This window comes from Petaurus breviceps, unplaced genomic scaffold, assembly GCF_028583685.1.
Source record: "Petaurus breviceps papuanus isolate PSGF00001 unplaced genomic scaffold, PetGlider_PUasm1.0 379, whole genome shotgun sequence".
Lineage (NCBI taxonomy): Eukaryota > Metazoa > Chordata > Mammalia > Diprotodontia > Petauridae > Petaurus > Petaurus breviceps.
Genome location: NW_027186303.1, coordinates 1,161,949 through 1,234,037, shown reverse-complemented (window position 1 = coordinate 1,234,037; position 72,089 = coordinate 1,161,949). Strand labels below are relative to the sequence as shown.

Below are 72,089 nucleotides of genomic sequence, written 5' to 3'. Positions count from 1 at the left end.
TAAAAAATAAGTGAGTTGCTAGGAAAATGTAAAGGCCTGATACAATTTTAGCACCTCAAGTACAGTGAGTGTGTCATGACATCAGTGACACAGTTTTGAGTCTGTTTGGGAGACTGTAGTATAGAATGGGATGATCTGCTTCTGATTTTGAAAGACTAAACTTTGAGACACACCTTGCTCATTGAGAGTGGGTAAGATGTCTTTGAACTGGCTTTTCTTTCTCAAAAAGCTTGCCTCCCTGAACTCCCAGTAGTAGCTACGCACAATTCTGACTACATATATTTTTTTCATACAGTTGCCAGAGTATGACTCAGTAATTTTGTTCTGTTGCTTTTGTGTGAAATTAATAAATTTCAAAGAATGTGTCCTGATTGAAAAGGGAGCATGGGGGGTAGCTAGGAGGTACAGTGAATACAGCACTGGCCCTAGAGTCAGGAGGACCTGAGTTCAAATCCGGCCTTAGACACTTAACACTTACTAGCTGTGTGACCTTGGGCAAGTCACTTAACCCCAATTGCCCTACTTTCCCCCATCCAAAAAGCAAAAAGGGGGGGGGGGGCGGGGAGCATGAAGCCTGTGGTTGCAGGTCCTGATTGAAAGAAAATATCTGTCTTATGCTTAAAGAAAACTCCTTGGGGATAACTGGAGACCTGCTGGCTACAACTACAGCCATCTTAGACAAGTGCTCAGCTGCTTTTAGGAGCTGGAGCAGCCCAGGCAGTTTTGAATAGACTTGGTTATGTTACATTTAGTGGGAGGGAAACTCAGGTGGTTCCAGTCTTTGGTTTGGTGGTTTGCTTTCCAAACCCCCATTTTTCCAGGAATTTTCTTTTGCCAATTCTGTGCTTATGCAACGCTTATTTACTTTATTAAAGAGAAGCTCTCAGTCATCTGTAGAAGTGTACACTTGAAAAAGCTGTGTGTGGGTAAGAGTGGTTGTCATTTGTGGCCAGATTGGTATGTGTCTGCGATCTTCATGGAGGACCACCCTCCACCATTCAGAGCCAAGCCAGGTGAGGACCCACGAGCAGTGCTGCCCATAGCAGAGCCCAGGGCTTCCTGGGAGAATCTCATCAAGTTCAGCTTATCTGTTTCCAGTCGCCAGCTTGCCTCTTGTTACCCCTGATCCACTCAGAAAATTGTGTTCTCTTAAAGTGTATCCTTCAGTCACTTGGTGAGCCCTGAAAAGAGAGAAAAACCCAGTTTTAAATAGGTCATGAGATGGCACCAGCTCTTTTCCTTGTGTGGTTTGGGATGGGTTTTTTTAAACTAGCATGTGTATGTATACGGTGGGAAAAGCAGAGCATCCCATTTTGTTTTGGTTGTGCTTTAAATTCCAAAACCCTATATCTACCATGCCTCTGTATTTATACTCGGAGATGTTTTCCTTGAGCTGGGCAGCCAACAGAGGATCAGTGCAGAGGAACTAGAGTTCGCTGGCCCTAAAGTCAGAGGACCTGGGTTCAAATCCTACTCCTGGTGGCTATTACTTGTGTGACTCTGGGTAAAACCACTTAAGCTCATTCTGGATCAGCATGCTCATGTATCAGACTATAAATGACCTCTGATGCCCTTCTGACTCCAAAACAAGAATTCTCAACTTTTTAGTGTTGTAGGCTCTTTGACCTTCAAACCAGTGAACCCTTTCTCAGTGTAATCTTGGTGATCTACATTCTTCTTTAAAAAAAATTAATGTTTTATTCTTTCCTAACTACGTGTGAAAACAATTAACATTTGTTTTTTAAGATCTTGAGTTCTAAATTCTCTTTCCCTCCCCTACCCCCTCATTGAGAAAGCAAGCAATTTGGATACAAGTTGTACATATGCAGTCATGCAAAACATATTTCTGTATTAGTCATGTTGAGAAAAAAAATACAAACCAAAAGAATCTCAAGAAGAATAAAGTTTAATAAAAAAAAGTATGTTTCTGATTGCACATTTATAACCTATATGAAATTCCCTACCATTTTAGGGAGGGGAGGAAGAAAATTTGGAACTCAAAATGAATGTTTAAAATGGTCTTTACATGTAATTGGAAATTTTTTTTTAAACTGTTAAAAAAAATTATGCTTTGATCTACATTCAGACTCCATCAGTTCTTTCTCTGGGGATGGAGAGCATTTTTCATCAGAAGTCTTCAGACTTGTCTTGGCTCATTGTATTGCTGAGAATAGCTAAGGCATTCACAGTTATCATCCTACGATATTGCTGTGAATTATAAACTGTGTTCTTCTGGTTCTGTTCACTTTGCTTTGTATCAGTTTGTGTAAGTCTTTCCAGGTTTTTCTGAGAGCATCTGCTCATCATTTCTTACAGCACAATAGTATTTCATCACAATCATATACCAGCTTGTTCAGCCAATCCCCAGTTGAGGCTCGATTTCCAATTCTTTGCCATCACTAAAAGAGCTGCTCGAAGTACTTTTGTACATGTGGGTCTTTTTCCTTCTTGCTTCTTTATCTTTTTGGAATACAGACTATACACAGTTTTATAAGCCCTTTGGGTATTGTTGTGACCTTAAATTAAAGGAAATAATGTGAAATTTCAGTTGGAGGTCAGTGAAAATAAAAGTAATTTTTTCCCCACGTTCACAAACCTCACATTAAACTCCTCTCTAGATAGATGAATTTCTCTAGATTATCATTAACACTGACCAAAATGTGAATTCAGTAATATCATAGGAGGTAATTTTACCATAAATGTCAGTGAATTCAAATTTCAGTCTCTATTTCTCATAAAACTGGCAAAAAAGAGATTTAGTTTTTTTAAAAGAGATTTTAGATTCCAGAGCCCAGCTTTTTTAATTATAGGTTACATGACAGGATGGTTCTGCTCCTAAAATAAGTGGGACTCTTTTGCCTCTTTAGAGGCACCTCCTAGAGGAGCAGTTGATGACATGTCATTGTAAGGTCTTCTGCTCACAGCTGTCTCTGTGAATAGGACTGTTAAGACTCCCTACCATTTGCATTCAGGTGTTTTGTACTCCAGCCTTAAAAGTAGCAGGTAGCACACATTGTGTTGTTCTTAATAAAATGTCATTCGAAGGGGAATAGGCAATAGCTGTAATTTGAATAATGAGTCAATGTACTACATAGTCTTTTATTTTTGCAGGTTGGGAAGGAAGTGTGAGGGATGTATACAGAGATTTACCCTGGATTTCTCTTGTTGTCAGATTGCTAAGGATGCTAAGGAGTGTGTGCAAGAGTGTGTGAGTGAATTCATCAGCTTTATCACATCTGAAGCCAGTGAAAGGTGTCACCAGGAAAAGCGGAAGACCATCAATGGAGAAGACATTCTGTTCGCAATGTCAACTTTGGGTTTTGACAGTTATGTGGAACCTTTGAAGCTTTACCTTCAGAAATTCAGAGAGGTGGGTAAAATGTTTCTTAAATGTTGCCATCAAAGAAAGTCAGTACCATCTTGACATTTCTATTTATCTTATACATATCAAAAAGTCCAATTTACATAATCAAAAGTACACAGAGCATTTTTTGGACATGGTCTTTTCATTGATGTTTACTCTTACCTTCACTTGTTCAGGCTTGAACTGAACAGGAAAGTTATGGCATCTGCCTCTGGTCTTTCATTAGTTGCTGTGACAGGAAGAAAGGGAAGTTGTAACCTAGATATGGTCTCCCTTACAAGTTGAGTTTTTGTGTTACTTGTCCCCTGAGTAGTTTTTGTTAACGGTACACAAAGTTGGACTGGCGAGAATAAGCTTGACTCAGAGATCAGGTACATTTCTTCAACTCCAGAAGGGGAGTTGGACACTGCAGGTTTTCCCTTGAGAGTAGTCTCTTCTCTTACAACATTATCTTCTATGTGAAAATTTATTTGTGTGATTCTGACAAGATGGCAGAGTGAGAATTGAAGAGAATGTCCAACATAAAAGATGACACATTTCAGCTGATCCCACAGAGGAAGCTGGATTTAGCCTAAGACAACACAGTCAGATTTTTTAAATGCTTTAGAAGAAACGAAAGAGGAGACCTGGCTTCTGGTCAGGAGACATCATATTTGCTGTGAGAGATCTGCATTAGTAAAAGTGGTACAAGAGACAAATTGGCAACAAGAAAGCATGGTGGAGAAAGTGGTAGTAAATTTAAATAGAAGAGTGCAGTCAATCAAATTATGCTGAAAACAACATGGCAGAAACCATTGAATGTTCAACAAAGCAAAATGACCTGAAATATGGCTTGGAAAGCTTTTTACAGGCAAAGATCACATGCCTAGAAGGGCTAAATATTTAAAGAGAAAATTTGAGATCTTTGAACCATAGGAGGAAAGAAGGCCTAGTGTTAGTATTTCTATGCCACCAATAGAAATTTTTAAAAGATAGGGACATACCATTTAAAATCATGACCATAAGTACCTACAAATTAAACTTACTTTGTGTAAAATATAAGATTCATAAAATCAATTTTAAAATAAATGCTACTAAAAAAATTACCAGATAATTTGAGAGATTTGGCATAATGTATACTTTTGTAACATGTCATCATCCTTCCCAAATTAATCTGTAAATTTAATGCTACATGATCAAAACATTTCCTGGATATGCTTTATAGAATTAGATAAAATAATTACAAAATTGATACAGAAGAACTTTTAAAAGGTCAAGAATATAAAGGGGGAGTAGAAAATAGTAAAGGACCTTGTATACCTTTATAGTAGGATCTCAAATCATAATATGAAGCAATAATTATAAAAACTCTTGATACTGGATAAAAAATGGAGATCAGTGAGCTAAAAGCAATACAGTAACTGCCTAGTCTAGAATAAATCTAGTCTCAAACACTTGGATGTTATTTATTCAGTAAAAAAGTTGGGAAAACTGAATGGTAGGATGATGGAAAATGAGCATAGATCAGTAATCTCATACTATCATCTACCACAACAAATTCCAAGTATATTAAATAATTTAGAAATTATATTTTCTAGTCCTTTAATTTTCTTATGCCACATACATGTTCTTTCCTAGGACTGGAGGACAAGAAAAACTGTTTTTCTTAGCTATGAAAAGGGGCATACATTCTGACCAAGTGGTAACTTAGACAGTACACTGGAAAGAGCATTGGTGCTGTCGTCAGAAGGCCTGGGTTCAAATTCCTACTCTGATGCTAATTACCTGTTTGGCCTGGCCTCCTTGGGCCCAGTTTCTTCATCTGTAGGATGAAGGGAATAGGACTTAATCTAGCTATATAGAGTACAGCTACATAGAGTATGTTTAATTATATTAAAATTTAAAATTGCATGCCTCTAAGACAAGGAGAGAAACAAGCTGGAAGGAGAAGAAAGGGGAAAATCTTTACATTAAACTTTCAGTAAAAGTCTTATATAGAGAGTTTATAAAGAATGCACTTTTAAAAAAGTGTTCACCAGGGGTTAAGTTATGAAAAGGATATGAATAAGCAAGTCTCAAAGGAAAGAACCTTATTGAATCAGACAAACGGAAATTAAAACAACTCTGAGATCCGTTTGGTGCCTGTCAGATCTGCAAAGATAAATAGAAGAGAGCAAAATTCAGTCAAGATGCAGCCCTGATAAAATAGGCATGGCCTCTGTAATGCTTCCAGCAGCATTGTGTTGGTCCTCCCTTTTAGAGAGTTCCTCAGAATAATTACACTTTCAGAGCTTCAGCAATGTGCACCTGCCCTTTGACCCAGAAGGTTAGTGACAGTGTAGGCCATGGAAGTATGCTGGCTTTGGAGCGACATGGGCCCAGCTTGTGGGAACTTGTGTGAGTCACCAGACCTTTTCTGGGCCGGCCTCAGTGGTATAAACAAACTGAAATTCACTGAAGTTTCATTTTATGACAGCATATTTGGGTGGCTGCTTGTTCAGGTGGCTGCATGTCTTTTGTCAGTTTACTGATTCAGAACATCGGACCTTGACCAGATGAAACCAGGTTTCACGATATTAGTTCTGTCTGTCGGGTACCATATGCCATACATGTTTCATTGCTCTTTTTTTGGCTATATTTTAAATTCTGTGGTTTTTAAAGACTAGGTACATGCAGAGCTTATAGCCTTTAAAGAGGAGCACGCTTGAGTGACTGTTAGAAGCATTGCAGCAGCTCTTGGAGAGTAGGGAGAACTTGTGCTTAAAGAACAACATTCAAGTCCACAATGAAATAAGATCAGTTGCACCAATGCATAAAAAAAAGTGAAAATTGCCAAGAATCACACACTTTTGCTGCAAAATAGCCCAATTAATTAATCTTCAGAAAACAAAGGGGGGCGGCCAGGTAGCACAGTGAGTAAGAGCACTGGCCCCAGTGTCGGGATGATCTGGGGATCAAATCCGGGCTCAGATACTCAGCACCACACCCAGAAATAACTGGCCGTGTAACCTTGAGCAAGTTACTTAACCCCAATTGCTTTAAAAAAGAAAAAAGAAAAAAAATTAAGAAAACAAAGGAAAATCTTGGAAGGAACTGGAAGCTACAAGCATTCGTATTCCTTCACAATGTGGTGTAGTAGGCATCTTAGGAGTGGAGAGAAGACAAATGATCATTAGCAGGCTTTCTGGTTTAAAGTTGCTTAATTTTTCATGCTTTTGGTTACAAGTATTTGTCCCTGGGAGTTAATCTTTAAAAATTAAGAAGAGGAAAAAACCTAAAGGTTTAGTTATACTCTAATGTAGCAGTCCTTTGGCCCCTTCTTCTCTAAAGCAGCCAGGAGCCAGCATATCCAGTGATTGGAGTCTCAGCAGGGCATGCTCCCCTCCAAGTGCTGCTACTTATAGCCTTCCCATTCTGCAGGACTCCCGGCCCCCTCCACCCATTAATCTTCCTTGGCAGAGATACCCCCTGCCTCTCATTTTGGCTTTGTGTACCACTTTATGGTGACCTACTTTGGTTAGAAATCACTGATGACTTTTACACTACTTCTTAGGCACAAGAGTAGGTCATTGTTATTAAATGTAAAGAGAAAAAGGGATTCCACATGTAACAGTTCTCCAAAACTTGAGGATCCCCCATCACACCTGGCAGGGTCCTTAGAGCTTGATGTCGTACTCACCCTGCCATTTAGAATGTGGATTTGGGACTTGCAGCAAGCTGTGCTGCTGGCTAATTGAGAAATGAAACTCACAGTAATTGCCCAAACTTCTAGCTTTTCTGTTTCTGTAGAGAGAATCGGGAACCCACACCTTGAATTTTCTCTTTATGATGTGGGTCCGCATATCATATGGACATAGGGAACACATTCTAAGGCTGGAGTGATAGGGTGCACATTTAGCCTCTGGGTGATAGTGAATGAAGTAATGAGCTTCCTGATTATTGAATAAAGTGAATATCTGTGTCTGGTTTGGAAACAAAATTTTGTCATTTTTAAAAGTAACTGGAAAAACCATTAAGTATAAACAATCTTGTAATGATTATATGCTTGTGTTAACAGTGGCCTTAGTCACTTAATCAGTCATTAGGAAATGTGACATGGTTTCTTTTGGTGGAGCTGCCATGTTCCCAGTTTTAAGGAAGAAGTCAGTGGAGGAGCCCCTTTGGAAAGGGGGTTTTTCTTTCTGAATTACATTTGGCTTTTCCCCAGGCAATGAAAGGAGAGAAGGGCATTGGAGGAGCAGTCACGACCACAGATGGACTGAGTGAGGAGCTCACTGAAGAAGCTTTCAGTAAGTCCCCTGCAGGGCTCCATCTGATGGCTGACATCCAAATCCTGGTGTTGAGACAATGGAAAAGCGTAATAGGCTTTGGTTTAGACAACTGGATGGAACCAAATCCTTTTGAATGCATGTTCTCATATGGCCTTATTCAGAATCCTGTATGCCTGGGTCCTTGGGGAAGCCGTGAGAAGGACGTTGATGAGCATTCCTTTCTGAGCATTAGCTACCTGGCATTTCACATGCTGACACTGGGAAAGAAGGGCAGTCATATAGACCCCCACCTAGGGGTTCTTAACCTGGGGCTAAGAACTTGTTTTTTAAACTTTAAAAAAAAATTGTTAATTGTATTTCAGCATTAATTGGTTTCCTTTGTAATATTAACATATTTTATAATAGACATTTAATAACATTCTGAGAAGGATTTACCAGACTTTCTCATTGTTGAGTTTGTTTCTGTTGTTTCCAACCCTCCATGACCCCATTTGAGGTTTTCTTGGCAAAGATACTGGAATGGTTTGTCACATCCAAATCCAGCTCATTGTACAGATGAGGAACCTGAGGCAAACAGATTAAGTGACTTGCCCAAGATCACATAGCTTAGTAAGTGTCTGAGGCCAGATTTTAACTTGAGGAGATGAGTCTTCCTGACTCCAGGCCCGTTCTCTATGCACTGTGGTACCACCTAGCAGCCCAGAACTTTACTAGATTGCCAAATGAGCCCATGGCATAAGAAAAGTTCATCTAATTGGCTAATCTAATCCCTTAATCTATCTTTACTAGGAGATTTAAAGCTCACTTCATTATCCCTTAAGTTTTGAGCATAGTAAATGGAGTTGAGATGTTTTAACATGCCAATCATGTGTGATTTGAGGGCACATTTTTTTCTATCTAACAAAGTGTGTTGTGGTGACTTTGTTATAAAGATGCTGCATAGTAATTCTTCCCAACCACATGTTGTGTTATGCATCCTGAAGTGAGTAAAGCTTGGAGTCTGAATGCAGTGCCTTCAAGTTGGACCTGCAGAAATAGGGGTGAAGACTTAGCAGTGGGATTTTTATTAAAGAAAATTTTAAGGAGAAAAACTTCCCACCCTCCAAAGTAGGATCATAAGTTCCTTAGCTAAATAAGAGGGAAAAAAAGCCCTGATATTTATCTAATACCTTAATGTTTGTAAAATGTCTGTTTTCATCCTTGCTACCTTGCCTCCTGCCTCATTAGTCAAAGAAAGTATTCTCTCCAGAGAGAAGGGGAGTCTTTTCATTGCCACGTGTGATGATCTTTTCAGGCTGAGTCCCTCTGACTTGCACTATTTGGCATGGCAGAGTCCTCTCATTCCTCCCAGGGCTTCTCTGTACTCTCTTGGTCCTCGCCCTTACCTGTGATGACTCCTTAGCCTCCTTTTCTAGATCATCACATATGTGTATATGTGCCCTCTAAGCCCTTACTGAGAGTGGGCTGTACCTCAGGATTCTGTCCCAGGCCCTCTTTCTCTCTTGGCAGCTTCTTCTGTTCTCATGGGTTTAATGAACTACATGTCTAGTCCTGATATCTCTCCTGAGCTCCAGTCTTATGTCACATCAGCAGCCCACTGATCACTTTGAACTGGACATCTCAAACTCTAAACAAAAGAAAACTCATCTCTCTTTCTCTCCCCTTCCCCCTGCCCCACCTCCTCCTCTCTTTGTTTCTATCTGCCCTAGGTACTGCCACTTCTCTGGCCCTTTGTGTTGGCGACCACAGCATCTTTTCCTCTCCTCATTCTCCTTCCCCCATGGGTCCAGTTGCTCCCTACTACATCTGTTGATTTCATCCCCACACCATCTTGGGCATCCATCCCCTTCTCTCTCACATGCCAGGTACAAAGTCCTCCTCTCTACACAGTCTCCTGCTTGGGACTCCCTGTCTCAAGTCTTCTCCAGCCATCTCGACTTACTGCCGAAGTACAGGCCAGGCCACGTCACCACCCCCCACTCCCAAAAGAAGTCTAGAGCAGGAGTTCTTGACATTTTTGGTTATGTTTTCTGCTTGCTATCTTGTAGCAAGTATGAGGCCTTTGGAACCCTCCTCAGATTAATATTTTTAAATGTATAGAATAAAATACATAGGATTATGCAGGAAACCACTTATATTGAAATAGTTAACAAAATATTTTTAAAATAGTTCACAGACCTCAGATTAAGCATCTCTGGAGTCAATTGTATTTGATTCTAAGAGTAATAGGTTCACTGGTATACCCCTAGGAACAAATACAAATGCCTATTTGGCATAGAAATTCCTTCACTAGTAAAACAGTCCCTGTCCTAAAGGGGGGATGGGCAGCACTTTGTATTTCCATATCTGTATGTTTGTTGTCTGCCCAGAGAGAACGTCAGCACTTTTAGGACATTTCATTTTCTGCTTTCTCTGCCTAGATCCTGGCAATGTCTGGCATGTAGTATGTGGTAGGCACTTAATAAGTGTTTGTTGGTGGATTCCCCTAATCTGACATAGGAAGAAAGGAGGGATCAAGCATCTCAAATGGGGGGTTCATTTCTATGTTGAAGATCACACAAGCTAACCATTGACGGGATTGGAAGTAAAACCCAGGGCTTTTGAGCTTGAACTGTGGGATCTTGGAATTTGACTAGGAAAACAACTTTAAAATTGTTCCTCAAAAATGTGTTTTGTCTTTTATAGCTAATCAGTTACCAGCCGGTTTAATAACCACAGATGGCCAACAACAAAATGTTATGGTTTATACAACATCATATCAACAGGTATAGTATCTGTTTCTGAAACTTATTTTATCGATTCTTTATGGGGAAAATGAATAAAATCATATAGCGAAAAAGAGGCCTTGCTCTGAAGGGAGATTATTAAATAAAAATTAATTCTCTTTTTTAGATTTCTGGTGTTCAACAGATTCAGTTCTCATGATTTTAAGAAAAGTTGAAACTGAGAATATAAAAAGATGGGAGAGAAGTGGACCGTTCTGAAGCAGAGATATTACACACACACACACACACACACAACACCTTGGGGAAGAGAAATGTCTCTTTGTATATTAAATAGCTGTAATGTAGCTTCCCTGATGCTTGACTAATTGAGGTGTGAATTCCTACTGGAGAATCTTTTTTCATGAAAGATTTCAATGAAAAAAATTTGGATTTTAAAGGTATTAAAATATTTTTGTTTTGTACAAGAGTTTGTTGCTCTGTATGACTCCTGTATGCATTGTATATTGCGATTTATTACTGTCGGAGATTTGTAGACAGTTTCTTATTTTCATATTGAATCATGTTACTTTTGTATAATTCAAGTAAACAGCTGGGTTAATTCATGATGTTTGCCCTTTTAATAAAATACAAGGGTAGAGTTCATTTTGAATGCAAGTTGCCTTTATTATAAAATTGAGTTGGTCTTGGTTATGTAATGTCTTGCATGATAACCTTAGCAAGGTTTTTAGCTGTTGACATATTTATTGAAACTTAATTTTTTTTAAAGATTTTTTTCTCTCTTTTTTTGGTAAACCATTTACAACTTAAGTAGTTACAAATGTTTGGAGGGAGGGAGTTGGGGGCCTTTTGTGTAATTTTGAAAACTAAATGTTAATCCCTAACCTAGATTGTCCACCCCATTCAATTTAAAGCTCCCCTATGCTGATTAACAGTGTTTAGCGCAATGAGCAGCACTGTTTATTGTGCCTGTTAATAGAGTATGTTATTTTGAGTTAGTTATTGAAAGTCTTTGTTTGGCCAGATTTATCTTTGAGTTTCCTTAATTTATGAATAGTATTTTATCTCATTAATATGTTGAATTTAATTTGGTCATAGTGCTCTTTGAAGTGACATCCTTCTCATTTTGTGTATGGTTTTTTTTTTCAAAGCAAAATCTTAAAATACAACAACGTCCTCTTCTAAAAGAGAAGTTTTATAATCTGGTGGCAAATGAGCTCTTTTTTACTTTTTAATTGAAGTGTTCAAGTTTCCTGTTATACTAGGGGAACTTTAAGAACTGTTAACCAACACCCTATGTACAGATATATTTTGGTGCATGTGTGACCGAGCAAGTGAGTGAGTGAATGGGCTGGTGGCAGGTGAGTGTTCAGTGGGGAAGAGAGGACTCAGACTTGGGTTTGTTGTCACTGTCTTTGCAATAAACTCTCATTAGATAATGGAACTTGGTATAACTTAGCAAACTGCTTGGTCTTAGCTTTCTTTTCTCACAGGGAGGAGGGAGGGGTGTTGGCCTCTGGGGGTATGACTGTTTTTTTCTAATGGGGATTTCTACTTTTCATCCTGTTTTATTTGATAGGGATTAATTTAGCCCCTGTTTTCATGGTGTCAACAGATTAGAACAGAGCAGGCATTTACTCTGGCTACTGGATGTTTCATAAGTTAATAGATTTTTTTTTTTAAGCATTTGGGGTTAAGTAACTTGCTCAAGGTTACACAGCCAGTTATTTCTGGGTGTGGTGCTAAGTATCTGAGCCCAGATTCGATCCCCCAGGTCATCCCAACACTGGGGCCAGTGCTCTTACTTGCTGTGCTACCTGGCCGCCCCAAGTTAATAGATTTTTGAAGAATGGGATTCACACATGTGGGAGAAAGGATTTTTTACCATTTGCCCTGCTCAGAGGTCTGCAGGGAATAGTTTGCTTACCTGTGGTTCAGAGGGCCCTTTGAGTCATTAACATATTACCATTCCATTCTGTCTATGGCCACCATCTTTGTGTGTGCTCTGCACATGTGTGACCATTTCATTCTGTGACGTTCCCAAAATGAACCTTGTGAGGCATCTTGACTTACTCTCCAGGGGGTGACATGGAGTCATTGATCCATGTCAGGAGAACAGGCTTTCATCCCTGGTCAGAGCTCTAACTTCTGGGCCTGGGTCCTCATCTCTTAATATAAGGAGCTGGCCCACATGGCCACCAATTGATTGTAAGATGGTAGATGGTCATAAAAATTAGCCATAGTGCCTCATTCTTGTCAACAGGACCTCTTCTTCCTTTTTGTCCGTCTCAGCCGCACTAGCAGGAGAAAACCTGGGTGGGAGTGCTTGTAACCCAGGATAGGTCACTGGTCAGTCTCCTCTGAGTGCAGACTGGCACCCTCTCTCTAACTTCACTCCTGGAGAACTGGTTTCATCCTTAGCCCCGCTGCTAACTGGGGAATAGGAGCTGGGATTTCATTAATATTTGAAACTCAAATATACAGATCCCTTTGGATCTGTATCCATCTATGGTGGGGATTGCCACCTGACCTGTGACAGTTACATAATCCTCCCTTCAATTTCATTGAGAAGCAGCCACCATTGCCTTGTTATTTGACCAAAGGTCATTTACCTGTGGCCAGTGTCAACCCTGGAGTTGCCAACATCTAGTCCACCCAGCCCTCCTCATTTTCCAGATGAGGAAACAGACCCAGAAAGGGAAAAAAAGGTCACAAGGGTAGTAAGCGTCTTTCTGACGCAGCATTGGAATCCTGGAAAAAATTGGAAAATTTATTTTTTATTTGAATCCTGACTCCCAGTCCAGCATTCTAGCCACTATATCATGCTGCCTATACACAGATGTCGTGTTGAATCTTCTTAATCCCTGCCTTACAGGTGATTTGATTTTTTTATTCCATCTCAAAACTACATTAAAAGGACACTAGTGGGGCGGCCAGGTAGCACAGCGAGTAAGAGCACTGGCCCCAGTGTCGGGATGACCTGGGGATCAAATCTGGGCTTAGATATTTAGCCCAGAAACACCTTGCCGTGTAACCTTGAGCAAGTTACTTAACCCCAATTGCTTAAAAAAAAAAAGACACTAGAGACAGCTTTTATAGTTATTCTTTTGGATAATAAGCAAGCCCCCAACTATAAACATTTCTATGTAAATCTTAAACACAAACTTTTGACATATCTATGTATGTGTGCATATATATGTATTTACAAGTTTTATATTTGTGTATATACATACATACACATACATGTATATGTAACGGAAACCAGGATAAGTTGTTAGGACAATGTCTAAGCAAAACTAACATAAAAATTTGGACTTCAGTAATTTGACTAGACCTGTGATTACATAAGTGTAGGGAGCTGTCTTTAGGAATATGCATTATATATAATAAAAACATACACATATAAAATCTCATATAAAATCATTTGCCAAGGACTGAACCTTAGCCGACATATTCCAATAGGATGTAACATTATATTTTGCCATTATTTTATATTACAGACTAAAATCAAGGCATTGTTATTGCTTCATGCTAAAGGCAGGATGTTAAATTAGGGATAACAAATGACAACCACATCATCTTGGATGAGACGCTAGATTTGGGGACTGCCTTAATATCCGACTTTCAGTATACGATTTTCTGTTCTTTCAGAAAATAAAAGTAGCAGTCTTATAGTACCATGATGACTACAGATAATGCTGATCAGAAATATCAGTAGATGGATAGATGACATTGATAGCTTGTGGATAGATTGATAGATGATGAATTAATGGATAATAGATGAGAGATGATTGATGGATAGATAATAGGACTGCTCTTAATATATGTGAGATATATATTAAGTATAGTTAAGTTCACATATATCAACAGTACAGTGAGTGAAGCGAAGATTTGGGGGTTAAAGTTAGGGAGTTACTAAAATAATTTACATTTTAATTCTAGACCACATGATTTCTGCCATCGCCCTAATAAATGGCTCGATCCCCCTTAATCTTTTTCCCTCCAGGGCCAGTTAGGAATCTGAATGAAATCTAGAGTTATCACTAGTAACTATGTAGGGACACCATGGCATAGTAAATAGAATGCTGGCCTTGGAGTCAGGAAGACTTGTGTTCAAATTCCACCTCAGATACGATCTTTGTGACCCTCTCTGGGAAGGTCACCCCCATATACTTTAGAGTTGGTGTGGGTTGGGAATTCAAGATGACATAACAGTATTGTTGTAAGTAATACACTTTTAAAGTGCCTTTTAAAGCACAAGAAAATGCCTTTCTCCTAGCTCACCGGTTCGAGCCAAATGTCATTTCTCTTGGAGGCAGAGGGTTAGTGTCCAGTGGCTCCAGCCCCAGTCTATCCCACAAGCTTAGGTTAAGACAGGAGTCAGATTTAGGAAGGGGGGCCCTGCATTAATCCTGTCCCCTCAGTCCTTCCATATGATACACAGTAGAGAAAATGGTGTTATTAGATTCCCTGCTCTGACTTCTGGCCATCCCTTTTCAACTTGCCATCCTTCTCCAGCATCAGCTCCATCCCAAGTTTGGCTGCTAATGCCGGGCCAGGGCAACCTGGTGTGTTAACAGCTAAGCACCCCATTAATGCTCACATCAGTCCTGGGAGGTAAGTGCCCCTATTCATCCTATTTTTACAGATGAGGAAACTCAGAGTGAGAAAAGCTGGAAGGGCAAACAGCTTTGCTTGAGGCAGGATTTAAAGATCATCTCTTTGTGACCCAAATTGGGGTTTTCTTGGCAGAGTGGTTTGCCATTTCCTTCTCCAGCTCATTTTACAAATTTGGAAGCTGAGGCAAACAAGATTAAGTGACTTGCCCAGGGTCACACAGCTAGGAAGTGTTGGAGGCTAGAAGTGAACTCAGGTCTTGACTCCATCCCCAGGGCTTTATCCAATGTGCTTCCTAACTGCCCTTGTCTGAAAAATGTATTTCACATTCCTCACCTCTAGTCCCCCATCTTTTGGTTGAGAGGTTGGAGGTGTGCTTACCATCAGTACTATGAAACTAGGATTGGTCATTTCATTAGTCAGAATCTTGAGGTCTTTCACTTTAGATTATTGTGGTCATGATATAAATTTTGATTAGTCAGAGAGATTAGGTGACTTCTTTGCCTCAGGTCATATGGCTAGTAAATGATCCAGAGCCAGGATTCCTAGAACCCAGGCCTTCTAACTCCCAAGTCCATTGTTTTTTCCCTTGTACCACACCAGTCTGTATGGATGATTGAAAAGTGGACCGACTCCCTCCTTTTACAAGAGGAGGAAGTAGGCCCACTGAGAGGGAAATGTGTTTATTCAGCATCACACAGAAGGAGTAAGTAATAGAGCTGGGATTCGAACCCAGGTCCTTTTGATTTCAAATCCCACATGAAGTAACAAAGTATAGTGGAGGAAGTAGCCTTGGTCCAGTAGGTGAAAAACAAGGCAATGCCTTGAATGCCATATTTTATGGTACTGGTGGCTTTCTCTGATTGTGCCAACACCCAAGGATGAGCACTGACGATTTTCCTCACTGTGCTTTCAGAGGTCACCTCCAAAGACCAAGGCACTAAGTGGAAAGTTTACTTCTCCAGAACATCCTGATTGGGTCACCAGACACTTGGTCCCAAAGGGATCTCTGGGCTCAGGTGAGTTAGAGCAGGATGCTTTCTGGGTCAGGCAGGCAGACCAAGGTTGGCATTCATGCACTTAGAATCCCGAGGGTTACCTTTATAAGAAGCTGAACCCAAAAGATTTCACAGACCCGGGTGATATGCAAAAAACAGACAACAAAAGAATGTTTGGGCTAACCGATTTAAGGCAACAGTAAAACTGCCATCCCCTACCTAGACATTGTGAATCTTTCTTTCTCCATCTCCACACAACATACACACACACACACACACACACACACATATATATATGTTGCTGTGTGTCAGGCCCTATGCTAAGCCCTTTTTACAAATATCTTCGCATTTCTCCATCGGTCATGTCTTATCTTATCCTGCAGCCTGAGCCCATGGCTTCTCACCAGCACTCTAGATGTTTCTTGACTTGAGAATGTGAATCAACACAATAACCAAAGTCTTCCAAAATTGTCAGTAAAATACATTTTAAATATTCCTCATTCGAGCTCCCAACATTTACAGCTGTATTCTCTAAGCCTTGAAAAAGTTACCCTTCTGGAGAAGTAGAAGGTAAAATGAACAAGTAACAATCATTGTTATTTTATTGACACGGCACTGTGGAATGTGCAATGCACTTGACCAAGGTCCTCAGATCTAAACCTCCCAGCCCTAGGGGGAAGACAAGATGGGTACTGATCCCATTTGGCTGAGTAAATAGGCTCAAAGGGGCTAAGTGATTTACCTACAATCACATAGCTAAGGAAGTATCAGAGACAGATCTTAATCCAGGTTTGATATGTACAGCCCTCTGTCCACTGTACCACCTGCCTCTCTAAATCCTATGCCTAAACAGAGCTAACCCAGTATTTGTTCCCTAGATCTTTTCGAAGGCAACCTTTCATATAAAATGCATTCTTTAACAGCCATTGACATCTGTTCCACTCAGAAGGAAGGAGATCCCTTGCCAAGACATCCCCATACAGTGCAATGCAAATTATTTGGTCAAGAAGGGGTGGTTAACTCAGAACATGCAAACATTTCAACTCCTCCAAACTGGTTGCATGTCTCCAAGGGCCTTGTGCAAACAATAATTTGAATAAAGCCAGGAATGAAGGGGAAACTGGTATGCAAGGTGTGCAAATTTGGGTTAGGAAGATGCTCCCTATAGGGAAGGGAGTTTGAGCAGGCCTTTATTAACTTGGGGGAGGGGAATAAAAACCCCAGTTCACTTTGAGACAGTTGCCCAGTGAAGCTTTTACAAGTTGAGAATTTCAGATGAGACTCTTCAGAAGTTATCTCTGGTGTGCAGGCCAACTGTTGCCCTTCTCAGTCTTGATGACTGACTGATAACAGGAGCCAGCAGCTGTAGGAGACACTGGCCAGTGGGAGCCCCACTGCCAAACTCAACCAGGCATTGCCACTTGGCAGGGTGAAGGAGACCCATTCAAACTTTATTGGTTGATCCCCATACCCATCGTAGCTAACATGTTCACTCCTCACCAAACCACCACTGCTCCACTCTCCATCAGCCCTCCTCTAATCTCAGTTTTCACCCCTTTGGGGCCACCCCACAGCCAGGCTTGGAGAGCACTCTGATATTCCCTCAGCTGTCTGGAAGCTGTGAACAAACTCTCTATTTACCTGTGAAAGATTGTTTCCCCCCACTCCCTGCCAAAAACAACTGTCCTAGGCAATAGGAGAGAGAAATACAAACCTACAGCGTTCTGGATTCAGAAAGACTTACCTCACCTCACATCCTGCCTCTGATACAACTAGCAGTGTGACCTACTGACTGCTCTGACCTTAGTTACCGCAATTGTAAATGAAGCTAGAATACCAGGGCTAATATCAGGGTTCTTTCTTCCCCCTTTGTTGTGTGGGCAGAGCAGAGACCACAGGGGAAATGTTGGGCAAGAACATCCTCCCTTTCTACTCAGCAAGAGCTGCATGAGAGGACCCCAGTATGGGAGGTGTGGCAGCAATACCAAGGGGAGAGGGTGAACCATTAAGAGGGGTGGGGATGGGAGGAGCTGGCAAACTGGGGAGGGAGCATAGGATGAAGCAGGAGAGGCTAGAAGATGTGGGTTTGAATCTTGGCTTTACTGCCTAATCTCTGGTTTGACTGGACAAGTTATTTTCCTTTCCCAAGACTAAATGTGGGACTGTAGTTTCTTCTATGTGTTTTAAAACCTGCTTCCCCAGACCCAATGGCCCAAGGAAGCTAGGACACAAGACAGGCTGAGAACCCTCACTACATTTTTTTCTAGAAACATGAAGTTCTAGGCATAACCAAAATAAGCGTGTCTGGAGTTCTAGAGGAATTTGTCTCTATGGTGACTTACCCTCCCAACTGGTTTCCTTGGCTCTTCTCCAATGTTTGTCAACAGCGTCTAGCTAAAGCATATTATACTCCCTAGATTTCCACATGGCAAACTTAAGAGGTCATGACATTGGGCCTGAATTTTATATCCAGGGCAGTGTTAATGCTGGTCATCCATCCAGTGAAATGCTTGGGCTTAGAAAACTGTGGAAATCAGAAAGACCTCATGAATATTAACCTTGAGGAGAAAGACTTTTTAAACTCACTTTCATGACCACCCAGGGTTAGAAATTCCAGTCTAGTAACTCACTTATCCTACTGGCAACCACATCTTTCCACTTTCGGGTCTTTCTGCCCCAAGACTGGAATAGGCCGGCCTATTCCAGAATCAGATTCTCGGTGCTGTCAAAAACCCTGCAGACCGTCTATGGTCATCTACCTTTGCTCTAATGACCTTTAACGAGGGGGGACCCACGCCTTCCAGAGGCAGCACATGCCACATCTAGACATCCGGAAGAGCGTGGGAAATGCCTAATCACAGTTCATCATAAGAACAGTTATCAGGACTTTTTTTTCCCACCCCATGGCTCGTTGTTTTGTTGATTGGAGCAAAGCAGAGTAAGCCAAATGACTGAACACTTGAACTCGACTCCAACCCCCTACAAGTCCCAAAGTTAAATATCCTCACACTGGGGAGCCGATTCTCAGCACGGTTTTGAGGCACCTCAACCCTCTTGGCTGACTTCCTTTGGATGTACTCCAAGGCTTGTCAAAATCCTCCCTAAAATGTGGCAGGTCCCTGGAGCTAATACAGTCCTCTTAGGTGTGGTGTGAACAAAGCCTAGTTCAGACAGAATATCACCACCTCATTCTGAACACTATGACCTGAGATCATGGGGAAAATTGGGGGCGGGGGTGAGAACCGCCTTTATCACTCTGTTGACTCAAAGGGATGCCATATAGACTTGCCTTTACCTTAATTAGTATGAGAGGCATCTGAATTTTCTGGTTTGGTCCTCCCACTTCCTAGAAATCTGAAGGCTTCTGAGCAAAGTGACAAAAATTACACCCATACTTTATTTTGGCAGCTGTGTGAAGAAGGGAGTGGAATGAAGAGGGAAAAGAGGTAAGCATAACAATCAGGAGGCTATGCATAAAATTCAGTCCAGAGATGGAGGACCTAAAACAGGGTGGTGATAGTGGGTGACGAAAAGAGGGAACGTAAGAGATATCTAGATATGTAGGCAGAATCTACAACATTTGGCCATGGGTTGGATGAGGAAGAAGGAAAAAGTCAAAGTTGACTTAGTTTCTCATTCTGGGCAATTAGAAAGTCCATGCTGCTCTCAAGAGAAATTGGGAAGTTGGTAGAAGTAGATAAAAATTTGGTGGAGGGAAGGAGTTGGGGGTTCACCAGGAGTGAAGGCAGTTTGTTCAAGGTCATGACATAGTATTACAATCTGCCCTTCCCCTAAGTAAACATCCAATCTTTCCTAGGAAACTTTGAATCCAACATATGTCACTGAGTGCCTTGGGACAGGCAGGCAAGGCTTTAACAAGTAGTCCCAATAATGTCACTCTCCTGCTCAAATGTCTTGGGATCATAAGAGCTAGAAAGGGACTTTAGAGGTTATTTTGTCCAACTACCTGGTTTTACACATCAGGAAACTGAGGCTCAGAAAGATTAAATGACTTTTTTTTTGCTTTTTCGGAAGGGGGAAGGCAGGGCAAGTGGGGTTAAGTGACTTGCCGAAGGTCACATGGCTAGTGTTAAGTGTCTGAGGCGGGAGGGTGTTCTATTCACTATGCCACCTAGCTGCCAAAGTGACTTTTCTGAAGTCACAGAAATGGATGATGGCTCCCTGTTGCCTCTAGATAAAAAACAGACTCCTTGGACTGGTTTTTAAGGCTCTTCCTTCACAAGCTGGCTTCAGCCTCTTTTCTTTCATCTACTCTCCTTCTTAGGCAAAATGACATATTTGCTGTTCTTCAAACTCAGCATTCTCTCTTTCCCTTCTGTTCAGCTTTGCAGAAATCATCCCCTATGCCTGGAAAGCAATTTCTCCCCACTTCAAACTTCCAGAATCTTTAGTTTCCTTCAAACTCCTTTCTTGATCCCCTAGTTGTCCATGCTTTTCAGGGAGCGAGCACTCAAATTACCTTGTATGTATTTATCTACTTTATATGATGTGTCTCATAATACAATGTAAGCTCCTTGAAAGCAGGGACTAGATTTCATTTTGGCCTTTGTTATCCAGATGCTCCTTTTTACAGATCAGACCTGAGGACACTGCAGAACTTCCTAGAAGAGATCTGTTACCACTCCAAAGATTATGACCTAACCATCCACATGGGGAAAGTCAAGTGGATGAAAATCTTTCTCTATTGTCTAGATCATGACTTGCTTTTCCATTTGACAGATGCCTTGGGTGCATGGCAAGAGTGACAGATCACTAGCTGGCAAACTGTATGCTCCACTGGTCTACTTTTTTTTTTTTGAAGGGGGAAAGTGAGGCAATTGGGGTTAAGTGATTTGCCCAAGGTCACCACAGCTAGTAAGTGTCAAGTTTCTGAGGCTAGATTTGAACTAAGGTCCTCCTTACTCCAGGGCCGGTTTTCTATTCACTGCACCACCTAGCTGCTCCCCCCCACCCTTTTCTTTGGTCTACTCTTAATGTTAAGTTAAAGCCAGTAGAGATGGGTCTCCACCTCCTCCCTACTACTAAGAATGGCTCTAAACTTTCCTTGAGTATCTACTTTTCATCTGGATTCTGGGGCTATAGTAATTTACATTAAATGGAGTATATTGTTGTTCGTCCTTTGTTCTTTGTTCTTTGAAGAGGACCAGTAATGTCATCGTGGGGTGGCTTGACTTGCATGTGAATTGAATTTGGTTTAAGTTACACAAAGTTGTCAGCCTCACTCTTCCAGAGTTAGCTGTAGAAGTCCAGTGGTAAGACAAAAGTCAGGATGGCAGGAGATGACTGCAGATGAATTGGTTGACCTCGGAGTGCTCCATGTCTGACCAAGCTCTAAGCACTCCACAGTGTCTGCTTCAGCCCCCTTCAACCTCTGGAACAAATTCTTCTCTTCCATCCATTCTGCTGGGGGATAGCTTCACATACCTGGAGTAGGCACCCACCTAAGTCACCAATGGGTTTAAGGCCTGTCGGTTACCCTCCACCTGGTTTAGCCCTAGTAGAGTGTTTTAAGTTGTCACTGAAGTACCTAGAAAAAAAGGCCATTGCTATCACTTCTCTGTTTTCTTCCAGAGCAGTTCAAGAGTTCTTAACTTTGGTTTAGGTAGATTTCTGGAGCCACCATACTTTTAAAATGCTGCTTCTAGAGAAAACTCCAAAGCTCTAAATATACAATACACAAAGTTTGGGGATTGTCTCTGGCAGGGATCTAACCACGTGGACACACTTCAAAGGGTCTGTGAAGTTATGTCTTTATTTCAACATAACTCATTTTCTTTGTAATCTATGTGACTCTGAGAGGGGTGTGGACTGCCAGAAGGATCTATGGCATAAAAAAAGGTTAAGAACTGCTGGTTTATATTGGTTTATATGAGCAAAAGAGAGAGGAATTGTAAAAGCTGTGTGGCTGGTTTGGGAATTATGAAGTCAAGACTGAATTCGGGAAAACTTGGGAAGCTGAGGGAAGAAGTGAAGGGCTCAAGAAAGCCTCAGAATGTGAGCCAAAGGAAAACAAAGAGCAGAAGGAATAAGAGAAGCCAATAAGAAGAACGAACACAAAAAGAGGAGAGCATGGAGAAGGAAGCTAATAAGACTAGATATGACAAATTGATGCAACAGTGTTAAAGGCAACAAGCCAAGGGACAGGGAGTTAGGTTTGGCTTTCAAACTGCTAATGAGGGGATGAGATATTAACAAAATGAAAAGAGCTGGGGAATATGCATTCTTATAGCACCTATGGTTTTTTATTTTGACAGTATTTCATTTGCGGAGAGTTAGGTGCTATTATCTCCATTTTACAGCTTTGGCCAACAGAAATTAAGTGCCTTGCCCAGGGTTACACAGCTCGTGTCTGAGGCTGAATTTGAATTCAGGTCTCTGTCCCTCCCTACCAGCTGCAATTTGCCACAGTGTTTCTCCAATGAAGCTATTAGCATGACTAACAGATGTCTGTGGACCTTACTTTCAGTAAGTATGGCAAGCAGGAAGAATTTTACAGCAAGGGTAAAGTTTGTATTTCTGCCATGGTCAGATGACTTATCTATATTTAAAGAGTAAGCTGGTTCCCTTTCCAGAGGGGAAGGAAAAGGGACATGAGGAATGCCTCTCCCATCCCCAGTGAGTATTAACTGAAGATGAGGTCTGACTATAAAGCATGGCATGAGCTAGCAAGAGGAATGTCAGGAGTACAAAAGCTCAAGAAGACAGCTAGTGGGTGATGAAGACAAAGGGGACAGGGAAGAGGGTGCATGAGACGATGACAGCAGGCAACAAAAGGAAGACAAAACCGTGCAGCTCTGCCAGCAAAAACGATGGTGGGGCTGGGAGTGCACGACCAAAAAGACCAATGGGGAGAAGTAGGGAGATGGTGAAGTGGGACATCCTGGGGCCTCCGAGCCTCCAAGACCAGAATCTGAAAGGATTGATCAACGTGCTGACTGAATCATTTTCAGTGATCACTGAAAGAGGATGGGCAGGGCACAGCAGGACTGAAAAAAGATCAATGCCCCCATTTTCAAAAGAAGGGAAGAGAATGGAGTTTGCTTGATTTTGATTCCTGCTACAGTGATTAAAAACATACTGCTGAGGGTATGGTTAGTGACTGTTTAGAAAAGGAAGAAGTAAAAGGATGCTTTCACCAAAAAGGGCTTGATAGACTAATCTCATTTCCTTCCTTCTTTCTTTCAATTGACTGGGTTGTTAGACTGATGTTTCAGAAAACCTGCTCCTATGCAACATTATGGCATAGAAGTGACTCTGGTCTCAAAAGGCATGCCAGAGGGATGTAAGATCTGGGTGGTTCTACCATGCTGAGAAAGCTTTGGATATGGTCCTAGGGGCCTAGGAGTAGAGACAGGTTTATCCCCAGTTGTCTAGTCACTTGAAGTCTCTAGTCATGGTAACCCATGTAAAATAGTGTATAAAATGACATTTATTCCTATGGGATTGGCCTTCCACTTATGCAAGAATAATGGCAGAAACAAAGGAAGATGGTGCTCAGAATTAGTTCTTATACTGCACACAAACATTATCTTGGCTGCTGATATTCTAATTTTGAGGTCCCTGTCCAGTGATCAATGAGCACACCTATTTTTGGAGGAACTGAATCTGCCTTGATAGTCTTGCTCTATATGGTACTATGAACCAAAAAGAAATTGGATCTAAATGGAAGGATAACCATAAATTCCCCTCAGAGAGAGAGAGGCAAATAAAAAAGTCGACAGTGTTGATTTTATCATGCATCCAAAGGCAAGAAGACAATGATTTCATGGAACATGTGGCTCTCTTGTGTTGCAGTGTTCTGGGTAAGTATCTTGCCTATACTGAAAGCATCTTTAATGATGGTGTGACAAGGTAACAGATAGGCTTTTCAAATGGTACCCTATAACAGACTACATTTTAAGTCATATACTTGACTGAAAGATAGAGAGTATGATGACCCACTGGATTTTTCTAAACTATAAAAAAAAGCAATTGATTTAGTAGAACAAAATGCCTTCTTGTTAAGAGCTCTCCTTTAGTCAGTACCAGTCACGTATATGTTTAAAACCTCACAGGATTTCTTGAAAAAAAAATTGGATAATGTTGTCCAATGACCTATGATTATTAATATCAAACAAGACGTAAGATTGTCATATGTTTACCAAAGGCACTTGCACCAAGTCCAAGAGAGATATCCTCTTCAATGTTGAGGTATTCTAGTTGCTCGTTTTATCAATGACATTGTGTTGACTGTTTCAAGCCCCAGAAAAGCAGTCTCCTGTATAAGATTTTAATTACTCCCACTTCTGGTTATGAATAAAATCCCCTACATATAAAGAATATCTATTGTCCAGAGTATGATATGTAGTTGGAAATCCTATAGCACTGGTCCAACAGTTTTTTTTTTTTAAGCAGTCGGGGTTAAGTAACTTGCTCAAGGTTACATGGCCAGGTGTTTCTGGGTGGGTGCTAAGTGTGTGAGCCCGGATTCGATCCCCAGGTCGTCCCAACACTGGAGCCGGTGCTCTTACTCGCTGAGCCACCTGGCTGCCCCAGATCCAACAGTTTTTACACAGTATATCCCAAAAGTCTTAGGTTTTGGAGTAACTCTTTTGGAAGAAATACACAGGGTGTTCCAAACTCTACCGGAAAGCCACGGCATATTGTATCCACCGTTAGACTACGAGCTCCTCAGGCGCAGAAACTCTTAGCTTTCTTTGTATCCCTTAGCACTGCGTGCAGACCCCGCTACACGGTGAGTGCTTCCTAACTGTTTATTGACAAACATGTACCAGTTGTGCTCAGAACTAAAGAACAGGCTGTGCTGTCCTTGGGGAAATTTGAATTCCCCCCAGGTTCTCCCTGAACCACATATCTTGCTAACTTTAACACTCTTCTGATGTGCCATCATTTCAGTTACAGAATACCATAATCTCCCAATAAAGTTAGAGATCGTCAAAAAGGCAACATAATGGACACAGATAAGCTATAGCATATTATTAGTGAAGAACTTTATGTGGGGGAAGTATTATAAAGAAGATCATAGATGTATGAACAGAAAAGGAGGTGAGCTAATCACAGCGAAAGCGTTAGACAACTGGGGAACAGTCACTGGTGTCCATGCAGTGGGAAGAAACCAAGAGTTACATGCCAGGTAGTGCTGCTAGGGAACAGAGGTGAGGGATAGGAGGCGATTTATATGACGACATGGACAAGTCACAAAGAAATAAAAAGGTAAGGGTAGGTAGCAATGTATACCATTACAAGGAATTCCCATGTGGATAAACATCATAGGTTTACTGAGGGAAATCAGGGGAATGCCAAAGTATACCTAGAAAGTAGTAAGGCATTTGACAAAGTATCTCAAGCCAATCTTGGCACAAGTTAAAGAAATGAGCCAGATATTAGTCAATTAACAAACATTTTTAAAAAAGCATTATGTGCCAGAACTGTGATAAGCTCGGGAGATACAAATGAAGACAAAAAAAAGGTCCCTGTCCTCAAGGAGCTTGCATTCTAATGGGTACCATAGTACCATTAGGTGGAGTGGGAACTGGTTGAATGAACATTCCCAAAGAATCATCAGCAGTCATTCAATATCAACTCAGAAGGTATTGAGTATATCATCTCTAAGACCTGTGGCTTGATTCTGTGTTCAGCAATTGTTAAGATGATTTGAATAAATGGTATGTTTATCAAATTTGCAGAGATCATGAAGCTGAGAGAGGGATAACTAACATGGCTGGACGAGTCAGGATCCAGAGATTGTGCCAGGGCAGAAGGTTAAGCTGAATCGGATAAATATAAAGTTTTATACTTAAGGGAAGTTATAGCTAAACAGTCTACCTGGGGGGGAAATGTGAAGGCTTTGATGGGGGGACTGCAGAACTAATGAGACACTTCTGGCAGCCCCAGAGGCCAGCTCAGAGTGAGGCCGTGTAGGGAGAAGCAGAGGGAGATGTGGCTCTTCTTACACTCCCTGGTAGTCTCATCACATTTGAAAGAATGGGGTTGGTTCTGAATACCCTATTTCAATAGTATGGCATCCATGAGAAAACAAGAAGAATGGTGAAGGGTCTCAATGTAATACCTTAAGGTTTGGTGGGGAGAGACCAGAGTCATGTTCCTTCCACAACTATAATGAATGCCTGTCAAGAAGGGAAAAGGGATTAAAATTGCTTTAAGGCCTCAGAGGGCAGAAATGGGAAAACTGTGGCTGGCAGTCAAGTGTGAGCAAAGATGTGTCTGAACAAGTCCATGTCTGGACTCCACCCATGTGGAGGTCTTCAAGCAGAAGCTGGATGATCCCTTAGGAAAAGGTGGGAAAGTCTTGTCTATTCCACATGATAAAAAAAAAATAAAGATGATGCAACTGTTTGTTTTAAAATATTTAATGGTTTTTAAAAAGTGCTTTATTTTACAGATCAATAATACACATTACATGGGAAAGGCCTAAAATAGTCTTGGAAATTCCACTAGTCAATTAAGTCACAGATGGAGACTATTAAAATAAAACTGTTTATGATTGGAGTGTAAGTTATTGTCAATAGCAACAATGAGATCATTTCTAATGGCATAAATAGCTTTTAATTTAAAATTCTGCAATGATTAAAATTAACCTTGGCATTGAAGAGCCTATGACTTAATGAGAAGATTCTTAACAATACCTGAAAAAACAGATCTATACTTTCCCCTTTTTCCAGGTGAGTTTAATGAATGAATAATGGGGGATTCCCTATGTGCAGCCAGAATTATGTTTTTAAAAAACGAAAATAGACAGTTTTTATTTGCCCCTTTCACAACTACCTGTAAAACTAGTTGTACTCAACACAAAGATCAGGGTATTCTGAAAGCATACTCTGAGAGCACGTAGCACCAGGAGATCACCACCTAATCCAAGCCAAGATTACAGAGCAAAAAGATGGGGGCAATGCTCTCTATACTGAAATTTGCTTACAAAGCTGGGAAGTGGGAAAAAGAGGCAATTTAACTCATTGTAGATATGCTCAGCAAAGATCCTGCCTTCATATTACACCAAAACGGAACACACAGGGATTCTTAAAAGAACTGCTCTGTTGGAGAGGGGCCAAAGGTGCTTAGGTGGAAGACAGAAAATGTTTCTACAGCACCTACAATGTGCCAGACGTGTGTTAAGCTCTTTTACAATCATTATCTCATCTGACCCTTGCAACAACCCTGGGAGATAGGGCTATTATTATTCCCATTTTACAGGTGTGGAAACTGAGGCATACAGAGGTTAAATGACTTGCCCAGAGTCACACAGCTATTGAGTGTCTGAGACTGGATTTGAACTCAGGTCTTCCTGACTCCAGGTCCAGCATTTTTTCTACAGTTACTCCCTTCTCCCCAGCTGCTTATAAACAGAGCCCTACAATCAGTCATTTTAAAAAATGGCAAAGCTAGAGATTTCCCCTCTGCAGCTCTCACATCACCAGAACATCTCCTCTGAGGTCATCATAGAGAAAATATGAATGTCTAGATTTATTTTTAAAATTAAAAGGCTTATTCCACTCATTGCACTCTTGGCACAGAAGGCCTGCCTCTCCCTCTCCAAACTCCAAGCCCCCCCTTTTTTAAAATCAAGGTTCAAATTCATTACTACGCCTAAAACAGAGAAGCTAGCTACTAAATACATACAGCTGTCAAACAAATATCCTAAGCTAGGGATCAATTCCTATCAGTGAGAGGTGTTTTATAAACCAGACAGCTAATTTTGCGGACTAAAGTTGTTGTTAAAAAAAAAAAAAACAGCTGATATGAACTGAGAATTACTGAAATAATGCAAGTGAGCTATTAAAGCTAGCCATGCCTGAAACACTTGCTTACCACTTTATAACCAATCCCCCAACTTAAAAAAAAAAAGCCACAAAAATAAACATATGGGATCCCTTGGCATTTAACATGTGCAAAATTGCTTACCATTTATTTCAAACTTTGGTTAAATATTTATTTAGTCCAAGTATTTCAGACACGTTATGGAAGTCATACAAAAATGATTATGAACATAATAATGAGGTAAGTTAAAATTCTACCAGTGCAAAAAGCAAGCGTATGCCCAAAGCAATGCATACAGGTTAAATAAATGTGGCTGCAGCTCCCGCCAGGAGAGGCAGAGTCGGCAGGCCAGAGAAGCTCATTGTAAACATTGTTTTTAAGATACATATCTAAAAATCCATACATCTCATCTACAAAAAAAAAAAAAAGCCAAGGTAACCTAACACAAGAGTAGTGCATTTATTTTGCCTTTAGAGTTCAGGGTCTCTTGTTTTAAGAGTCTTAAGATTTTGCATATTTCTTCAGGAAAACCTTGGTAAGACACATTCATTACAAATACTGTAGTATAAAAATCCCAATTCTTTACAAAAGTTATATATTAAAATATTCTATACATCTTAAATTAGTCGTTGGAACATACATACATCAGTTCATTCAATCTTTCCAATGGATACTGTGCATTAAGTTAAGACATCCCCTACTCACCCTGCAGGGTATAAAAAACGATTGCAAACAGTCTTGTGCAGTTCTCTGTTCTGGATATCCATATGCAATTATTGCTCAATGTTGATTTCCGATGTGAACAGGAAGTGGTTCTATGAAATCAGTAACAACAGTTACAGACAAGTGCCCTGGAGCCAATCCATAACACCTCCCTACTGAAGGATGGAATCACACCTGAGTAAGGCTGTCTGATGCTTATATTTAAGATGTAAAAAAAGTGTGTACAATTTCAAGGTTAAAAACAATGCAAAAATAAAACATTTAGGACATTTACAAAATCTTACAAATGTTTAAAATACTTTGTCAAAACTTCTTTCCTGGTAAGGTGCTGCTTCTACTTTGAACCCGATTCCTTCCTTTCTGCAAAAGAGTAACACACATGCACACACACACTTCAGTTCTCACAGATGATGGTTTTAAATGCATTAGCAGCATTCAAGTAGTGGAGAGAGAAGTGAAACTCTTCAGGGAAGCATTATCCCCTCCCTTCCTGCACAAGATGAGTAGACTAATAACCAGACAAGGGATATGTTCAAGGTTAAGCTGACTATCTTATGGCTAAGATGGGACCTAGACCCAGAGTTCTGGATTCCTAAATCCTGCGTTCTCAAGAACAGCATATTCTTGCCAATGTTAGGTAGGATGGACAAATACCAAGGGATTCATTCTCCTATTCATCATTTGTCAAGTTGCTAAGTTAATAAGCCGGAAAATCAAGGCTTCCTATATCCATCCTCATCTTTAAGTCCCGAACTAAAAGCCAAAAAAGGAACAAAAGGGTACTAAGAAATTTGCATCCCATATTTCCTCCAAAGACAACTGTTAGAGAACACTGCTCACACAGAATAAAGTGAGGGCAATCCTTTCCATTGTGGGGAGGCAGTAACTTAATAGTTCTTTAGATAAAAAGGGGATTCTTTTCCCCTCAAAAGAAAGCTTTACCCTCAGGGATGAACCCACATTGGTTTCTCCTTGCTTCTTTTCTGCTATTATTGGGATCTAGAATTGAGTGACTATATTTCTAAAACATTCAGATTCAATGAAATGTTAGAAAAATGAGTAAAGAATTCCTAGTATAAACTGATCATCACTATTGATTTACTAATGAACAGTCTTAAAGCAAAGAAAGAAGGTTTAAGGAACCCCTGCACCATCATTACCTTGAAGCCATCGAACCTGGGTAGCTGGTCCATAACCCTTTTCATTCTTGGCTGATATTCTGAACACGATGGCGGGCCTGGAGGTGTAATCTACATGTGCGTTGGCAAGCTGCCCCGCAGTGACTACACAGGAAGTTTTCAAGCCGCAATAAATCCGCATGAACATGGGCTGACTTGGATTATCTGGCACCTGTGCTGTACGAATAGCCAAGTAGGCTGAATATTCCAAAATATTTCCAGAGGGTGAAGCTGGAGGTTCCCAGGAAAGATGGATACAGTCAACATTCTTGAGGGGAAAGAACAAGAATATTCAGGTTCTCAAGCATCTGAATAAGGATGGTGCACACTGTTTAGAAGCGCACTATGTTCAGAATGCAGATCATTACTATGATTTTTAAATTAGAGGCAAGATTTTTAAGTAATACTTTTTAATAGACTGACCCTAACCGGATTGACAAGGCCTTGATCTCTATTTTGTTACATTCAAGTTGGTAACTAGTGGCCATGTCCTGGAGATCCACAAGATGGCACTCTTCCTTCCCCGAAAACCATCACTTCACTCTAGAGAAACAATGATTATAAACTTATATTAACTCTAATACCTGTCTTGAAATTTTGGTCTCAAACTCAAGATTATTATACTTAGAGAAAATTTCATTTCCAAACCCTTCTTCCTTTCAAGCCCTATGTTTTCCATAATTTTGCCTCACACATTTCTCTAAGGAACTGATAAATGTTATACTCTATCAGAAGCTATCTTTCCAAATACTATCATTTCATTTGAAAAGTTACCCATAATTCTAGTCTAATGCTATGCATAAAATGTCTGAAGCCCCACCCACAGTTAAATCTTAGGCTAACTTCTTACCTTTGAGATTCTGACAGCACAAGGGGCCCCAGGAAAACCAGGAATACACGTTTTAAATTCACTAATTTTGCTGAAAGGGCCTATACCACAGCCATTGATGGCAGCAATTCTGAATCTATACACTGTGCCTGGAACAAGATCTTGCTTCTTAAGTAAACTGTAGTCTGGGACATCTGTATTTCCTACCTAAAAGTTTAAATACAAACAGAAGTCAGAGGAAAAAAAAAAGATCTCCTTACAATATGCTAGAACTTTTCCAATTAAGTGATTACATTTTAAAATGTCAAAGTGTGAGTAACACTTTGCACCCACCACTTATTACTCATCCTGAGACTTAGTGTTAATTATAGTCTGTCAAGAAAAAAAAAGGCCTTGCCAATAGACATAATGACTAATAAAGTATGATACAGGAATGCAATAATAAAACAATTTAAAATTGTTGCCTAAGGATAGATGCTGTAGACCATGCAGGTATTTACCTTACCAGGGAAAAACCTTGAGGTATGAATGAGTCCCTGGGGAAAATCTTAGTGGCTACAAGAGCATTAAGTTTCAATTATGAGAAAGTTTTCTTTCTATGAATGAGACCCAACCACATATAAAGAGTTTATATGGCACAATACCATTGAATTATTGTTGAAAACTTGTTTTAAAAAAAAAGACAAGCAGAATATGAAAGCCACAAACATCATTTTAAAAACCACAAAATGGAAATATTTTCTCTATCAAAGTGGTACAGAGTTTTGGAACTAATTTTTGTAATTATGATGTTCCAAGAGAAAAATAGCATGGTGTAGTGGGTCAAGAGGTGGCCTTGGAGTCCACTGGGGCAGGCCTCAAGGGCATATGCTATATGACTAAATGAGTCACTTAATCTCAGTGCTCTAAACAACTCAGATTATAAAAGTTATAAACCACTTGTAGATTTGCATTAACAGAGAGGGTTTTCTTACCAAGCGTTTCCTGTATCAAAGAAATCATATATTTGAAGAGAAGAAAAAGTATGTGTATATGAATTTTTCAAAAACAATCTGATTTTATCCCAAGCCGATAATGACAATGTCTGTGCTTGCAATACCAATGCATTTTTTAGCACTTAGCAAAAACAAATACTGGCAATGTTTCTACATTTCTGTGTACCTAGACTATTTCTACCTAATACCTCCAATACAGTAAGATAAGAAAAATATTTAATTATATTCAAAATAGTTTAATGCCATATATATGTTTTAGATTATATTTAATAAGTTAAGGATTCATGGTTTCTTCATTGTAACTATTTCAACAGATTTTAACCTTTGTATCTTGATAGTTTTCCTGATTTCTTGTGGCTGGGAAAAATTCATTACCTCATGGTTTTTTATTGAGGATGCTCTCCAAACTTAAGAGACTAATTTCTTTTTTTTTTCCCTTTTTGGAGGGCAGCTGGGATTAAGTGACTTGTCCAAGGTCACATGGCTAGTTTTTGTGTTAGGTGTCTGAGGCCAGATTTGAACTCAGGTCCTCCTGACTCCATAGCTGGTGCTCTATTCACTGCACCACCTAGCCGCCCCAAGAGACTAATTTCATAAACTGGACAGGCCTTCCCCAGACCTTTCTACTTTGATAAGAACTTATATTGCTTTCAGAAATCCTTGATTCCCTTCATACTGTGATGGGGTTTAAAAAAGATTTATATTATCATTATTTGAAAAAGCAGGCAATTGAAATGTTATTGATTAGTATTTCCAAAGTGGTATTCCATGGAAAATTGGTAGTCTGTACAATGTAAATTTAAATAAGAGTGTATTTTATACCAGTGAGAGCTTCATATCCAATATTCAAGGCAGAAATATAAAAAAGCATAATTACAGTTTTTCAAATATACTTCAGGTTTCCTATGTTTTATTCTGACATACTCCTGGACCCTTCTTTATCCTAGGTATATTTCATATTCCCTAGCCCACATTTATGAATGCCATAAATGTGTTACAAGGCCAGGAGTTCTTTCTGTATTAATTTGGCAAACATTGATATATAAACAGTTATTTGATTTGGCTAAGGAAACTGGGGAAGGACACCTTGAGAAAGAAAAAAAATTCTAACTATAACTGAGAACTACCTACCTCTTGAGGAAGATGCAAAGTCAGTAGTTTGTAACCTAAAAATGCTATATAAATATGGCTTATGTTACTGTATGAATTTCACAGGATAGCCCAGTGATTTTGCTTTTTAAAAAACATATAGGATTCATAAATAAATAGCATTTGTTTTTTAAATAGCTTAGGAAGAATATAGAAGAAACCCCAGTAATCACTAACAATCATTAATATTCATTGGATTGGGATACTTGAGCTAATGATTATGTTGACCATTGCTTATAGATTAATTTAAGGCTTCAGAACTAAAATTTTATAGCCTTAAATATTTTAACACCTAGCACAGTGCCCTTTATACTATAGGGAGGTATTTTAAAATGTTAGTCGCATCTAAATGTTAGTACACATCTAAATGTTAGTACGCATGGGGGGAGGGCACATCTATAGGTGTATATCTATACACACAGAGGAGAAAACACATCCATGGCTACCTTAGAGATATTCTGCTTTCCTTTTGGCAGCAAGTAGAACTGGTTGACAAAAGCAGTGTTATTTTTGAAGATGCCCACATCACACCACTGGCGTTCTCCTTTCTTTTCTGTGGTCACTGGCTTTGAAGCAGTATCTTTCTAGTATTAGAGAAAGAGGGGTTATGTAGTTTTGCCATACTATAGCATAACAAACATTAGATGAAATAAATTCCTGAAGTGACATGAGTAAACACTACCACAAGAACATGTCACAGGTAACAGTCTTCACGGTGGCTTAACAGTGATCCAACAATATTCATTCAAAACCTAGAAGGTGGGAAGCTTTGTGCTCAGCCAGGCAGCTTCTGAACAACCAACTTAATGTGAGATCACCTTTGAGACTGTTTCTGTTAAAATGTCAGTCAGCTTACTGAGGAGGTTATTTCAGAGTCTTTGTTGTTGTACAGACATTTCAGTCTTGTCAGACTCTCCGTGACCCCATTTGGGGTTTTATTGAAAGAGATATTGGAGTGGTTTGCCATTTCCTTCTCCAGCTCATTTTACAAATGAGTAAACTGAGACAAACAGGGTGAAGTGACTTGCCCAGGGTCATGCAGCTAATAAGTGTCTGAGGCTGGATTTGAATTCTGGTCTCTATGATTCCAGATCCCACACTCTCTCCCCTGTACCATCTAGCAACCCATCTGAGATGAGCTGAGATTAATTAGCCACCACAACAAGAGAGTAATATTTTTAATTGATGCTACAATTGGCTCCAAGAAAAACAGATCAAGAGCTGGTCATTCTGAGCTGTCTTATGTATAGGCTCAGGGGCAACCTGTAAATAAACAATTATCTCTGGGCTTGGAATATATACCAGGGACGCTGCAAAACCTAGCATCAGTGGCCAAAATCAAACTACATTCTGAATGTAGTCTACTATGCCAGTGAACTGCATAGCAGAATCCAATAACTGAATATTTTCCTGCTAAAAAAGAAAAACAAAAACCCACCCTGTTTTAAAGCTTCCTCTGATGACAAATGGAAATACAACATCTACCCCTTGAATTGCTGCTCAGTGCTTAAGCCATCTCTATAATAAATAAGGCGACTATTTATATGGTCAAAACCCAATTGAATACTTCTACTATTTTACCCTTAAATGCATAATAACAGAGGCATGTTATTCTGAAGCCTGTCATTACTGGTTTATCTTTAGGACCATCCTGTTAGAAGGGAAAGCTCTACTGAGGCCAAGGACTAATTCTGCCTGATACCTGTATGTCCCGAAGGCCAGCACAGACCTCTGCACAGATTTGTTGTTTGACAAATAATATCCCCACAAAAGTTGGCTACCAAAAGGCACTATAAAAATGATCACCCAACTACATCTGAACAAAACTCTGGCTGATGCGACAAGAGAGCCAAACATTCTGACTGTCCTCTCATCAAAGGGAAAGAGGAGCCGCTACGTATGAAGAGATAAGCAGTCTAAGGCCATTCTATCTAAATGTGAAGGGCAAAGAAGAAACATGAAAAAAATCTAAGGAGAAAAAAAATAATGCTGATAACAAAACTAGGGACAGGCCTTAACATAGAACAGAAATGTTGCTTTTTATAAGAGAGGATTTAAAACCTTTTTATTCCAATCGTGCAGAACACACTGAAGGTTGCTTGGTTTTGTTTTTTGAAATTTGACCTGGAATAGATTTAATGCCTCTGATGTTCTGTTGGTCCACCTAGCTGGTTGGGTGGTCAGTGCGAGAGATAGAATGGTAGGCTGCTCACAGGTTCAACCCAAATGAGTAACTCTTGCACTTCCAATTAGTAGTGCGACCATAGTAGCCTTTTCCTCACATGCCCTTTTACTTTATGCGACCATAGTAGCCTTTTCCTCACATGCCCTTTTACTTTATGTGTTTGGTTATTCTTTCAGCCATGTCTGAATTTAATTCAACATGCTACAGAAGAGACAGAAAATGCTGTTGAGTTTCAAAACACGATCAACATCTAGAAAGCAGATGGTCACAGACACCTAGTATCTCACAGCCCTATAAAGTCAAGAGGGCAAATACTTACTGATAACGGAACAGGAGAGTCCTGGGTTTCAGCAGAGCCGACTTTGGTTATTGGTTGTACAGATGCTTCATCAGCTAAAAAGAGATTTTCAAATGAGACTTATAGGACATATTACATTAAAAAAGACCTAAGTCAGTCAAATATCACTTACAAATTATTCCCCTGCCTCATGTTGGTAAATGGTTCCTTCAAAAATGGTAGAATTAACATTACAAAAGAAATTTTATAAAAACCAAGTTCTCAATGAGTTTAGAAGAGAGTTACAGGAATTGATGCATTTCAACCCCCACTAAAAATTATTAGTGGTATTATCATATAATGCTGTTTAGAGATGACTATATCCAGCTATATATTAAGTACATTAATATAATATGTATAGCAATAATGATAGTATTTATTATAATATGTGCATTGTATTATCCAGGGACAGAAATTCTAATAGCCAAGGGAGATGTATGCAATCTGACTCCTACTGACTCACAAGAAAGCAATTCTATTTAAAGTTTAAAAAAAAAATGGAAAATTAGAAATCAGTTAAGCTGGGAAGGCTATCTATCAATCCAGGCCTAAAATTAAATATCATACTTTGGGGAATAATTGGCAACAGGTGTGCACATACAGACAAATGCTCATGCCTAAACCCATTCACCTCCCCCTTGCCTTTCCTCTCCCCCTACCCTCCATACAGTGTGCTCTCACTCTAAATAGGCAGGGAGCTAGAGTATACAGGTTCCAATCATTGTGTATTAACTACAAAGCTTTCTGTGCACATGTTTGACTCACTCCAAGGTGAGTCAGATACAAGATTCAAACTACGGCCCATGAAATATCTCAGACCTTCAGATTTTCCACTGAATGCTGTGAGTGATGCTTCATCTTTCACAACTGCCCCATTTGTACTAGTTGACTCCGTTTTAATGGCCCTCTGGGATACTGTATGTGTCCCAGAAATGGCACTGGATACAGCAGCTTCAGGGTTTATTGTCCTTAAGTCCAGACCATATGATTCACTTATATTCTTTGAAGTTTGAGCACCTGTAGTTAAAAGGGAAAAAAAATCAACTTAAAAAAAAGTCACCTGCAGAGAATTTCAGGCCTGTGATTGATTCAGCAAAGTCCTGAGCCAAATAACTAGACCTCATTTTGAGGTTTTAAAATATTTTTTATAATGAACTTAACATCCACAAACAAGAACATTTCAATATTCAAATAAGAACAGAAAACATTGTATGAACTTGAGTTCCTATTATGTAAAATTTTAAGTTTATATTAACTTTTTTAAAAGTTCATATTAACTTTAACATGATAGTAACAAAACCACCCTCCTTGGCTATATCTCCTGAAGTTTTTTGTTCTGCATCTTTTTCTATGTTTCAGGGCTTTCATGTGTCATTGTTTCCTTGACCTTTATTTTCTCCCCTCTTTTGGAGGGTGGGTATTCCTATCCCAACCCACCAACTCCCCTCCCCTGTAAACACATATTTGGAAAAATTTCGATCTAAAATTAATAGTGCTCAGAAAAAGCAAAGTCTCTTGAGGCACATATAAAATCCATGTTTGGCACAACATTCTGAAAGAAGCTGAGAGTTCTCCTCTAGGCAGGGTGTGGCTCACAGCACATGAAAACCAGACCAACAGTTTCTAGAGGCACTGAGTTTTTTCTGTATTAGAGGCTGAACATAATAGATTCCAGAATCTGGAAAAACTATAAAATACTCATGAGACAGATTCAAGCATAGTACAGGTTAAACTTAGAGATATTTTGGGGCAGCTAGGTGGTGCAGTGAATAGAGCAGCGGCCCTGGAGTCAGGAGGACCCAAGTTCAAATGCGGCCTCTGACACAACACAAAAGCTAGCTGTGTGACCTTGGGCAAGTCACTTAAATCTAACTGCCCTCCAAAAAGCAAAAAAAAAACCCAAAAACTTAGAGATACTTCAAAAGAGCTGTGATTTTCACTAATGTGGGCACTCCCTCTACCTGCACATCAGCGCTTCCACCCCTCAGCATCCCTAGGGTCAAAAGAAGCCACCTGGCAGTCAACATTCTGCAAATGTAGTCCACAAACCTTGACTATGGTGGTTCCATAATAATGGAAGTCCATTGGTGGGCCTAGACATGAAGAATCTCCAAATTTCCACATCTAGTTAACATTTATATAACACCTACTACATTCCTAGAAATGTGATATTCAAACATGTCCATCCCACAAAGAGGTCTTGAACTTTCCCCTCCATACCAGCAGTATCAATGTGAACCAACCTGCCTCTAGTTAGCATCAGGTTGGGGGGCTGATTCTTATATGCATTTTGTTGCCTCCTTTTGGATACATTCTACTATCAGAGCTACAAACTCCTCTTAGACCAAACTAGGAAGAGAATGCTAGGAAGCATATATGCTATACATAGAGAATACATTCACAAAGGAAAATGGAGATAAAGTGAGAATATTTACCCTATTACCAATCTCCTCCAGGATAGATAAGGGAGTGTGTGTTTGTGTGTGTGTGTGTGTGTGTGTGTGTGTGTGTGTATAAAACCACTTTTTTAAAATTTGGTGAATCGTGAATCTGTTCCTTATGATCAGAAATGTAATGGCTGTACTCATATATGTTCAAAATTATGCACCTTAGATTTCAAGTTCTAATATTTTTTGGACATAACCAATAAAAAATTTGTTTTTTGCCTTGATTGTGAATATTTGTTAAAGGCATTTTTTCCCATTTACTTTTCATGGAAGAGAATTAGGAGGGAGAGAAAACAGATTTTGCTAACTGGACAAAACAAAATTAAACATTTTTAAAAGGTTCTATGAAAAAGTGATGGGGGGGGCCCGCTGGTGGCACAGTGAATAGAGCACCTGACTTCAAATCTGGCCTCAGACACTTAACACTTACTAGCCATGTGACCTTGGGCAAGTCACTTAACCCCAAATGCCCTGTCTTCCCCCTCCAAAAAAAAAGCAAAAAAAAAAAGTGATTACTACTTGATACGAAAACCCCATATAAGATTTGCCATATCCAAGTGTATGTTGAGAAGGCTCAAATTTGTGGACTTTTTTAAGACTCCCGTGCCTGGGCTAAGCCCCCTAAATACCAAGATTTCCAATGGATAGCTCCTATAACATGAGGGTACTCCAATCTCAGAATCCACTCAAAGATGTCACAGTGTAACTGTTTCAGGAAGGAATTTCAGAGCCAAGTGCAGTAAAGATACAATGATGCCTTGAGCAACAAGTAAGACAGTAACAAAATCCACTACACACTATTAGTTCGAGATTTTACTTATTAGGCAGTGGATCAGAACAGTGGGCCTTCAATAATTTCTTAAGATTGTATTTGATACACGAGCTACTTTCCCACAATATCCTCAAACTGTCTCCACACACACCCTGAATGTGGTAAGCCTCCTGAGGGCAGGGAGGTCCCTCTAGTCTTTGTACCCCCAGGGCTTAGCCAAGTGCCAGAACACAACAGGAGCTTAATACATGCTTATTAACTGACACCCATATCCCAGCCCCCTTCTACCTTTCCAGACTTCAGAATCTCATTCCCTGACACATTCGGTCCAGTGACAGCAGGGTCTCCTGACTATGCTGTGAAGACTCTCACCTCTCAGTTCCTGGCATTCTCTCTGGTTGTCCCCCAGGTCTGGAATGCTCTCCCTCCTCCTCCACCTACTGACCTCCCTGGCTTCCTTTAAGCCCCAATTAAAATCCCGCCTCCCAACCCCTCTTCATTCCAGTGCCTTGTTTCTACTGATCCTCAAAGAAATGGCTTTGTATATTTTTGTTTCCATGTTGTTTCCCTATTTAGGATGCAAGGTCATTGAGGTCAGAAAGTGTCTCATGGGGCAGCTAGGTGGCACAGCCAATAGAGAGCACAGGCCCTGGAGTCTGGAGGACCTGAGCTCAAATCTAGCATCAGACACTTAACACTAGCCATGTGACCTTGGGCAAGTCACTTCACCCTGATTGCCCTGCCTTTCCCCCTCCAAAAAGAAAAAGGCAAAAAATAAGTGTCATGCTGAATGCAGTGTCTGGCACACAGTAGGTGCTTAATAAATGCTTACACACACACACACCAAAATAACCTGCGTGACTTCCTCTTTTCTGTAGGTTACCAGTTATTAAGGAGGCCTGATTCCCATTCAGTAATTTGGAACTAACACTGTCCAGCATACCATATATTTTTCCAAAAGCCCATGTTATTTTCAGCCAGCATCATGAGGGTATTAATCATTCAATGGAAAGGTTGGCATCTGTACCTTCATTTTTCTTAAGCATCTCCACCGAACAGCTTCCATCTGCCATGTTAGCTGCCAGCCCAAAGGATGGAAGCGAAGGGGTGTGGGACTCAACTTCTCTATGATCCAACTGGCTTTTTACTGAAGGTCCTTTCATGACTGCATGGTCAGATTCTATACTATTTCCTGTGTCTTCTAGCTTTAATAATTCTTGAGATAAGAGAGAAACTGGCATCTATAAGAAGGAAGATAACAACTAAAATCAATGTCATCATTTGGAATACAAACAAAAATCAGTCACTAATTTTATTTTGAAATTATCATTCATTTTACTATAATTAAACTATTTTGTAAGCATGGTTTAACTAAGGTCTTTTTTTTTAATTAGAATGACTCTCACTTATATAACAGTTTAAGAAAGGAGTTTTCTTTCACTCTTTTCTTTTTACAATAATACTCAAATGCCTAAATTTTGAGATGCAATGTGGCCGTCTTTTAGGAAGAAAGCATTAATTTTTGGACAAAAACAGTTTCCCAAGCAGTACTTCTATATTTTCTTAGTTACCTATTCAAAAAAATCTAAATTTACTTTTTTAGTCCATTTTGTTGCTGGAAAATGAGTAAACCATATACCAGTTAGGGAATCATTATGGAAGAAGTTCTAGCTAGCTCAGGGTTTGTATAAGAACAAAAATGTATTTTAACCAATTTGGATAGAAATGTTTCTAAAGTCATCACACTTCCCTAGAACCTGAAAGTATACTTATCTATTAAAAAGCATTTGCAAGCCATCATATGACTCACCACATCCAACTGTTTATTCAGAAGGCCCAAATGTGGAGAACTGTTAAGTCTCTCCTGCCTAGGCCAGACCCATTAGGTTTGGAATACAGAGGTCCTGTGCTTGGAGGCTCCCATGCATCATCAAGAATGCTTCCTACACATCGGAAAGGCTTTTGCCTCCAACCCCAAGCATCCTCCCCTTGTATCTGGGCTTTAAGTTAAAATTTTAAATAATCTGAATTATTTTTGATGTTGTTTCTTTGCTGTCCAAGTGCCTGTGATAAACCACAGACACCAGAGAGGCTCCAGGTGAGGGGACTGTCCACAGCTGCATAGATCTCCTCCTATTACTTCCAGGTTTTCCTCTGGTTGAAGAGGGGGGAAGAGTTGGAGAAGTAGGGGCAGGCAGAGGCAGGGAACATGATCAGTTCTAGCTATGTTCTAGCTGGGTCAGAGAGCTACAAGAGGTGGTAAGACATCACTTTCCTCAAATAAGGCCCTATTTTCTGTAAAGCAGAAAATCCTCCCCCTCCCCAAACCAACCATCATTTAGTCACCACCCAGGGAGGTGAGTCCAAGTGCTGGGTTGTTGTTTTGTTTTTTAATACACAAACTAGGGTGTCAAGTCTACTAGTGTTTTCCACAAGAGACATAATATATAGTTCCAACCTATAAGAAACATAATAATGCTCCATAGGCCATTGAAGTATTTAGCCTTTGTGCACCTTAAATCACACATAAAAGCAGTCTGAAGTCAATTCCTGATATGGGGAAAGGAAAAAGGCTCATCTGACCAAGAATTAGGTTATCAGGAACATCGCCTCCTGGCCTAACTCAGGTTCAGAGTCTCCAACATTTTACTTACATTGTTGGGGACGGTGTTATTACTGGCTTGTCTGGAAAAATCTGCTTGGACTCCTACAAGGAGAAAAAGTTCAGTGATAGAGTCCAGAAGCTGCAGCATCATTGAAACAATTCAATCACATATTATTAAGTTACTTAAGAAAAGTAGAAGAGACACAAAGGTCGGTGATGGGGAATCCGTTAGAAAGCTCTTTAGGGTTCCTAGTCCATTTTTCTTTAATTACACCTCCCTCCACCCACTCCAGAGTAATACTCAGCACATCCATTAGCTGTCATTTCATATTAGCTCAGCAGCATGGGATACATCAACAAAGACTGCATGAAGATAAGAGGCAAGGGAAAGGAAAAACCCCTACTGTGCACTCCTGCTAGTGTTACTTCGCGGAAAATACCGAGATGGCATATTTTCTATGTAAAAAGGAGATGGTACTTTGTAAGCTGTACTTCTGGCATGCTGAGCCTGGTTTAAAAACTTCTGTAGAAAGGGCTATAACTCCTGTTTAGGAGATATGGGCACCTCACATCACCTGGCAAGTTGGCGTGAGAATCAGGTGATGCCGCTTGGTACGGCAGGTCTGTGTTCAGCTGAAGCAGGTAACCTTCCACAGTAGGGACTTCATCCCACTTGACTTGGAAAGAGTTGGTGGTAGCTTTGATTACCTGTACTTGTGATGGCGCTGGTGGTTTCTCTAAAAGAGAAATGCTCACGTTAAACTAGCAAGTGACCAGAAATCATTCAAAGTATATTTGCTAGCACAGCAGGCCAGACACCAGTTAGTAGCTGGAGACTGCCTTCAATTTCATGGTTATTAAAGACATTTTCTTTTTAATGCTTTATTAACTTCTGATTTACATCATTCGTTTCCGCCAGATTTTGAGTTACAAATTTTCTCCCCGTTTTTCCCCCACCCATCCCCCCAAAACAGCAGTCCCACAGGATATCCCCACCTCCAATCTGCTCTCTCCCATATTTTCTCCCATACCTGTTTCAACTTTTCCAGTGGATCTCTATGCCTCAATGCCTGTATATCTTTTTTTTTTCTTAATAACATGTAATATTAAAGACATTTTAAAATGAGCATTACACTGTTCTTTAGCATCTTGGACAAGAACATTTCATCCCAGCAAGGACGAGAGAAAGTACCATATTTAACAGTGAGCCTAACTCCAAAACAGCCTTAAAACCTAAATTAATTCTCCTTAGTGTAATATTTATTCTTAATTACTTGTATTCATAATAATATCGGGAGTTTATATCCCCCCTTCAGGTTCACAAAGCACTTTACATAGTTATCTCATTTGATGACACAAGATATGATGCTGTGCAAAGAGTCCTAAACTCCAGGTTCAAGTTATTAGGGTTTATGCATGGGCCAAACTCATCATAATCAGTGGTGTGCTGGCAAATATTTAACAACCAGCTCTCTGGAGAGAAAAAATAAATGCATGACACACTTTTACATTTCATCCACATAAACATTTTCTACATGAGTTTCTTAAGTCTAGACAATCAACGGAACAATAAATAGAGCCCTCATTTGTGGTGTTTGCTGATGTCTGAGGTATAAATGCTAACCCTTAAAATTTAACAACCAGCTGTCAAGAGCCAGGACAAGCTGGCTCCAACCCATCATATCCAATCATAGCATAATCATCAATAAACAACTTTATAAACTATGGATCATTAAACTGAATGCAACATAACTTAAGCCAAATGGAAACCACACCACCTCCCAACTGATGATTTTATGTAGCAAACACCTGAACCAGGGTTAATGAGCATAGTCATGGAGAGTTTGGCTGCTCCACCTCCCAAGAGCTCAGGGATCCCCTGGAGAGCTCAAGTCAAAGGCCTAAACCAGCTTTGAGCAGACAGCGCCATGCTGACAATGAAAAGATGATTTAGGCAACAAAGAGGAGACTTCACGCGTGACCACATCTGGTGACAATCAATCAGCAAGTCTTTTTCAGGCCCTTATTATGTGTCTGACACTGTGCTGGACACTGGGGGAACAAGGATTAAGAATGAAATGATTCCTCTTTGCGAGAACCTTAGAGGTAGACCAAGCAACAGACCAGACATATCATTGAGCAGGTGTCCAATCACAATCAGGATTCTCAGTCACTGACTCCTTGGATTCACACAGAAGTATCACAGGGAGCCAGGAGGCCCATGCTTAGAATTCTAAGCTCAAGAACTGGTCACTGGATACAAAACTGTCTAGTTCTCACACTAGACGTCAGGCCTACAGTTTCCAATAAAGACACTCACGGGCATTAGTACTCCTACTGAGTGACACACATGCAACAGGTCACCTAAGAACCAGAACTGAGACTAGAAACTTACCATTTTATTTTAATATCTGATTTTTAAAATGCTAAACCAGACCAAATGGAAAGAATCATTATGGAATGAATCATTATGGGTTCCTTTTTAATTTGTCATTACACCCTTTGTGCCAGAACAAATCAGTAAGATTCAGCTTTAGCTTCCATTTTTAAAAAGGAACAGTAACATAAGCTTCAGATGGGAGAGTGAGTTGATCTGCATTAAGAACTTGGCTCAGGGGTGGCTAGGTGGCGCAGTAAGTAAAGCGCCGGCCCCAGAGTCAGCAGGACCAGAGTTCGATTTCAGCCTCAGATACTGAACACCCATACACACACACACACACACACACACACACACACACACACACACACACACTACCCATGTAATCTTGGGCAAGTCACTTAACCCCAATTTCCCTCCCAAAAAAAGGCAAAAAAAAAAAGAACTTGGCTCTACCTTTTTCAAAAAATTACTGAACACCTGGAATGGTTTTGTTTGGCTGGTCCCCAAATGTGGAATTAAAGCGTGGCACGAATCAGATACATGAGGTTGCTTTTGGTGAGCGTTCTTACCTACCAGTATCAAGGTACCAAAGGTCTTTGCAGCAAACTTGATTGTTCATGGCCTTTTTGTAGCCGTCCCTGCCACTCCAGAAGTACAGGCGTGTCCCAATGGCAACAGCGCAGTGTCCAGCTCTCGGCCTCGGCCGTGAGTTCTTTTTGTCTTCCTGAGAATCAGACACTAGACTAGTCCATTCTGCTGTATCTAAAAACAAAAATAAAATAAATTGACTAAGAATGTTTTTTTTTAATCCCTCTGTTAAAAAGAATAATTCAAAAGGTAGAAATACTAACCCAAATTTAGGTAAGAAAATGAGCTGGTACATCGCCATTCACAGTCCCGAGGAGAAGCTTCGACATTGTTCATGGTTTGGGGAACCCATCCACCAAAGACGTACATCCTGGAAAGGAAAAACAACAGCTACAGGACTTCTATGTGGACAATTTACTTCTATTTCTGACTTGAAATGGAAATTCAGTTTCTCACCCAACATATGCAAACCTCATTGCACTGTCCCCGATTCTATAATGAGGTTCTATCTATGTGTACTTCAATGATGCCCACCGAAGAACTTTTAAAAATTAAAAACTTTTGGATAAGACATCAAAACAAAATCTTTTTAAGCCTTTATTTTATGACAGCTTCTGTGTACAAAATAAAATGTAAACTTGGTAGTATATTTTTTGTTGGGGCAACTAGGTAACACAGTGGATAGAGTGCTGGGCCTGGACTCAGGAGGACCCAAGGTCAAATCCAGCCTCAGATACCTATTAGCTGTGTGACCCTGAGTAAGTCACTTAACCCTGTCTGCCTCAGTTTCCTCATCTGTAAAATGAGCTGGAGAAGGAAATGGCAAACCATTCCAGTATCTTTGCCAAGAAAACCCCAAATGGGGTCACAAAGAGTAGGACTGAACAAACCAAAATATTGGTATCTTATAGTATACAGTCTATGTACACTCTATGTAGGCATAGCTTATACTTATAGAGGTATCCAACTCCCCCTACTCTCACCCCCAGGGAGTTCAGCAAAACTCCCGAGCTAGGCCAAAACCAGATTAAAATGCAATTAGGAAACATTTAACAAAATTAATAAACATGAACTACAACACAGATCATGTTACTTTCTGGTTTTCTGAGGTAATATGTGGCCTGCAGGGATTGACATCACTGCTTTCTAGGATATAGTGAGTCAGATACAGATATCTTACATTTGACTACCAATAGCCAATAGGTACCATTTACTTTGCACTACAGGGTCTGCAAGGTACTTTACAAAACTCCAAGGTAAATGTTGTTACATGAATTTTACAGATCAGGAAACTGAGGGAGAGAAGTGAAGTGACTTGTTCAGGGTCTCATAGCTAGTCAGTGTCTCAGGCAGATTTGAACTCAAGGTCTTCCTGACTCTGGTTCAATGCACTCTCCAGTGTGCTATCTAGCTGCCTCAAAAGTGGATCATGTAGAGGAAGCAAAATGAGATGAGGGCAACAGAGAACATGAATCATCTCACAAAATGCTGCCTCCCAGTCACTGCCTCATCACTAAGGCAGGTTATCTGCCACCTGCCTGCGGTCCTCTAACATCCCCCCAGCTGACTCTGCCTTCCTCCTGGCTTACACTTGGGGTTCTGTGTCTCCCAAAGGCTCCAGGGTCTAGGGGCCTGTGCAGATCTGGTGGAGAGGCCCAGGGTGTAACAGGGGTCAGCCCAGCGAGCACTGAGGAGGCTACAAAGAGAAACACAGTCCCCCTCCAGCCATAAAGAAGCAGTGACTGATGACAGGTTGGTTTTGGCCAGCTCATCTTTGGCATGAAGACTTTCTTCAATTGCTAGGGCCCTCCCTCCACCCCCCACTACAATGTATTTCATTTTATATTTATGTTGCATACACTTATGAGTCTATTTCTTATCTCTCTCATTAGAACAGAAACTCTGCAGCAGGGATCACTTCATTACTTATACTTACATGCACAGGGCCTCCAACAGTGTCTGGCACATAGTAGGTGCTCAATAAGTACTTGTTGATTGATTGTTCAATCATTCCTCCCCTCCCCCAAGTACTTATCAAAAGAGAAAAGGAATGGAGATTCTAGACTTTGCTCCATAGAACCCAAGCCTGTTAATTAGCCTGGGCCTTTCAAAGGTAAGTTATGAAAGGAAAGATCTTTGTAAGCCTTGGGCCCCTCGTGAGGCAGCGAGGACAAATACTTGTTCCCATTTCTTACATAAGCTAGAGTTCAGAAAATAGAAATGACTTGCCCAGAGTCACAGAGTGAGTGACATAACCAGGACCCATATCTCCCAACCTCAAGAGGACTGCTCTGTTTGTCCTAATACCTGCTATATTTCAGCCTGAAAAAAATTTCATCCCAAACTTAATGCTTATATAGGAAGGGAGGAGGAGAGGAGGGGAGGAGGGAATGAGGGAAGGAGGGAGAGAGGGAGGGGAGGAGGGAGGAGAAGAAAGGATTTATACAGCACCTACTATATGTCAGGCACTGTGTTAAATGCTTTACAAATTCAATCTCATTTGATCCTCATAATAACTCTGGGCGTTAGGAGCTATTCTTATCTCCATTTTAGAGGTGAAGAAACTGAGGCAGACAGAAGTAAATTACTGCTCAGGGTCACCCTGCCAGTCGATGTCTGCAGATTTGGACTCCAGTTTTCCAGCCTCCAGGCCTGGCGTCTACCCACTGTGCACCCAGCTGTATCAAAGATCAGGATAAACTAATTACAGGAAGAAGCCTAATTCCCTCTGGTGTTTCTTTTATTCTATTAGATTTCTGGCAAAGGAAGAAATCTATTTGGTCATAACCTCCTTGGTAAAAATGACAAGTTCCCCAAACTAGGAGGAACCTTTAAGTCCTAAAACTAGAGAGGCACACTATATTTAAAGAAAGGACATTTCAGACCAGGAGAACAGGACAGTGAGAGCAAATCCAAGCCTGTAGTAGAAGAAAGCTCTGGTGAGTTCTCTGCTGGTAGGGCAGTAACACCATTTCTTGTGTATGGAAGACAGTACCATGGCATTTCTGGATTTCAGAGAAAAAGACTCCACACCCCACATCTACAGCATTTGGCATCCTGACTCTGAAGTAGCCTTACTGAAAACGGGGCACAATGAAATTTCAGGGCCAGAGCTTACAGTAGAGGTAGGCCTCTGACTCTCAGAGGCCAGGCAGGACACTGGCCCTCTCTAGTCCAAGTCATGGGTATCTACCTGCCATGGAGTGGACCTGCCACGGCATGGGCTCTTAACAGAACTTACTTGTTTCCTATAACATTGGCTGTGTGAAGACTCCGGGGGAGTGGCACAGTTCCTTTGGTTTCTGGTTGTGACCATGACATGGTTTCTGAAAGCAAAAAGGACACAGACCTCTTTTAAGGACTTTCAGCAACTGTGGCTTTGCAGATTCTTTTGAAGAGAAAGCATTTCATACCAGGCCAACTTGAGCAAAAGTGTGATTTCTTACTGAATGCTGGACCTGGAGTCAGGAAGACCTGCATTCCAATCTTACCTTAGATGTGTGACCCTGTGTAAATCATTTAATCTCTGTGCCTCAGTTTTCTCATCTGTAAAACAGGAGTCATAATAGCACTTGCCTCCCAAGGTTGTTGTGAGAAATCAAATGAGATAATATTTGCAAGGATTTTTTGTAAATCTTAAAGCAATATATATGCATATTGGCTATTCTTATGATTGTAAATCTTTATACTTTGTAAATTGGATTGTAAATACTTTATACAGTAGTATTCAAGTGCTGCTTAATAATAACAATAGCTAGCACTTTGTTGGTGTTCAGTCATTCAGTCATGCCCGACTCTATGTGACCCATGGACTTTGGTCATGGGGTTTTCTTCTGTGTCCCCATTTTACAGATGAGGGACTGAGACAAATAGGGGTTAAGTGGCCCACCAGGGTCACACAGCTAGTAAGTATTTGAGGCTGGATTTGAACTCAGGTCCTCCCGACTCCAGGGCTGAGTCCACTGCCACTAGCTGCCCCTATTCAGTCATTTTTCAGTAGTGTCTGACTCTTCTGATCCCTGATTTCCTTTTCTAGCTTGTTTTACTGATGAGGAAACTGAGGTAAACAGGGTTACATAAGTTGCCTGCAGCTACTAAGTGTCTGGGGTAGAATCTGAACTCAGTTTTTCTGCCTACATCCATTGCTCTATGCACAGCGCCATGTTCCTGTCTCAGTCACTGGTACTTACCCATCTCACTCTGCAGAAGCATTTCAAACAGATTCTAATCTCCATATCAGAGGGAAGCATCACAGGTAGGGAGAGATGCAGGAACCAGGTGGGGTGCTCACCAGCCCCCAGCCTTGGTTATTCTGGGTGTCACTAGGGCTTGCTCACTGACAAACCAAACCCTACAGCATCCTGCTGATGACATGTGCATCTTTGGCCAGGAAAGCCTGTGGCTGCTCCTTTCAGGTTCACTCTATCCAAAGTGATCATTCAGTCCAGATCTAGGAGGTGAGGAGCCCCCAGCCCCCAAGACATCTGCCCTCCTTTCTCAGCAGTCAGGGCCTGACCCACACAGTCCCTCTTCCCCTTCCAATTCTTGCCCTTGGACCACTGTGATGTTCCCTCCAATCCCCCAACTCCCTGTCCTTCAACATTCTCACCTCCCCTGGCCCCACTCCATGTTACCTCAGCTGCCCTCAGACTGCCCCGGCCTTGACCTTGTCATGCCTGCCAAGGGCTCAGCTTCTATAACCAAGTACCTGGGCATTTCCTTCTAGCTCCCTGTACCTCACTTTGTTCAAACTTGGCCTTCATCCTCCTTCTGGTCTCTCCACCTCCCGTATTTTGCCAGGCCATCCATCACCCCACTCTGGCTACTCTTGTCCCTTTATTGAGCCCCAATTCAGCTCAAAGTTCGCCTATACTCTCAAATCCTTTGTTCCCTTATAATGTCCCTGCTCTGGTCTTAGCAAACCCCCTCCCCAGCCCTTACCCTCAACCCATCACCTTGGCTTTTACTTACATGCAACCAAGCTGACAGGCCACTACAAATATGTTTTATCTAATCTCCGCTCAGGCCACCTGGCACCAAGGCCATCCTTCTCTCCTTCCCGGATTTACACCCCAAGCACCACAAGTGTTGTCTGAAACCCTCATCTCAAAACTTCCATAGCACCCCACCCTGACCCCTCCCCACCACTCTGTCCCAGGCCCTCACCTCTTACTTTACCAAAAAAGACAAAAACCACAAACACAAAAGGAAGGGGGGGGGTCTCTGCTGAGAACTCCCTCTTTTCCTTTGCTCATCTAACACCCCTTGTTCATAATCACACACCCCTCCACATTTCCTCTGTTCTTCCTGTCTCTGATTAAAAGGGGGCTCTACTCCTTGCTGAGGGCAGCCCTTCCCTGCACCTTTGACCCCATCCCTTCCAGGCTTGTTTCTTGCAGACTGCCCCGTCTCTTTTCAATCATCAGCTTCCTTGGCTTTTCTTCAGCAGCTGGCCATCCCCTCCCCATGGGACTTTAGGAGTTCCCCTGGGTCTCTACACAAATGACTCTCAGGCCCAGTCTCGCCCCCTATGCTAGGCCTGCATCACAAACTAGCTGCATATAGGATGGTTTAGATTGGCTGACCCACAGACATCTCTGACTCAGCAGTGCTCAGATTGTCCCATCCCTATTCCCACTGAGGGCCCCATCCTTACGATGGCCCCTCTCCACAGCAACCCCTTCCCCTCTACTAACACTGCTACCACCAGGGCAGCCTCTCATCACCTCCCACCTCAACTATTGCAACAAAATCCTAATTGGTCCTTGCCTCTTGCTGCCAGTCTGCTCTCCCAAACCCCGTCCACACAGCCCCCAATAAGCACCAGTGACTCCCTATGTGTTTGGCACCTAAAGCTCTTCACAAGTTGGACCCTCCTTCTCCAATCCATGACCCAGTCACATTAGCCTCTTTGCTCCTCACCTCCATCTCCATGCCTTTGCATTCTCTCCCTCCCACCTTCACTTCTTGTCATCCCTGATGTCTTTCCAAACTCAGCTCCAGCCTTTTCTGGTCCACTTCTCCAACAGGTACACGTACATGCATACACCCCTGCTGATGTAAACCTTCCCCAAACTGCCTCCCATTCCTACTGTCTATACTGACTTGTTGACATTCTGTGCCCCCTGCAGAAGGGACATTTGGCTTTTTGGTCTTTGGGCCTGGCACAGATGAGTTTCATGCTTCTGAAGGGACAACACAATGCTAGTCTGAATCAGTCAAGAGCTACCCATGTCTGGGCCACAGCCCGGGTGCCAGGGACAGAACCCAGCGAAACCATCTGTAACACTTCCAGGTCTATGGCAATGGCCCCCTCCCCACTCACCTAGATCGAGCTGCCATAAGTCATCAAGCCGGGAACCACACATTCCTCCAAAAATGTACATTTTGGGATTCCCAGAATCTCTCCTGCAATATATTACGGCTGTGTGGGATTCTCTCGGGGAAGGCACCATGCCTTTGGTTACAGGAATGCTCCATCCCACAACGCCAGAACCGTGCTGCAACTCCAGTTCATAGAAGTCATTTAAATATCTAGGGGATGGAAAGGCAAATGAAGGTTTTGAAATCAGGCTGGGGATACCTAGGGAACAAAACTATATAGGAAAAAAAAATTATCATGTGCACACATACATATGCATATATAACAAACACAAATGTGTATAAAGGTGCATCTGTACAATGCACATGTGTCAATATGTGCAGATGTGTACACACATGTGTACAGCACACAAGTATTGACATGTACATTGTGTGTGCATTTTCATGTGTGCTTGTGGATATGTACTGTCTGTGTGTACATATACACGGATGCATCACTGTGTGTGCATGGAACATGTGTTTGTGTATATATGTATAGGCATGTGTAAATTCACATATGTAGAAAAATGGGGTGTTGATAGAGGGTTCTCTGGCTCCCGGTGAGACCTGGAGGCCATCAGCGTTGCCCTCACTCTGAGAGGCTGGCAGAAGCACCTCTCAGTGAGCTGAGATGCCAGCTGGGGAGGCCTCTTGGCCTCAGTTCTTCATTTCTTTTGGTCTGCTTTTCAGAAGCACACTTTTTTTTCCCAGTCTCTTCATTTCCAAGAGGTGATGTGAGGCCTTCTCATAGGAATTACACAAAGATTTTGCAAAACTCCAAGCACTTTATCCATATGGGCTAGATCAAATGAGATGATTGCTATAAAGTGCTTGGCAAACCTTAAAGCCTCTCTAAAGGCTCCCTATTTTATGAGCAATTACTACAACACTTAAAGATTGATTTTTATTCTCACTCACATTCTTAAATCAGAAGGACAGGAGAGCCTGAGCCTACAAATATCTCAGCAGTGTCACAGAATTACATTGTTGGATGTGAGGTCAAGAAGACCTAAGTTCAAATCCTGCCTCAGATCTTTGCTAGTTGTGTGACCCTAGGTAAGTCATTTAACCCCAATGAGTCTCAGTTTCCTTAAATGGGAAGAACAATAGCACCTATTTCACAGGGATTTTGTAAGGACCAAATAGGATAACTTATATAAAGCACTTTATAAACCTGTCCAAATAAATGTACCTCATTTATTAAATATTAAAAGGTACCTTAGTTCATTCTGCTATATAAAAATTTTTAAAATAAAAACTAATAAAAAGAAATAATAGAACCCATAATTTTATATCATTTGTATCATTTAATATGACTTATAACAACTTCAAATAATAAAATGAAAAGCAATTTGAGATTTGCATTTTAAAATCATTTTACCCTATTCCCTTATGATTTAGGAACCCTCTCCCCCCACAGACACCAATTAAAAGCTGCAATTGACTGTCTAAAATGGTAAACAGAGCATCTCTAAATATGAACTTAGCTTTTTAAAAAGGTAAAGGTTTTCTGCTTACTAGGGATCAGTTATTTCTTATTATAGAAAACAAATTTATGCAGGGTAGCAGGGTTTCCCCAGATTCTTAGTATGTAATAGAAATGAGTTTTTCTCCTAGTTGTTTGGAACACTGAATTCAAATGCACAGATGTGAGATTTTGAAGGAAAGCACAGAAGTACAAAAAAGGTCACGTCACCAAATTTTTGATGAATCATTTCAAGGCCACCCTGCCAATACACTGGGTAATTTGCATTGGACCTACACAATAGGTTTCATTATATACTCTCCCCGTAACTTCCTCTATGTTGAGGCTGAGAAGATAAGCATCATCTACCTTGGTACACATTCCATTCAACTAAAAAATTCCTACCAAAATTTACCTAAAACCCCAAACTGACCATATTAGCACTGCCCAAATCGGAGCAGTCTCCCAGTATTTGAAGAGAGATATCACAGAGATGTGCAGCAGCCAGATCTAACTGGCTAGCAAGAGTTGATTATTACATTTTCATTGCGAGTTTTTATGTGCTTGAAATTAGCAAATGCTACAAATCAGGCCTTTGTGTACTGTTTTGTTGAGTGTCTGGACTTAAAAAAAAATGATAGAGAAAAATGTTAATAATTCAGATAAAGTTTAAAGTATGTCATATGTACATTTTTCCCCCTAGAGAGCTAGCTGTTAAACATTTATCAGAAGTCCACTAGATAACAGCAATTTAACTTAAAATATAAAACCTCAAGAATATAACTCTTAAATGCAATAGACCCCACAATAGGAAGGAAATAGCATTTATATAACACCTACTAAGTTCCAGTGCTAAGCACTTTTACAAATATTATCTCATTTTTCCTCTGGGAGTTGGGGGAGATTAGCACCTACCTCAGACGCAAGTGCTATTATTATCACCCCCCCCCCATTTTATAGATGAGAAAACTGAAGCAAAAAGACCTTAAGTGACTTGCCCAAGGCAACCCAGTAAATGACTAAGACCATATTTGAACTGAGATCTTCCAGAGTCCAAGTTCAGCACTCTATCTACTGTGCCACCGGTTATCTCTGAGGAACCAAGCAAAACTAATAAAAAAATAAATAAATAAAGATACAGTCTCCATTAGGTGTAATTAGATTCCAGGGGGTGGAAAGCACCACATGATTAGGTCAAGAGCCCCTTAAACAATTAAATTGAGTGATGGAAACCTAAGAGATTTCTAACTTTTTGTTAGGACTTAAAGCTTTTGGTCTGAAACTGGTCAACATACCTGGGGACATTGCTGTTTGAATCTTCACTCTCATTGGCCAGGCCACCAAATAAATAACATTTATTACCATATAAAGAAAAACTATGTCCAAGTCGAGGACAAGGAGGTAAGCCAGTAGCAGGAGGTTGAGGTTTCACTTTTTTCCAAAGCCAACGGCTTGCCTTTAAAAAAGGAAGAAAGAACAGAAAGATAGCTAAAGGCTTATGTCATTGAGAACATATAAGTCATTATAATAAATCATCTCCAGAATCTAAATTAAGGCAGGTCCATAATAATTTGGGTTTCTTTTCCCTTACCCCTCTATATTCTGAACTTTATTTTTTAAGAAAAAAAAAAAGGAATTTTAAACACACACACACACACACACACACTGGTACATATATATATATAGATAGATAGATAGAGAGAGAGAGATACATATATACATATATATATATCAGAGTTTCTATAATTCAAGCCCCATCTTATCAGACTACTATATTTATGACATAATAATGATAGTACTTTAAGGTTTGTAAAACACTTTATATATGTTAAGTCATTTAAGTGGATAATGGTAATCCTGAGGCCCCCTGAATCCTGAAGTACGTTCTAAATAGATGTAACATCTTTTAAACTATGTTAAATATAGCTTGTCAAGTATTATTTTTGTTATCATTCTCTCCAAATTGGAAGTAGTGAAACATTTACTTATAATTAACCAGAATGCTGGCTTCTCTAATTTCTTAGTCTCACATTTCTGTCCCAAATGCCTAGTAAAATGGGGCACCTGAAACCATTTTTCAAAAGGATTGTTTACAAATGGATATATTTTGCCCTTCTGTGATAGTTATCAATGAATGCTTCAGCATCCTTGCCTTATATACACTGCCCATGTTTCCAGGTACAAATGAAAGCCAAAGGAAGCTATTGAAGAGGGATAGAGATGTGGTTTAACTGAAATAAAATGAACAGCAAAATAGTTGCCTAAAATCTGAGTACAGAATTAACATTTGTAACATGTTTCTAACCATAGGACAAATAGATGCTTCCTGAAATGGAAACATTTGCTATTTATAAAAAGAATTTGCAAACTACTTATAATCTTGAAGCTTTCCCAACATTGGGGGAGAACCTCACAGAAAACAAGCCGTGCTCACCTGTAATTCATAGAGCTCATTACTATATCTTCCATATTCAACCATTCCTCCAAAGACTAGGATTCTGGTGCCATCACAAACAAACCCATGGGCAGCACAGCCTGGAGGAATATCACCTCTAACAGCAGGAAGGAACCACTGATTTGTAACTATTTAAGAAAAAAAAAAAAAGGAATCCAATTAAAATCACAGCACCAGCTGAGTGAATGGAGGTGGCCTGAACCTGTGATTTCATCACGTGGGAGAGCTCCCAGTGTGAAATCTCCCTCTACTACAAGATGTGGAACAAGCCACACATTTCTTGACTTGGTCAATGAGGGAATTTGTTTTTGCCTGACTCTAATTCGTCACGAGAGATTTTTTTCCTTTCAAATTGAAGTTGGAAGGGAGTGAGAGAAAATGCTTTTTAATTTAAGATAAAATGGAAAAATAAAATAAATGAATTGGGAGGAGAGAAGGAAGGAAAGAAAGCAAGAGGAAGGGAGGGAGGGAGAGGGGATAAAGGAACTTCCCTGTACTCATCAAAGCTCAGGCAACTGGTCTATAATATCCTCAGGTGTTACCCAGGGTACTGAAAGATTAAGTGATTTGTCCACATTCAGTGCCAGTATATGCCACAGAACCACAGCTCTAGAGATTGAAGGGATATCAGAAGGCACCTATCTCCACACCTCTTTTTTTTTTTTTTTAAAGCAATCGGGGTTAAGTAACTTGCTCAAGGTTACACGGCCAGTTATTTCTGGGTGTGGTGCTGAGTATCTGAGCCTGGATTTGATCCAGGTCATCCCGACACTGGAGCTGGTGCTCTTACTTGCTGTGCTACCTGGCCCCCCCACACCTCTTTTTACAAAAGAGAACACTGAGACCCTACAGGTCACATAACTAGCAAATGGCTGAGACCGAACGGATCCCAAGATTCTTCCCAAATTTCCAGGGCTCTAAGGCTAGGCCTCAATCCACAAAGCAAAGTCCTTTCCCTCCACTCTACTCCCCCTTTGCAATGTATAAACAAGCACAGGTCTTTGAAATGCAGATAGATACCTCAACCAAACCCTTTGTTTGTAGACAATTAAAAGGTAGGGTAGGTAAATGAAGGTTAGGTGCAGATACTCTGTGTACAGATAAATCTAAATAGCCAGAGGCTATAGATTTGCAGTCACTCAGTTTAAGTGACAAAAATCCAAGACAAAAAATCCCAGTGTACCCTTCAATCCACATCTCACGACAGCCTCTCCCAACACAGCTTATTTCATCCAGGAATTCGCAGCCTAGCCAGAAGAAGTCACTGGTGATGAAACAGGTGGCAGATAATACAAGCCATTAGCCTTTCGCACAAACCGCCAGGGAGAAAGAAATAGTTTCCTTCCCGATGCATGGAACATTTGCAAGAGAGCAAAAAAAAAAAAATTAAAAAGCCTCACTTCCTCTCCTGGGAGGGCCAGTCTCCCAGAGGCGGGCCCTTCTGGTTGGGGACATCAGTGATTTGCTGGAGAGCCAGCCTGGGTCCCTTCTGCCAGCCCCTTGGCTCTGGAGCTAGACCAGCTCACAGCTGAACCTCAGCCTCATCTCTTCTTTCCCAGCTGTCAGAGCTCAACTGAAAGCTCTCAGGACATGAAATCCCCCCAGGTTTCAGAATTTGAGAGCCAGCTTGATGAATGGAAAGAACACTGGCTATGGAGTCCCAGGACCTGAATTCAAATTTCATCATGCCACTACCTACCTGGCTGAATTTGGGCAAATCACTTCCACCTCCTGGGCCTCTGAGATGAGGACCAAATAGCCTCTGAGTTGGGGGTGGGGAGCTTGAGCAGGAAGACGGGGTGAAGGTGTTTTAATAGATAATTAAAAGCAAAGGCTCAGAGGTTTAGAGATAAGAGGGTCCTTAAATGAGGGCAGCAGCCAGTTTGAATTGGAACCTAGGTCGTCCCGACTCCAAGCCAAGTGCGGTTTCCTTGCGATAGGAAGCGAGTCTCCCCATCTTGGAGGCCGCCCCTCTCGTTTGCAGATGGGGAAACTGAGGCTCATGGAACTGGCGGGTTCTCAGAGCCTGGTCCTCGTTTTAGATGGGGAAATTGCGGCTCGGGGATTATCCCAGAACTGGCGGGCTATCAGCTCGAGGCCGGCCCCTCGGTTTACAGACGGGTAAACTGAGGCTTGGGGTGTCGCCACACTGGCGGGTTCTTAGGTCGAGGCCGGCCCCTCGGTTTACAAACAGGTAAACTAAGGCTCGGATGTGGGCGCCGCACTGGCAGGCCCTCAGCTCGAGGCCGGCCCCTCAGTTTACAGACGGATAAACCGAGGCTCGGTGGCTGCCCCAACCCGTCGAGGCCGGCTCCCGGCTGCGGGGGACGGGCCTGACTGCGTCTAGGGGTGCTGGGGGCCCGGCTGGGCCTCGCCCACCCCGGGGACTGGGGCCCGACGCGGAGCAGCGCAGGGCCCGACAGGAACCGTGACAGAGGGGACGTGCCCGGGCCCGGGTCAAGGTCAAGCCCAGGGTCAGTTCCAGGGTCAGCGCCCCCGCCCCCACCCGCGCCCCCGCCCGCCAGGGCCAACCACCGCCTACCCGTGTTGTAGACGTGCAGCTCGTCCGCAATGCCCTCGTTGCCTCCGCCGAAGATGATCATGAGCTCCCGGATGGCCACGGCCCGGTGCCCGTGCCGGGCGCGGGGGACCTGCCCCGTGAACGAGGAAACCCGCCTCCAGTTCAGGAGGGAGGGAGCCGCCATCTTGCTCACCCCCGCCCCCTCGGCGGCCCCACAATGCACAGCGCCCCGGCCGCCGCTCCATCTCTTCACCTCGTCTGGGGAGGCGGGGCCCGCGGGCCAGGGGCGGGGGGAGCGACCCGAGGGAGGGGGAGGCGGGGCGCCAGAGGGGAGGAGCCCGAGGCCCCGCCCCCTGAGGGCCATGGGAGGGGCGGGGCTGTGAAAGGGAAGGAAAGGATGGGGAAGAAGGGGAGAGGTGGGGAGGAAGAGGGAGGGAAGGAAGGTGAAAGAGGGAGGAGTCCTGCCCTAGGGGGAGGCTGGGAGTGGGGAAGATGATGGAGGAGGAAGGCGGAAAAAGCCCCGCCCTAGGGGGAGGCAGAGAGGGGAAAAGGTGATAGGGGAGGAGGGAGGAAGGAGGAACCCGCCCTAGGGGGAGGCTGAGGAAGGTGAAGGAGAGAAGGGGTGAAGGAGGAGCCCGTCCTAGGGGGAGGCTGGGAGTGGGGAAGGTGATAGAGGAGGGAGGAGGAAGAAGCCCCGCCCTAGGGGGGGAGGCAGAGAAGGGGAAAGGTGATAGGGGAGGAGGGAGGAGCCCTGGGAGCCTCCAGGCAGAGGCCACGTGATGGGCAAGCTGACAGAAGGAGGGGAAGGTGATGAGGAAGAAGGGAAAGGTGAAGAGGAAGAAGGGAGGGAGGAGGAGGAGCTCCAGATAACTAAGTGTGGGCAGCAGGTCAGGAGCAGTCCAGGAAAGAGGCAAAGGTGATGGAAACAAAGGAGGAACTTCAGGCCCCTGGGCTTCGGCTTCGGGAGATACGAAAGAGGGGGAGGGTGTGGCTGTCAGCTGTGACAGATCCCCGAGGAGGGGAGTCAAGTGACAAAGGGGTCTTTCAGGAGACGAAGGTGATGGGGTCAGGCTGTCTAAAGGGAAGAAGGGAGAGGAGATTGGAATCACCTGACAGGAGAGAGTAAAGCAAGGGGGAAGAAGAAAGACCAAGCCTCCGCCTTCTCCCTCAATATGTTTGCAGTGGAAAACACAGGAGGTAATTATTGTGGGGAGGAGCAGGGGTACCTCGGGGCAGTAGTCTTGGAGATGGGGCTTGAACCTTAGAAGAAGCTCAGTACTCCAACTGTATCTTCAGTCTCATCAATCTGGAAATGCCTTCCAACACTAGGTTTCTCAGCCCATCTTTGTTTCCACCACTCCAACTACCCGTGATTCTTACCCATGTCCACATTCACAAGATAAGAGAAGCTGCCTTGTTTTATCCTGGGAACCTGGTCACAGTGTATGAAAAGGTTGGCTTCGTCTGTGCTGGCCAGTCAAGCAACTGGTTCCAGGATTCCTTTATGACTGCTTTTGGTCAGGCCTGAGGTGGACTCACAGAAACCCTTTCTGTGCTAGCTATAGGTATGAGGACATCAATCAAAGGACCCTTAGCTTAGTATTACCGGTGATTGTACAGACTAGACTTCAAGCTCTTCTCATTCTGGATCCCTGGAAAGACTGAAAGACCTACCTGTTCACTAACTACATCTGGTTATCTGAGAGTGAATTGGAGCCATTGGAATGGGAAAATGAAATTGTTAAGTTCAAATGCCCATTGAAACTGGTTTGGCCTAATAATTAGCAAATGACTGTTCAAGAAGGGGTCTAGGCACCTCATCATAGGATAAAGAATGTAGAATCAGAGATGTAGGGGTGTTCTAGTTCAAACCTTATTTTACAGAGGGAAAAACTGAGGCCCAGAGAGGTCATGACTTGGCCAAGTTTATACAGGTAGTTAAGTGGTAGAGTCAGAATTTGAACCTGGGTTCCATGCATTCCTGCTCTCTGGTGTTTGTATCCCACCACACTGAAATTTTAAAGTTTTAAGCCCTCTACAAGCAACCAGAGTGGCTTTAACCCAATTCAGCACAGAGCTCCTGAGCTCAAGCGATCTACCAGCCTCAGTTTCCCCTAGAGGCAGGCATTGCTAGTGTGAACAGCTATGTCCAACCAAAACATTGTTTAACAACCAGTTCATAGAAGCCATAGGTTCAGAACTCCTAGTCTAGTCAATACTTGAGATTATAGAATTTAGATTTAGAAGGAACCTTAGATGATCATCCAGTCCTCGTTTTATCTTATTTTTAAAATACATTTTGATGCATTCTATCTTTGTCACAGTAATTTTTCACCCACCACCCACTTTGAATCATTGTAACAGTGAAAAACAATTAAGTAACAACATTTGACACAGTGACTCTATCTGATAATAGATACAGTATTCTGCCTTAGGAGTCTCCCTCCCTTCTGTTGTGAGAGAGGAGAGATATGTTTTATTTTCTCCTTTTCCAGATACATTTTGCCTGCCTCTAAGTGATCTTTTCATTTACCTTGTTGCAGTCATTGTATCCTATTGTCTCTCCTTATTTTGCTGTGCATCAGTTCATATACATCTTTCCACTTTTTCTCTGAATTCTACATTTCAGCATTTCTTATGATTCTCAATGTTGTTCCATTACATTCATATGCCAGAGTTTTCTCAGTCAAACTCCAATTGACAGGCACCCACTTTGCCTTTATTCTTTTCTAAGGGTGCTACTTTAACTGTTTCTGTTTATAATGAGACTTTTTTCCCCCTGAAAGAACACACTTCCATTGTTCACTAGGTGTGAGGAAACCCTAGCTTCTTGACTCAGTTAAGTATTTCAACCAGTTACTTCAAGAAGTCTATTTGGATTGGGTGAGGCAGGTTCCCTGCCCCTGGACACAAAACCAGGAAGCTAATAAAGAATGTGAGAGTTTCCAGCAAAAATGGAGAGTTCCAGCTATACTTATCATAAGTTAATTGATTAGTGGGGAGAAGCCTCAGCCCTCAGTCCTGGTCTTTTTCCTTCTCTTTTGTCTGGAGAAGGACCCTGCAGGCTTTGAAGCTTTCCTGGGATTTAGGGGCTTCCCATCCCTAAAACAGATGCCAGAATTGTTTGCCTTGGGGGCCAGGGTCAGACAGGACACAGATTTAAGGCTCTATAAGGAGTCCAGCAGAAAAACTACACCATATTTAAGAGAAAGATTTTTAAATTAATATTTTCTTCAATAAAAAATTTTATTTTCCCTCCAAATTCCCCCACTAAACAATAACAATCACAGAACATCTATAAACTGTGGGCATAGCTCAGACAAAACACAGCTGTGGGTAACTGTGAAAATCTGTCAGTGAATTATACCTATAAAGGAGATTTCAAAAACAAATATATATGTTTATGTGTGTGTATACTAGTTTTGTTGTAATGTTGATGGGATATAAGATCTTCCCTGCCCGTTAATAGGCCTCACATGGAGCCCATTAAGAGAAGCTTGCTTAGGGGAGCCTTGCTTGTAGGAAGGCTTTTACAGCTTTTGGTATTAAGTTGATTAGGCACTGAGTCAGGAGGGTTGTGATGAAGCTTCTGGCTCTGAGAAGCTCTTTTCTGGAGGCAAAGAACTAGGAATTGAGAGAATGACCATTGATTGGGCAATGGCTGAACAAATTGTAATATGCGATTATGATGGAATACTATTGTGCTATAAGAAATGATGAGCAGGATGCTTTCAGAAAAACCTGGAAAGACTTGCATGAGTTGATGCAAAATGAAATGTACTGTGTACAAAGTAACAGCAATGTTACTTTGATGATTAGCTGTGAATGACTTAGTGTATTAGCAACCACAGGTTCTTTGATCTGCTTTTCTAAAGGAAAGACAGCTTTAAAGGGGTTAGTGATCTTACTTTAATTAACAGACAGATAAATAGAAAGGAGTATCCAAGAAAGAATTCAACACACAGGGCTCCAACTGTCTAAACAGAATAATACAATCGCCTACATACACCATTGGACTGGAAGAGCACCAACACCTAAGTAGTCTCCCCCCCTCCCCTTTCCCCTCCCTTAACAAACAGCTGCTCAAAGTCCTGTCTAGAGAATCAAAAGATCCTTCTCATGAGCGAGCCCCCAAAGTAAAATACCAATCTCCCAGTATATATAGTTTTCAACTAATAGGCTTAGAGCCAAAAGGCACCACAACCCTCAGGACTCAGTGTCTAATTAGCTTAATAACAAAAGGTGTGAAAATCTTCCTAGAAGCAAGCCTCCCTCTAAGCAAGCTCCTCCTTAGGTAAGTTCCTCCCCTCAATGGGCTTTGTATGATTCAAGATGAATCACAGCTATGAAAGCAGCGAGATGTCATGATTAAAATACCTGTGTAGCTTTTGACCTGGGAACACTGCTCCTGTTCTAAGGGAAAAGGGGATACATGTGGTCACATAGACCTATTAATGGAAAGTGAAGATATTCCTATTCCATTAACATTATACTTAGCTATTGTCAGCAATACAATGACCCAAGACCATTCTGAAGGCCTTATGATGAAAAATGCTATCCACCCCCAGAGAAAGAACTGATGGTGTCTGAATACAAATTGAAGCATACTTTTTTTTTTAACTTTATTTTTCTTGAGTTTTTGCCCCCTCTTTGGTTTATGTTTTCTTTCATGACATGACTAATATGGAAATGTTTTGCATGACTATACATGTATAAGCTATATCAAATTGCTTGCCATCTAGGGAGGGGGCTGTAGTGGGGAGGGAAGAGGGGAGAGAATTTGGAACTCAAAGTTTTAAAAATGAATGTCAAAAATTGTTTTTACATGTAACCAGGGAAAAATAAAATACTAAATTTTTTTTAAAAATGGAATGCTAGGAAAAATTCTATAATAGAAGAAAAATAAACACAATAACTGGAAAAATAAAGGAATTTAAGACAAATATAAAAGTATAATTTCTCACTTACCCCCCATTTTAAGAGAAACTAGTATGTCTGGGGACAAAAGTCCTATTCTTTTGATATTCATATCATTAGACTGTGAGCTCCTTGAGAGTAGGGGTTGTCTTTTGTCTTTCTTTGCAACCCAACTATTTATCACAGTGCCTGGCACATAATAGATACTACATAAGTGTTTATTGACTGAGTTATCAGGGGAATAGCCATGTCCTTCATGGAACAAATGTCCTTCTGTGGCATTCTGGGAGACATAACCCTGAGTCTTATATCATGAGTATGACCCAATGTGGCAATTCTTGCCTTCTGGTAGAATACTTCTTTTTCTTCTTGTTCACTTTATCTCTTATTTATAACTTTGCCCCATCCCCATAAACTGCTGTTATCGACACAATTCAGCAAATATAAGGCCAAAGGTCACTTGTAAAAAGTGAATGATTGATTTTTCTATTTGTACTACATGTGGTAGTTGGCACTAAAGGTTTAGCCACAGGATTGTGCTCACCTCTGCCTTTAGGAGCCTCAGATTCCTTCAAAGTACAGTTCAAGTATCTCCCACAAGGCCTTTCTTGAATGCCTGATGTGTTTAAGCTTTCTACATTTGAACTGATATTGTATGCAGTAGCTGGGTGGCACAGTGAGTAGAGTGTTGAACTTAGAATCATAAATCTTGGTTCAAATCCTCCCTCAGACACTTAGGGGAAAATTACAACCTCTCTTTTTCATTTTCCTCATCTGTCTTAAACTATGAGTTATGACCTCATATGGGGTCTTGAAAAATTTGGCAGTAGTAAAAGGTTTCTGAATGCGCAATGACCAAAAATTAATTGAAAATCAAAGACATAACGAATCCGAGGTGTTTCTGGCAGTGCTTACCCATGTTGTAACCTGCAACTTCACTGAAACAACCTTTGTTCTGAACACACAGCATGCGCACTTTGCACACTGCACATACTGTCACATCACAACACCAATGAACACTGACAAAACTCCAAAAGAGGTTGCTAGCAGAAAAAAAAAAATTTAAGAAGCTCTGTGTTAAATGAGGATAATAGTACCTTCCTCCCAGGGTGGTTGTGAGAATAAAATGAGATACTGTTTATAAGAACAATTTACAAACCTTAAAGAGCCTTATAAATGCCAGCCATTGTTGTTGTATTACTTAGGTTCTACTTTGGATTTACTTATCCTATACAAGTTATATCCCTTCAATAGAATCTAAGCTCCTTGAGGGCAGGTTCTACTTTCTATTTTCTCTGTATTCTCAGTGCCTTGCATATAGTAGGTACCTTCAGAAATATTTGTGGCTATATTAATTTTTTTAACTTTTAAAATTTAATTAACTTTATCCCTCAAGCATCTATGATTTCATTGGTGTGGGCACACTAATGAAATCAACTTTACAATAAAAGTCAAACATATATATTCAAACAGAATCTAAAATTCTTATGATCTCTTCTAATTCCTTTGATTTTTAGATACCATGAAAAGAAAATCAACATCCATGCACTTGAAAAACCAATTGTATGAAAAATTTGCCATTGAAATTCTTCATTAAATCTTAGATTTGGAAAAGATTTCAGAGGCTTATAGGATCATAGAGGTAAAGCTGAACAGGGCCTTAGAAGGGGACCTTTTGGTCTGGGTTTTCCTTGTCTCCAAATCTAATCTACTCCACCATTGTATCATAAACAATGATTAAAAGGACAGCTTCAGTGAAACCTGGGAAGACTTGCATGAACTGATGCAGAGTGAAGTAAGTGGAACATGGAAAGGAACTTATACAGTAACAACAACAATATAAAAACAACAAACTTTAAAAAACTTGAGAACCTGACCAATGCAGTGACCAACCATGATTCCAGGGGACCCATGATAAAACATATCCCTCACTTCCTGAAGGAAAGGTAATGGAGTGGAGAATAGATAATAAGAGTGTGTGTATCTGTATATATGTATGTGCATACATGTGTATGTGTGTATATTATATGGCTCATGCAGGAATTAATTTTACTTTACTCTGCATATCTGTTTAAAGGTTTTGCTTTTATTTTTCCTTTATTCCAATGAGGTGGGAGAGAGGGAGAGAAAATTTGCCTTGCTAGGCACTAGGAACATAAAGGCAAAACAACAGTCCTTGTCCCCAAGGAATTTCTATTCTACTAAGTCGAGACAACACATAAGTAGATAAGTATATTAATAATATGAGAAGAAAGAGAGCATTAACAAGTTGGAAGATCACTAAAAGTTTCTCCAACCCTCCTCTTTCCACTTTTTTTTTTTCACAATAGAGAATATACCAGTATTTTTCTCTTGATACTATTTGGGAGTCATTAAACACCACAGCTTTTGAAGAATCAAAATTGCAAAAGGCAATGGACAGGGGCGGCCAGGTGGCTCAGAGAGTAAGAGCACCAGCTCCAGTGTCGGGATGACCTGGGGATCAAATCCGGGCTCGGATACTTAGCACTACACCCAGAAATAACTGGCCGTGTAACCTTGAGCAAGTTACCTAACCCAGATTGCTTTAAAAAAAAAAAAAGAGGCAATGGACAGGTACATAATGGGTGTAATCAGACTGTAACATCACCAATGGTGACTTGTATACAAGAAGTAATGTAAAAGGTATAAAAGAGATGTATCTTGGGAATAAATGATGAGACAGGCATGTAGGGAGAATGTGAGATAATGGATAGATAACCTGAGTGGGACTCTTGTACCCATAACATGACAAGACCTAGGTGAAAGTTTCCTATTCATTGTGTAGATACATTTTGGAGGATCTAGGGGAGGAAGTGGATCATAGGTTCCAGCATTTGAAGGCATACATGAGTTTCAATCTGCACCACTGAAGAGAATACCTGCACCAGTGAGATCACAGATATGTTGAAGATTTGTTAGAGAAGACCACAGCATGCTAATTCAAGGCTATGACATTCTTAGAAGGTATACAACCAATCCATATATTGAGTCTGGGCCTCCTAACTGGAAATTGTCTAATAATTTAGATGTAGTAGAAAGTAATGAAAATGAAGGAGAAATATGGGACCAGGAGTTTGGAAAAGAGCTATAGCAAAGTTTTAGGGGGCTACTATAGTATAGTACAGGGGTGAGTGTTAGATCTAGGATCAGAGAACCTGGGTTGGAATTCTGGGATCAGCAAGACCTCAGTTCAAGTCTAGCCTTGAACATTTATTAATGTATGATCACCTTGGGCAAGTCACTTATCCTCTATCTGCCTCAGTTCCCTCATCTTAAAAATGAGAATAATAGTAGTACCTATCTCAAAGGTTATTGTGACAACCAAATGAAATATTTAAGTACTTTACAAACCTTAAAGTGTAATAGAAATGATAGCTATTATCATTAGGGATAATATCAATAGGGATAAAATCCTGATATCAGGCCAAAAGTGGCCTCTTTGCACCTTCCTTCTCTTCCTAAGTTCTAGCTGTGATTCACCATCACAAACAACATGACCTTGGATGACTGATCCCATTCAATTCTGTTTGCCCCATAAGTAAAGTGCTTGGATCATATTAAAGTGTTTTTTTCCCCAAAAGGTAACATTTATCAAATGCTTACTCTGTGCTAGGCATTGTGCTAAGTGCTAGAAATACACATACAAGCGGCCAGAAAGAAACAATTCAAATATTGAGGGTCCACAGTGAGTATTGCACAGGATTTGGCAGCCTCTATACTGAAAGATCGGAGACAGTGGAATATAATTTTCTGGAAGGCAAAAGAGCTCGGGTTACAACCAAGGATCACATACCCAGCGAGACTGAGCATATTCTTCCAGGCAAAGAGATGGTCATTCAACGATATAACAGAGTTCAAGAACTTCTTGATAAAAAAGCCAGAACTCAATGGAAAATTCAACCTCCAATTATGAGATGCAACAGTGACTTAGAAAGGTAAACAAGGAAAAACACACACAAACCCTGCTATTTGATAAGAGCAAACTGGTTATAGACAAGTAGAGGGTATGAGTATAAAATACACAAAATGATGATTTAAAAAAATCTTATTAAGGGCTACAAAGGGACTGCAATGGAAGAAAGGGAATGAATGAAGTGGAAAAGGGTAAATTATGCCACACATAGAGGCATAAAAACTGTATAGCAGAGAAAAAGAATGGAGGGAGATGGGAATCATATGAGCTTTTCCCTCATTGGTTCTGTTACAAGGAGGGAATAACAATCACTTAAGCATAGGACTCTATGGAGAAGAAACACAAAAAGTATCATTTTGGAGGGAAAGAGGGGAGGTAGAGAAGCTTCTCATGAGATTTGTTCCTGTCACTCTTGGTGCAAAGAAGAAATAACATACTTCATTAAGTATAAAAATATCCTACAGGTAGTAGAAGGGGGAAAGGGCTACTAAAGTGGGGTGGGAGTGGTTTGTAGGGAGGGAAGAAGTAAGGGGAAAGGGGACGAAAAGGGAGGGGGGCTGATAAGGGAATACTGAGGGAGGTAGTGGTCAAAAGGAAAACTATTAATGGGGGGAAGGCAGAATGGGGGGGGGAAATATGAACATTAACAGGGGCGGGAATAGGATGGAGGGAAAGAAACAGATAACAATCATAACTGTAAATGTGAATGGAATTAACTCTCCCATAAAACGAATATGGATAGCAGAATGGATTAGAAATCATAATCTTACAATATGCTGTTTACAAGAAACACATCTGAAACAGAGGGATACACACAGGGTAAAGGTAAAAGTCTGGAGTAAAATATATCATGCCTCAGCTAAAGTAAAAAAAGCAGGGTTAGTAATCATTATCTCAGATAAAGCAAAAGCAAAAATTGACCTAATTAAAAGAGATAAGGAAGGAAACTATCCTGTTAAAAGGCACCATCAAGAATGAAGCAATATCATTACTTCACATATTTTCACCAAGTGGTGTAGCATCCAAATTCCTAGAGGAGAAAGTAAAGGTATTAGAGGAAGAAATAGATAGAAAAACTATACTAGTGGGAGACCTTCATCTCCCCCTCTCTGAACTTGATAAATCCAACCTCAAAATAAACAAGAAAGAGGTTAAGGAGGTGAACAGGATTTTAGAGAGGATAGGTATGATAGATCTCTGGAGAAAACTGAATGGGGATAAAAAGGAATATACTTTCTTCTCAGCGGTTCATGGCACATACTCAAAAATTGACCACATTCTAGGGCATAAAATCCTCACAATTCTATGCAGTAAGGCAGAAATATTAAGTGCATCCTTCTCAGATCATGATGCAATAAAAATTATATGCAATAAAGGGCCATGGAAAGACAGACTAAAAACTAATTGGAAATTAAACAATTTAATCCTAAAGAATGAGTGGGTCAAACAAGAAATTATAGAAACAATCAGTAATTTCATTCAAGAGAATGATAATAATGAGACAACATACCAACATTTGTGGGATACATTAAAGGCAGTTCTTAGGGGAAGTTTTATATCCCTGAGTGCATACATGATTAAATTAGAGAAAAAGGAGCTCAACGAATTGGGCATGCAATTGGAAAACCTAGAAAGAGAACAAATTCAAAATCCCCAATTAAACACTAAATTAGAAATATTGAAAACCAAAGGAGAGATTAATAAAATTGAAATTAAGAAAACTATTGAATTAATAAATAAAACCAAGAGCTTGTTTTATGAAAAAACCAACAAAATTGATAGACCCTTAGTCAATATGATAAAAAAAAAAAAGAAAGAAGAAAACCAAATTATGGGTATCAAAAATGAAAAGGGTGAATCTACCTCCAATGAAGAGGAAATCAAAACAATAACTAGGAATTCTTTTTCCCAATTGTATGCACATAAATTTGACAATCTTAGGGAAATGGATGAATATTTATAAACATACAAGTTGCCCAGATTAACTGAAGAGGAAATAAATTGCTTAAATAATCCCATCTCAGAAAAAGAAATTGAACAAGCCATCAGTCAACTCCCTAGGAAAAAATCTCCAGGGCCAGATGGATTCACTAATGAATTCTATCAAACATTTAAAGAACAATTGATTACAATACTCTACAAACTATTTGGGAAAATTAGTGAAGAAAGAGTCCTACCAAATTCTTTTTATGACACAAATATGGTACTGATACCTAAATCAGGAAGAGATAAAACAGAGAAAGAAAATTATAGACCAATCTCCCTCATGAATATAGATGCAAAAAAAATCTAAATAAAATACTAGCAAAAAGACTACAGCAACTTATCTCAATAATAATACACTTTGATCAGGTAGGATTTATTCCAGGCATGCAAGGATGGTTTAATATTAGGAAAACCATCAGTATAATTGATCATATCAATAAAACTAGCAGAAACTACATGATCATCTCAATAGATGCAGAAAAGGCTTTTGACAAAATACAACATCCATTCCTATTAAAAAACATTAGAAAGTATAGGAATAAATGAAGCCTTCCTTAAAATAATAGGTAGCATCTATTTAAAGCCATCAGCAAGTATTATATGTAATGGGGATAAGCTAGAAGTATTTCCCATAAGATCAGGGGTGCAACAAGGGTGTCCACTATCACCCCTCTTATTCAATCTCCTACTAGAAATGTTAGCAGTGGCAATTAGAGAAGAAAAAGAAATCAAAGGAATCAAATTAGGCAAAGAAGAGACCAAGCTATCACTCTTTGCAGATGATATGATGATATACTTAGAGAATCCTAGAGAATCAAGTAAAAAACTGCTTGAGACAATAAATAAATTTGGCAAAGTTGCAGGATATAAAATAAACCCACATAAATCCTCAGCATTCCTATATATTTCCAATGAAATTCAACAGCAAGAGATAGAAAGAGAAATCCCATTTAAAGTTACTGTAGACATTATAAAATATTTGGGAATCTACCTGCCAAAACAAACCCAGGACCTATATGACCACAACAACACTTTTCACACAAATAAAGTCATATCTAACTAATTGGAAAAATATTAATTGCTCATGACTGGGTCGAGCTAATATAATAAAAATGACAATTTTACCTAAATTAAATTATATATTTAGTGCCAAACCAATTAATTTACCAAAAAAACTACTTTATAGAGTTAGAAAACATAGTAACAAAATTCATTTGGAAGAATAAACGGTCCAGAATATCAAGGGCATTAATGAAAAGAAATGCTAGGGAAGATGGACTAGCTATACCAGACTTCAATCTGCATTATAAAGCAGCAGTCATCAAAACTACTTGGTACTGGCTGAGGAATAGAGTGGATCAATGGAATAGATTAGGCACACGAGATTCAGAAGTCGACTATAGTAATATATTGTTTGATAAACACCCAGACCCTGGTTTTTGGGATAAGAACTCACTATTTGACAAAAACTGCTGGGAAAACTGGAATATAGTATGGCAGAAACTGGGCATAGACCATCATCTAACACCATATACCAAAACCAAGTCTAAATGGGTGCATGATCTAAGAATAAAGGATGAAACTGCAGTCTCCTAAAACAAGGAATAGTTTACCTATCAGACTTGTGGAGAGGGAAAGACTTTATGACTAAACAAGACTTAGAGAACATTATAAAATGTAAAATGGATAATTTTGACTACATGAAATTGAAAAGCTTCTGTACAAACAAAGCCAATGTAACCAAGATTAAGAGGGAGGTGGGAAATTGGGAAAGAATCGTTACAACCTATGTCTCTGACAAAGGACTCATTTCTAAAATATACAAAGAATTGAGTCAAATTTATAAGAACACATGTCATTCCCCAATTGATAAATGGTCAAAGGATATGAACAGGCAGTTTTCAGAGAAAGAAATTAAAGATATCTAAAAGCATATGAAGAAATGCTCTAATTCATTATTGATTAGAGAAATGCAAATCAAAACAACTCTGAGGTACCACATCTCACCAATCAGATTGGCTAAGATGACAAAACAGGAAAATGACAAATGCTGGAGAGGATGTGGGCAAATTGGAACACTAATGCATTGCTGGTGGAGTTGTGAACTGATCCAGCCTTTCTGGAGAGCAATCTGGAATTATGCCCAAAGAGCTATAAATACTTTCATACCCTTTGATCCAGCAATACCACTCCTAAGGTTATATCCTAAAGAGATCATAGAAATGGGAGAAAGACCCATATGTACAAAAATGTTTATAGCAGCTCTTTTTATTGTGGCAAAAATTGGAAATTAAGGGGGTACCCATCAATCGGGGAATGGCTGAACAAGTTGTGGTATATGCATGTTATGGAATATGTAAAAAAATAAATAAAAAATAAAAAATAGAAATACACATACAAGCAAAAAGACAGTCTCTGCCCACAAGAAGCTTACATTCTTTTTTCTTTTCTTTTCTTTTTTTAATGCTTTATTAACTTCTGATTTACATCATTCTTTTCCACCAGATTTTGAGTTACAAATTTTCTCCCCATTTTTCCCCTACCCACCGCCCCAAAATAGCAGTCCCACAGGATATCCCCTCCTCCAATCTGCTCCCTCCCATATTTTCTCCCATACCCCTTTCAACTTTTCCAGTGGATCTCTATGCCTCAGTGGCTGTATATCTTATTTCCCAATTACATGTAAGATGGTATTAATAATAATACTATATACACATATATATTTGAATATTTGATTTTAAAACTTTCAATTCCAGATTCATTCCCTTCCTTCCTTGTCACCCACCCTTACTGGGAAGATAAGCAGTTCAGTATAGGTTGTACATGTGTGACTAATGCAAAACAATAACATAGTAGATATATTTTAAAAGACTGACTATATTTCCCTCCCTCCTATCCCACCTCCCACTTGTTATATTCTCTTCTTTAATCCTGTCCCTTTTCAAAAGTAGGTGCTTCCAACTTGCCTCCTCCCCAGCCTGCCCGCCCTTCCATCATCCCCCCTCTCATCCCCTTCCCCCCCTACTCTCCTGAAGGGTGAGATACCCTATTTAGTGTGTATTTCACTCCCTCAAGCCAAATTTAATGGGAATAAGGTTGATCCATTCCCTTTTGCCTTCCTATTCTTCCCCTCCATTGTAACCATTTTTCCTTGCCTCTTCTGTATGAGATAGTTTACTTCAATCTGTCTCTCCCCATCTCCTCTCATTATATTCCTCTCACCTCTTAATTTCACCTTTTAAGTATTATCCCTTCCTGTTAAATTGGTCCTGTGCCCTCTATCTATGTATACCTGTAAACATATATACACACATTCACATATGTATTCATATGCCCATATACCCTCATATAAATATATATTTCTGTTCCCTTCAACTACTGAGAAAAGTTTCATAAGTTACAATTATTGTTTTTCCATGTAAGAATGTTAATAGTTCAACTTTATAAGTTCCTTATGATTTCTTTTCCCTGTTTACCTTCTCATGCTTCTCTTGCTTCTTGTATCTGAATGTCAAATTTTCTATTCAGCTCTGTTTTTTTTTTTCAGCAAGAATGCTTGAAAGTCCTCTATTCCACTGAATGACCATATTTTCCCCTGAAACATGATACTCAGTTTTTCTGGGTAGGTGACTCTTGGTTTTAATCCCAGCTCCTTTGACCTCCAGAATATCATATTCCAAGCCCTTTGATCCCTCAGTGTAGAAGCTGCCAGATCCTGGGTTATCCTGATTGTGTTTCCACAATATCCAAATTGTTTCTTCCTGGCTGCTTGTAATATTCTCTCCTTAATCTGGGAATTCCAGAACCTGGCTATAATATTCCTAGGAGTTTTCTTTTTGGGATCTTTTTCAGGAGGTGATCAGTGAATTCTTTCAACCTCTATTTTTCCCTCTGGTACTAAAACATCAGGGCAGTTTTCTTTGAGAACTTCCTAGAGGATGATTTCTAGGTTCTTACTTTGGTCATGGCTTTCAGGTAGTCCAATAATTTTTAAATGATCTCTCCTGGATCTATTTTCCAGGTCAGTGGTTTTCCCCATGAGATATTTCACCTTGCCTTCTATTCTTTCATTTGTTTGGATCTGTTTAACAGCATCTTGATTTCTCATAAAGTCATTAGCTTCCATTTGCTCCAATCTAATTTTGAAGCAATGATTCTTCTTATTGAGATTTTGAGATTCTTTCTCCATCTGGCAAATTTGGCTTTTTAAGGCAGTCTTCTCCTCATTGCCTTTTTGAGCCTCTTTTGCCATTTGAGTCAGTCTGTTTTTTAAGGTATTATTTTCCTCAATCAGGCTGTTGACCCTCATTTCATAATTTTCTTTCATTGTTCTCATTTCTCTTCCCAATTTTTCCTCCACTTCTCTTATCTGCTTCTTAAGGTCCTCTACGGCCTGTAACCAGCTTGTATTTTCCTTTGAAGCTTTTGGTGCAGGAGTTCTGACTTCACTGATTTCCTCCTGTTCCATGCTTTGCTCCTTTTTGTCTCCAAAATAGGAGTGTAATGTTGGAATCT

The 72,089-nt window shown here is 40.6% G+C and overlaps 2 protein-coding genes across 5 annotated transcripts in view; one reads left to right on the top strand and one right to left on the bottom strand.

Annotated features, from left to right (window-relative positions):
• Positions 1–10,982, top strand: part of NFYB (nuclear transcription factor Y subunit beta) — a 24,030-nt gene extending 13,048 nt beyond the window's left edge. For all 4 annotated transcript variants that reach the window (XM_069099389.1, XM_069099386.1, XM_069099388.1 and 1 more), the window contains 4 exons: positions 3,173–3,370; positions 7,551–7,632; positions 10,300–10,379; positions 10,507–10,982. In XM_069099389.1, the coding sequence (XP_068955490.1) occupies positions 3,173–3,370; positions 7,551–7,632; positions 10,300–10,379; positions 10,507–10,539 (393 nt within the window). In that variant the 3' untranslated portion in view covers positions 10,540–10,982. The remainder of the gene's footprint in view (positions 1–3,172; positions 3,371–7,550; positions 7,633–10,299; positions 10,380–10,506) is intronic.
• Positions 10,983–26,327: 15,345 nt separating this feature from the next.
• Positions 26,328–56,988, bottom strand: HCFC2 (host cell factor C2). The gene is made up of 16 exons (XM_069099373.1): positions 56,759–56,988; positions 54,196–54,344; positions 53,057–53,217; positions 50,262–50,470; positions 47,178–47,262; positions 44,200–44,306; positions 43,922–44,110; positions 41,544–41,705; positions 41,018–41,070; positions 39,391–39,604; positions 35,964–36,161; positions 35,127–35,200; positions 33,069–33,206; positions 30,500–30,685; positions 29,632–29,917; positions 26,328–28,831 (listed from the first exon to the last, which is right to left on the bottom strand). Exons 1-16 carry the CDS (start codon positions 56,919–56,921, stop codon positions 28,806–28,808), a joined length of 2,400 nt encoding a protein of 799 aa, XP_068955474.1. The 5' UTR covers positions 56,922–56,988; the 3' UTR covers positions 26,328–28,805.
• Positions 56,989–72,089: the final 15,101 nt, after the last annotated feature.

Coding starts and splice junctions, on each gene's coding strand:
- HCFC2 (XM_069099373.1), bottom strand. CDS start 56,921: ATGGCGGCTCCCTCCCTCCTGAACTGGAGGCGGGTTTCCTCGTTCACG. Junction 47,263..50,261: donor CTTATGGCAGCTCGATCTAG/GTGAGTGGGGAG, acceptor TTTTGCTTTCAG/AAACCATGTCATGGTCACAA. Junction 33,207..35,126: donor ACTCTCCTGTTCCGTTATCA/GTAAGTATTTGC, acceptor CTCTAATACTAG/AAAGATACTGCTTCAAAGCC.